This window comes from Lissotriton helveticus, chromosome 6, assembly GCF_964261635.1.
Source record: "Lissotriton helveticus chromosome 6, aLisHel1.1, whole genome shotgun sequence".
Lineage (NCBI taxonomy): Eukaryota > Metazoa > Chordata > Amphibia > Caudata > Salamandridae > Lissotriton > Lissotriton helveticus.
The window spans coordinates 2,072,039,914-2,072,112,002 of record NC_136067.1 but is presented as its reverse complement, the minus strand read 5'-3'; the positions used below and the strand labels follow the sequence as shown (position 1 = coordinate 2,072,112,002).

Below are 72,089 nucleotides of genomic sequence, written 5' to 3'. Positions count from 1 at the left end.
TTCGTACGGAAAAGCATACAATCACATACACACCGTACGGTCCGTACACCTCATGATCGCAGGGGTACGGTGCGTACCCTTACGATCATGGGGAGTATGCACCATACCCTGCGATCGCAGGGTGTACGCACCGTACACCCAGAGAACATGGGGTACGGTGCGTACAACCCATGATCGCGGGGTACGGTGCGTACACCCCATGATCGCAGGGGTACGCACCGTACCCCTGCGATCATGGGGTGTACGGACCGTACCCAGGGGGCGTTCCATACCTGTTTCGAGGCGAACTCTGCTTCTCCGGATGTTTTCGGCTCCCGTAGAAAAAGCGCTGTATGGTGCGTACCCGACACGAATCGTACTAGCTGGGTCGGAAAAACCAGCCGCGAACCGTATAGATAACGCGTACAGCGGGTTCCAAGGGAGATTCATACGGGGATTAGATTTGTACGTTCTCTGTACGATTCGTATGGAGTCCAGCTCCTGGTACGAATCGTACTCCATCGTACGTACGGGGGACGTTGCAGGGTACAATTGGTACGGGGAAAATGCTACGTACGGCTATTCGGAACAGTTATTCCCGAATCGGAATCGACCCCTATGTGTCAGGACATTTTTAGCATCCAGAAGGACTAAACCTTGATTAACAAAGTCACAATCACAGCCCTGTAACTTGGTTATGCACATCATATAAAACTAGGGAAACAGCACTAAAGTGAGGTGTTAAAGACATGTATAAGCGGGTACCGCATTACACATGTCGCTGATCTCATTGCAGATATGTGCTGATCAATGCAATGCATAAATATAGTTCTGTACAGTATATGAAATGGGATTGGAGTGTTTAAAGTATCAGTGTCCCATTCATATGGTGTGGTGTTCATGCTTTATAAACTGACAAATAGACACTCAGAAAGTGCTAATATGCAATTTGTAACACATTACACTCGACCACTGACCTGGCAGATGCCTGAGCTCGTAAATAGTATGAATAAGTCTTCTACCGCCAACTGTCGAGGACTGCGAGTTGGCAGTTACCTGCACAACAGTCTCTACCATAGGCCAATGTTGGGGAATGTGATTGGGGTCATCCAATGGCTGTGTGTGTCTACGTTCACATCCGCGCATGCACCGTAGATGTACGCTGCAGTTTTAAAAACATCCTCACATGCCTACAGACACTGCTGCCATTAACACCTCCTCGCCATCAGTTGCTATGTGCCACCTCTGAAAGCAACCATGCCATGCCAAACAGGTGCGTGGAGACTCTTGTTGGAGAGGCCCTTCGCCTATATGCCCAGCTCTATGGCTCACCAGGAAAGCAGGTAAGCTCAGCATGATGTATGAAGGATACGAATGTCACAATCTTGACTATTAAATGCGAGACAATTTACCTCTGAGTCCCACATTGAAAGCACTTATACATTTGTTAGGCACTTTCATCACTTTTAATTGTCAGAGATGTGCTGGTAGATGGTACCCTGTACATTGGCTGCAAACACTATCCAACATAGAATTTTGAGCACTAGCATATCCGACCACTGTGCTATAGACATTCAACCGCATGCAAGTTGGAATGTGGACTAAATTGGCCTACACATGAGAATTATGTTCAATTTGCCAGTAAGTGTTCATGTAGCTATGCATCACAGTATTGTGAAAAGGAATAGAGAACAGTAGATGATGCAGGTATGTGTTTGATCCTATACATTTCCCAGCATACATCAGTCCGCACAAACATACACACTGGGAATGACGTTTCATCACAAACATCTTCTCAAATTGCAAATTGAGAATGTCTTCCCATTCATGCTATGGGCCTCTAGGCCAATAGGAATGAATGGGGAGGTGTACCTTAACTGCGAATTGCAATTTGCGATTCGCAATTAAGGAATATGTAGGATTCGCAAAATTATTTGCAAATCCTACATACATTGCATTTTGCGATTCTCAAATAGCGATTCTCTAAATATCGCTATTTGAGAATCGCAAAACGTAAGTTTCATGCATATGGCCCTAAGTAATTTGCCCAGAATCACAGGATGTGAGCGTCGTTGCCAAGACTCAAACAAGGTCCCCCATCTTCGAGGTGGACCGCTTTAGCCATAAGGCTACATCCTCTCTGTCTATATCATCACTATATAACAGCCTTAGGACAAGCCCCTCACTACTACCAGTGTGTGTTAATAGGCCCAGGATTCTTGCACACATTGGGCAGAGTAACTGCACTCTTGTATAATGTACTGTGAAAATAGTTGATAAGTACAGCAGTAACACCCATCACAGCATCTACAGCGCCTTGTTTACCTGATTACCTACCATATATGGAATTGCATTGACCAGGCCATCACCATCACATACCATCTGTATCACTAAATCCATAGATGATGCTGCTTTAGACATTGTCACTGATTGGATGTTGCTGGATGTTTTCTCCTTGTGCTGTGCAGAGGAAGCTTAAACGTCCTTTTGCCCTTCTGTAGAATGAGGGATGAAGCTGCAGTTGCAGAACTGAATCCTCTACATTGTGGCTGCCACATAGTCTACCTCAATATCTTTTGCTAGGGAAGAATATTAGTAAAACTAAGAGGGCTCCATTGTGTTCTCAAGCATATTGTCAAAGCTTATCTGCTAGGTTACCACCAGAATGAGATGGAATCCAACCCAGCGACAACAGGCAAGAGACCTCGCTGAGCAGAAGTAGCAAGGAGCTCACTCACTGCAGCGAGAAACCTGGTAGTTCCCTCTTCTGGTTCTTAAGCATAAAAGCCTGCCTGCTGTCATGGAAGCCACCTTCCTCGCATCCTCTCCTCGTGGCCCAGTCCAACCCAGAAGCGATCCATGCAAATACAGCATGTAGCGAGGGGTGGGGTACTAGAATATACCAGATCCGTCCACCGGCTTGAGTTGACCATTTCATTTTTGATCTCATCTGAGCAGAGTGGAACAGCTGGGTGAGGCCACAGCTGGTGACTGGCAGCAGAGAGCAGTGTTGCTGGCTACTCAGGTTTAAAATGCGCATGTCACTTTGGCTGTCTTGGCTGAATGCCCAACATGTACATTTTAAACCTCTCCACCTAGCTGTCTTAGACAGCTGAGTGGAGAGCAGGCACAGAATCCAAGGGCCTGATGGAGCATCAAGGCACCCCGCTCCGACCTATCCTGGGGCTTCTCTCATGCTGCTAACATTATCAGCAGCATGAAAGAAACACGAGGACAGCAGACCGGCGCCTGGCAGGAAGAAGCACAGACTACTGAGGCAGCAAGCAGACCCTCCTTGTGATTGAAAGCCCAGCATGGGAAGCTTGCCAGAAACCGTGCATCGTAATTCGGCTGGCGTAAAACCCCGTCCATATGGATTACGGGCCGGTTCTTTAGCCTGTCGGAAGCCAGCCAGAATGACCAGCCGGTTTCAATTCCAACAGGGTGTATTGTAATCAGCCAATGGGATGTGCAACTGACAATGTCAGTCATAAAGCCTCTGACCTAAGTTTGGAGGCTTTATGACTGATATCGTAATAGAACCTTTAATATCCACGTGAGGGGACCCCAAGGAAAAGTTACAAAATAGCCTTATTTCTTGTGGTCAAAAACACTTAATAACCATAGCAGTTTCAAGAACACTATTACACACAAAATGGTGTCATTTCTGTAGGTTGTTGCATTATAAATACCTTTTTGCATCTGTGATATTGTGTTACTCAAAGTGTCACACATAAGGCATTCAAATGTCACACATGAACATATTGAACACATGAAAATGTCACACATGAGGGGACTGAAAACTTGGCAGATATGTGCAGCTGTTGTCATAGGCATCAATAATTGCAGACTTTTTAGCAAAATAGAAAACGTGAGGTGTTGGTCTCTAAAAGGGTTGTGGCCTGTGTAATTAAGAGAGTGGCTTAAACATATAAACAACATTTCTGTGATTCGCATAGTGTGCCACCAGACCGGTGTTTTGATGCCTTTTGAGACTTCTGTTATGACATCCAGATATATACCACAACCACCGACATATTCCTAAAACCAGCCAGGCCTATTGGCTTTGTCATTAGCTATTAGCTGTTTAAGATAGATGAGTAACAGCAGTGAGTATGTTTTCAATAATTAATATTGAAAGTGCTTTAATTGTGAAATATTGTGAGACGGTGACGAGTCTGGCATGGAACAAAAAACACAATGTTAATATTATTTTTATGTATTTACTGTTGCAGGGATTCTGTATGTGTAGAACTGTGCCAGGAAACACAGGACCTCGGAATGTGAGCGCTAAGTCACTTACCCATCAGTATGTCCGCACCCAAGTCCAGCTAGCCCAGAGTGCCTTACCTGCCTTCCTAACCTTCCCAGAGTAACATTTAAATTGGCAGCCTCTAGAACACAACTCTGCAGTTCCTCAGTGATCCGAGGAATTGAATCAACCAATTTCTTTTTTCTCTCACACATGCATATCCACAATAAACAAAGAAAAACACGATGGAAGTTTGAAATATTCATTGCAAACTATTGTAACCTAATATGAAGCAAATTGACTGTAATTATAAAACATGAAACTAACCAATGAAGTTTGCATCTCAAGAAAGTGTACATAATATATATCCCTACCTTGGTAACATATATTATGTCCATGGTAGTTAGCTAGTCTGCATCTCAAGTTATGCAAGGTCAGTGCACATGCTCCATCTGCATGCACTCTGTGAGAATTCCCCTCTCTGTCTCCTGGGTGGCAAATCCTGTGCTATATGATAACAAGAGCCTCAATAGAAAACTGAAGATATTCTCTAGGGGCACATGCATCAATATTGCTTTTTGCGATTCCTTAATTGCGAAAAATAAGGAATCACAATTAAGGAATTGCAAACTGCAATGCATCAAGAAATCGCTAAAAAAATAGGGATTTCTTAAAATTCCTTAATTGCGATTCTCTAATTGAGAATCGCAATTAAGGAATACCTCCCCATTCATTCCTATGGGCCTAGAGGCCCATAGGAATGAATGGGAAGACATTCTCAATTTGCGATTCTCCATTAGAGAATCACAAATTGAGAATGCAATTTCAAGGGTGTAGGGGTGTCCAAAGGACATCCTGTTGCAACCCTGAAATCTGCCTACAAGTACATCTTGCACACACACATGCCCCAAGGGCATGTGTGTGTGTGTAAAATGGAACTTTGAAAAATGCACTCTAATGCATCTGGATGTACATGAACCGTTCATTATTGAAGCAGATGTCTCAGACGTAGCAGCTGGTGCCAGTTTATCTCAACGAAAACAGAACACCGGTCAATTGCATCCTGTGGCGTACATGTCTCGAAAATTAAATCAAGCTGAACAAAATTACACCATAGCAGAAAAAGAATTGTTAGCCATACATGACACTTTCAAAGAATGGCGACATTATCTTTTAGGAGCACGGTTCACAGTGACTGTCTACACAGACCATAGAAACCATGCAAATCATGAGTTCCGCAAAGATGTTGACTCCACGTCAACTACGTTGGATGATGTTCTTCGCCGAGTATAACTTACCGCCCAGGGCAAGACAATAAAAAAGCCAATGCACTTTCCAGAAAAGATTCCTCATTGCACAAAAGTGAAGGACTTCCCCAAGCCGTTATCGATCCTGAGAGAGTGCTCTGTGTATTGACAACCGAACAATTTTTGGATGACATTCATACACATTTTCCTCCTTTGTTATGGACATAATGGCTAAAAAAAGATCCAACTCGATCCATCAAAGAGGGAATACCATTCCATGGAAAACAAGTGTATTTACCCACCAAGAAATTACAAGAGACAGTCTTTCATTGGTTACACTCTCTTCCTTTGTCAGAACATCCAGGCCCTAGAAAAACCATGGAGAAAATTCAACAATTGTTTTGGTGGCCAACGCTTAGACAAGACGTTCTCAAAATGGCGCGAGATTGTGAAACATATGTATGATTTAAAACTGAGCATAGTAAACCAAAAAGTTTACTGCTAGAACTACCCACACCAACCAAACCATGGGATCATGTTTCTTTAGACTTTATCACAGGACTAGCACTAGTAAACCAACCCTCCGTTATCTTAGTAGTAATAGACAGCCTAACGAAATATGCTCATTTCATTGCATGCACACGATTACCAACTGCAGGACAATTCGCACAGATATTTCTACAAAACATTGTACGTTTGCATGGTTTACCATCCGTCCTTTTGTCAGATCGTGGATACCAATTTTCGTCTATGTTCTGGCAACAATGGTGTCAAACTTTACAGATAGGTTCAACCATGTCGACTAGTTACCATCCACAAACGGACGGCCAGACTGAACGTTTAAATCAGACTTTAAAGCAATACCTATGGTGCTATGTCTCTGACACTAAAAGATCGTGGTTCGATCTTTTATGGATGGCAGAAATAGCCAATAACGCATCACCTCATTCATCCACCGGTTCTACTCCATTTGAAGGGCTGTATGGATACGTACCAAACACTATTCCATTGAATCCACCCAAAATAGAGTGTGACACACCAGCTGTGCAGGACACAGTTCATCTCATGCAAAAAGTTCATCAAAAGATTCATGACCGGTTGTTGCAAGCCAAGGAAAAATATAAAGAACAATATGATAAACATCACCGAGCAGGTCCCCATTATGTTCCTGGGGATCATGTTTGGTTATCCACAAAGAACTTTGTCTTCATCCAAAATTCATAGGCCCGTATCCAATTGTTCGACAGATTAATCCAGTAACATACAAACTACTCTTACCCAAAGGTTTGCGGATTCATCCGGTATTTCATACCTCCCTTTTAAAACCTGCTAGACGACACATGTCCAGAAAGCCAGCACCTCTTTCGGTTCAAGGAAATTGGGAGTATGAGATACAAGACATATTGGATTCCAAACGTAGAGGTTCAAAGTTATGGTATCTGATTTCCCGGAAAGGATATGGACCTGAGAATCACTCTTGGGAGCCAGCTGAGAATGTGCATGCCTCTCACTTGTTGCGAAACTGGATGTGCCTCTTTCTGAATCAGATCAGATCTTGTTTGTTGACGGCTCATGTTTATGAGACAGACATGGTGTTTTAAGAGCAACTTATTCCATCTGTACCTTAAGTGGTGTTGTAGAAGCATCTCTTTTGTGCCATGTAAGGCCCAAGCAGCTGAATTGCTTGCCTTTAAAAGAGTCTGTTGGAACTTCAATGGACTGAAAGTTACCATTTACACAGACAGCCAGTTCTGTGCACATCTGTGGCCAGCTGTGCTCCCAGAGAGGGTTCTTGACCTCATTCTGCTTGCCCATTAGTCATAGATTGTATATCCTGATTCTGTTAAATGTGCTACAATTACCCTGAAGCATCGCAGTTGTGAAATGTGCGGTGAACAAGAGAGGAGGACATGTTATCACTTGAAGGAATCAATAAGTGATCGAAATCGCCCGCTATTGTGCTCTTGAGACCAAAACATCCCACTTTGGTAAAGCATGCAATGAGGAAGAGACAGGTTCAAACATTTTACTGAACACAGTGCACACTATCAAGGAATAAAGGGGATTACAGCATGAAGCACCTGCAATAGAAAAGGAAGTGTGGGAAATGGCAGAATGTGCAAAGGAAGCTACTGATATTTGAGCATCAAGTGATGATAAGCCTATCTTGCCTGATTCTATGTTACCTGCCATGGTGGGACATATGCATAGGCGAGGCAGTATGATACGAATGATCAAGGAATATTGGTACACTCACTACCGAAATATGATCGAGAGCCAATGCCAGAAGCAAAATGTTGGCAAAAGGAATGTGATGACCATGTGTTATTTAAGCACATCTGATAAGCTTTTCAATCAGCTTCAAGTCATCCCCATGTAACCAGCTGAGATACATCTGTGTTATTATTTTCTTAGTTTTCTTGCCGGGTGGAGGATTACCCTAAAAGCAGAAGTAACAGTCTGACAGTAGCCAAGCCACTATTGAGGGGGCTTATTCCGCGATTGAGCATGCCAGTTCACCTTAAATCTGATCAAGGAAGTCACTTGAATAATGAATTAATACAGTTGTTTTGGGCTTTATTAGGGATCGACCAGAGATTCCATTGCAGTTATAGACCAGAAGCATCCGGAATAGTAGAGGGGGTCTATGGGAATATTACATCAAAACTGTCCAAGGCATGCACCTCTACATCTCTCAAGTAGCCTGACACCCTTCCCCTGATATTCACTAGCATCTGAATCACTTGTGCAGGAGAACAGGACTCTCCTGTCATGAAGTTCTGATGGGGAAGAATACTTTCTATTCCAGCATTTGCTGTTGTGACTATCACCGATGAGTTAGTGCTTGAGTATTGCAAATGATTGGCTGATGTGGTGCATTCTGTTTCTCACCAGGTCGATGTGTCCACCCCACTCGTGAATGCTCCCTATGCCACAATTTTAAACCTGGAGTCTGTGTTCATACAAAACAGCATGTTCGCATGTCATGCTTAAAGGAATGATGGAGAAGCCAGTCAGTCAATCAACTTCATTCTGCAATATGCCATAAAAATACTAACAGTTTAAATCACAGAAAAATAAATAAGTACAGATTATATTAAAAAAATATACATAAAAAAACATTTAGGGGTGATAATGACGTCGGTCAGAAAGCCTTCTGACCGACTCGGTCTCGGAAGGGTTTCTGACCGAATCGGATTTGGGGAGTCCAACCGACCGATTACAATGGTTCCTAACAGCGTTCGGTCATACTCTCATTCACTTCAATGGGATCCTGTTTTCCAAATGAAAACACAGGCTCCCGTTGAAAAAAAGGGGTGTTTGCAGAAAAGCTTGTACCCCATGGTGCCTGCCACAATATACATGGGTGGAAAGAGAGGTCCCACGGGTCCCATTCGGCGGACTCCAGGTGTTGGGAGGCCTGCTATTGGCCCTTAAAGTTAGTTTCCGACAGCCGATCCGTGATGGAGAGTCCGAGTTGGAACGCCTGTCAGAATCCAACATCGTAACCGGTTGGTCGCAAACACGGCTCGTAGAGTTCTACAATTTAGCTCTGACTGACTTGGACTCTCTGAATGCCTAACCAAACTGATTCGGAATGACCGACCGATTACCTTGTATCGTAAATGGTTGGCCGGAAATGTTTCTGAGTCGGTCAGAAACTAGAGTTCTGATGCGATTTGGACAAAACGAATGCCTTGTCGGAGCCTTTCCAACTGACATCATAATCGGGCCCTAAAAGTAATGTAAAGCACTAGAAGTGGTCATATATCAATTCAATCCACAGGTCTAATTTTTTACACCACAGATGATTCTAATTAATGAGGTTCTGTTTGTATTAAAATGCCCAATGCTCCACACGGCAAACAAAAACCATGAAAGTTCAAATACTACACACCTACTAGCGTCACATTTCAGAATTCTCAGTGCTACTTATATTAACGTGGGTCTCTAGTTGGCATGGGTTTGCACCTTGGGCCTCACTTAGGGGTGGCTAATATGCAAGAAAAGGGAAGGGGTTGGGACTGGCAAGTGGGTGCATTTGCCAAGGTGACATGGCAGTGCTAGACTGTAAGACACACAAGATGATGGACGGAATGTTGCACAGTGCAGCCCGAACTGCCAAGCATCCTAGGCTATCGGCCGTCTTCAGCCAGGATAGCTTGACTCCAGTGGCTTAGTGAGAACGGGACCCACGTCTGGGCACACCCTTCCCACATAGGGTGAACAGCAAAACACACAAGATGATGGATGGAAAGTTGCACAATGGCAAAACATTCACCCCCAGTCTCAGATCTGGGTTGAATCCATCGTTATTTTGCTGAGTAAGCCACCCCAGTTCAGACATGGCCATATGCAAATCAGTCTTGACCCTGTGCCTCATGGGAACAGTCCAGCCCGAACTGCTGAGTCAAGATATACTGGCTGAAGACGGCTGATAGCCAGACACCGGTCCTAGGATGCTTGATTCCGGTCCAGGGAAGACATGGCCTATGCATGTCAATAAGACGTTAGCGGGAACAACAACAGAGCTGCATTCGGGAAACGCTTGTGCTCAAGATGTTTAGAAGGGGATCTCTTGGGAACCATCGCTTTCCCTTCCATAAATTCATGCGTGTCTAACTACAAGGCCCATTTTCGACTCGCAGTACAAAAACAATTAACTACAGAAACACATCCGATGGAAGTGTTAATAGATTCAGGCGCAACTGGAAACTTTGTGGACTTAGACACAGTACAACGATTGCAAATACTTTGTGAGAAAAAAGAGACGCCAGAAATTGTACAAGCTGTAGACGGCAAGGTATTATCTGGAGGCCCTGTTACCATGCAAACCTCTAAAATACTCATGGTCTGTATTGATGCACAAGAACAAAAGCATAAGGAGGAGGTTCGGTTTGATGTCATTCAAGCTCCACAATATGGCTTTATTTTAGAAATGCCTTGGCTTTGTTTACATAATCCTATCGTTGATTGGCAAAAAAGAGAACTGGTTTTTCATTCCCAATTTTGTCACTCCTCATGTTTGAAGGTGGTAACACCAACATCGAGTCAAATTGTAACAGCGGAGGAAAAACAAACAGTACTCCCAAAGGCTTATGAACAATACCAAGAAGTCTTTAGTGAAGTCAAAGCAGCAACCCTCCCTCCACATCGGACATATGATTGTCAAATCGATCTTGTACCTGGTTCCTGTGTACCCAATTGTCGTATATACGCATTGTCTGAAAAGGAAAACCAACATTTAAGACAATACCTAGATCAATACTTGGAGAATGGCTTTATTCGCCCTTCTAAATCACCAGCAGCCTCTCCATTGTTTTTTATACCAAAAGCAAATGGGGAATTACGGGCCTGTATTGACAACAGAGCACTGAACAAAATCACAGTCAAGAATAAATATCCACTTCCGTTAATTCCTGTTCTTCTGGACCAGGTAAAAACCGCAGTGATTTACACCAAACTTGATCTTCGGGGTGCGTACCATTTGTTTCGCATCCGCAATGGGGACGAATGGAAGACCGCATTCAAAACCAGATACGGTCTATTTGAATATATGATCATGCCCTGTGGGCTCTGTAACGCGCCAGCTGCGTTTCAGATTTTTCCTGAATGACGTGTTGCGAGAGTACCTAGACCTATTCGTTATCGTCTATATAGACGATATACTTATTTATTCTGATTCTATAGCTAGTCATGAAGGTAACGTGAAAAAGGTACTGAGAACATTACAAAATCATAACCTGTATTGTAAATTATCAAAGTGCTATTTTCATGTCTTTGAAGTAAAATTTTTGGGAGTATTGCTCACACCAACAGGCATGAAAATGACTGACAGAAAAATACAAGCTGTAGCAGAGTGGCCGATTCCAAAAACAGTTTGTGATGTCCAATGTTTTTTAGGGTTTGCGAATTTTTATCGCCGTTTCATAGAGCGATTCTCTGCAGTTGTTGCTCCAATCACATGACTGTTAAGAAAAAAGGAAAAACTTGACTGAACCCCAGAAGCTAATAACGCATTCAATAGCTTAAAAAGCGCCTTTACAGCTGCTCCCATTCTAATGCATCCGGATGTACATGAACCGTTCATTATTGAAGCAGATGCCTCAGACGTAGCAATTGGTGCCATTTTATCTCAACGAAAACAGAACACCGGTCAATTGCATCCTGTGGCGTACATGTCTCGAAAATTAAATCAAGCTGAACAAAATTACACCATAGCAGAAAAAGAATTGTTAGCCATACATGACACTTTCAAAGAATGGCGACATTATCTTTTAGGAGCACGGTTCACAGTGACTGTCTACACAGACCATAGAAACCATGCAAATCATGAGTTCCGCAAGGATGTTGACTCCACGTCAACTACGTTGGATGATGTTCTTCGCTGAGTATAATTTTATTGTAACTTACCGCCCAGGGCAAGACAATTAAAAAGCCAATGCAATTTCCAGAAAAGATTCCTCATTGCACAAAAGTGAAGGACTACCCCAAGCCGTTATCGATCCTGAGAGAGTGCTCTGTGTATTGACAACCGAACAATTTTTGGATGACATTCATACACATTTTCCTCCTTTGTTATGGACATAATGGCTAAAAAAAGATCCAACTCGATCCATCAAAGAGGGAATACCATTCCATGGAAAACAAGTGTATTTACCCACCAAGAAATTACAAGAGACAGTCTTTCATTGGTTACACTCTCTTCCTTTGTCAGGACATCCAGGCCCTAGAAAAACCATGGAGAAAATTCAACAATTGTTTTGGTGGCCAACGCTTAGACAAGACGTTCTCAAAATGGCGCGAGATTGTGAAACATATGTATGATTTAAAACTGAGCATAGTAAACCAAAAAGTTTACTGCAAGAACTACCCACACCAACCAAACCATGGGATCATGTTTCTTTAGACTTTATCACAGGACTAGCACTAGTAAACCAACCCTCCGTTATCTTAGTAGTAATAGACAGCCTAACGAAATATGCTAATTTCATTCCATGCACACGATTACCAACTGCAGGACAATTAGCACAGATATTTCTACAAAACATTGTACGTTTGCATGGTTTGCCATCCGTCCTTTTGTCAGATCGTGGATCCCAATTTTCGTCTATGTTCTGGCAACAATGGTGTCAAACTTTACAGATAGGTTCAACCATGTCGACTAGTTACCATCCACAAACGGACGGCCAGACTGAACGTTTAAATCAGACTTTAAAGCAATACCTATGGTGCTATGTCTCTGACACTAAAAGATCGTGGTTCGATCTTTTATGGATGGCAGAAATAGCCAATAACGCATCACCTCATTCATCCACCGGTTCTACTCCTTTTGAAGGGCTGTAAGGATACGTACCAAACACTATTCCATTGACTCCACCCAAAATAGAGTGTGACACACCAGCTGTGCAGGACACAGTTCATCTCATGAAAAAAGTTCATCAAAAGATTCATGACCGGTTGTTGCAAGCCAAGGAAAAATATAAAGAACAATATGATAAACATCACCGAGCAGGTCCCCATTATGTTCCTGGGGATCATGTTTGGTTATCCACAAAGAACTTTGTCTTCATCCAAAATTCATAGGCCCGTATCCAATTGTTCGACAGATTAATCCAGTAACATACAAACTACTCTTACCCAAAGGTTTGCGGATTCATCCGGTATTTCATACCTCCCTTTTAAAACCTGCTAGACGACACATGTCCAGAAAGCCAGCACCTCTTTTGGTTCAAGGAAATTGGGAGTATGAGATACAAGACATATTGGATTCCAAACGTAGAGGTTCAAAGTTATGGTATCTGATTTCCTGGAAAGGATATGGACCTGAGAATGACTCTTGGGAGCCAGCTGAGAATGTGCATGCCTCTCACTTGTTGCGACGCTTCCACTCACGAAACCCTCTGAAGCCGGGCCCTGGACCGCTCCAGGGAGGGGGAAGTACTGTCAGGAATAGCGCGGCTTGCGGTCTAGGGCCCGCCCCATCCTGTAAGCACATACGCCTGTTCCTGTGCGATCAACCCTCAGGTGGTAAAAGCCATAGAGTAGCCTCTGGAGGATTGTGGTGGCGTAAATGTTTAAAGAGGCAAACCACACCTTGTTGAATTTTAATCTGTGGTCTCCATTATGTACATTTGTGCATGTTCATGTGTCCTAGTATGTTTGTTCTCTTTACTAACTTTTTCCCACTCAGGATGCGTGAGATTTGGCATCTCACGCGAGATGCGTGAGATATGGCATCTTACGCTAGATGCGTGAGATTTGGCATGGGCGTGCCTACGATGATGACACCGGCCGCGCCCAGTCTCCTGTGCTCACTATTCGGTGTTCTAGGAGAAGAAGGAGGTTAGTCCTGGAGCTCTGATCTTCAATTGGCTTTGGGGCTCTTAGAAAGCAGTGGTGGTGAGTCCTCTAGCGCCAGCTTGTTCGCAGGAGTCTTTGCACGATCAGAGACGGAGGCTAATTCTGGAGCAGTCAGATTCCCCAGGTCGGCTCTTACTACAATGGCTGACATTCCGCTGGGCTTCCTTTATAGTCATTCAGTGCAGACATCGCTTCGTGCGTAGAGTAGGTCGTACTCTACAGGTAGGACCTGACCAGCTTATACTTTTTTTTACCTGAGCACATATCAGTCCAGAGAGTGCTGTGATTGTTGAAGCGTATTTTGGCTTGTGGACCAGAGTGTTTATTTAAGTTTTCACAGATCTTTTATACTGCTAATGTTTATATCCAAATAACCTGAGAAAGCAGAAACAAATTTATGAACCACATGTATCTGATGCTAAACTGAGTGGATTGTGTGCGCATGTTATACTACAATAGAAATCTTGGTTAATTTAAGTCTAATGCTACGTTAGCCATCTAGTGAGAAGAATCTGCTGATACTAGAGTTAAGTGTTGGGAAGCATTATTCAAAAAAGCGTATTATTCTATGCACTCAAAGTGAAACAAAGCCTCATTAATGTGGTCAATATTGAGCAAGAATGTATAGACACATACTGAGTGGCGTTATCACGCAAAAGGCAAATTGCGTTATTGTTTGTTATTTGTAGTTAACTTTTCCTTTGCAGTTCTCCTTCCCAGCTGTTCCCTTCCTAATTCCCTTTCCCCCCCGCTTGATCACTTCAATGCTCTGTGTAAGTAATACAGTCAGAGTTGAAGGTATCGAGAGGTGGGCCCTTTTGTCATCGCATCCAGACTCCGAGGAAGGCTTCGTCTGACAGCTATGTAAGTAAAAGGTAGGGCATGTACTTTTATATTTTGCAATGTCCTGGTAGTGACAAACAGCTAAATTTGTTTTTCACTACGGTGAGGTCTGCTGCTTATTGGTTAACATTGGATATTCCTTAATATGCTTTTAAGTTGTAATTTCTCATTAGAAAGGATTAGTAGTTCCATGTTTTATATCTTTGGAATGGTACTGATAACCCTCCTTACTGGTGAAGTTGGATGTAACATACTGCTTTAGTATTGCCACTTTAAAAAAGTTGTGTTATATGTAAATAAGGGAACCCAATTTGATAGGTCAGGGACCTTGGGTATGTGTATTTTATACAAACAGTGGTCCCTCACAGAAAGGATTAGGAAAAAGGGTCAGTATAGCAATATAATGAGATCTATATTAAGTTGTCCGCCCGGACCAGAATTCTTTATTATATTATATTTGCAAAAAGACCATCAAGTGGAACGCAAACACTGTGATATTTAAAAGGAAACAAAAAAGGGGGGATCAGGCATTTCTAAATGTTTGAAAAGGAGTAAACAATTGTCAAGCAAATATGAAGTCAAACACCATAGCAAATAAATTAGATAATTCATATGACAGTGTCAAGCTGTCAAAAAGTCGACAAAGTTTCGAGCCCTTTCAAGCCGGGATCATCATCAGGACATATACATGTATACCTCAGACTAATGCCTGCTGATCTATGGGAAGAAGGGTAAAGAGAAATCACCATGTGGCAATGCGATTAGTCATCAGTTATCTTACCTAAACAATTTGAATATGTATGACCGTCATTGGCTCTCACCATGTATATACAATTGCTCGTCACTTGTCTTATCAAACCACTTTGAATGTGGATGACTGTCCTTGGTCTCCATCCACTTCTCTTGATTTTAACTTGCAATTCCTGGTTTTTAATCCCCTTATCTTATTTTTTCTATTTTTCCCCTTTTTCCCTTGAAACCAGGTGAGTTTGCCTCAGTCATTCGCTAAGTGCTTATTTGACATGGTTTACATTTCTGACTTTTCCCTTGTGGACAGGAGACTGCTGCTACACCATGTAGAAGATAGATTTGTAAAGGATTGGTGCTACACAGAGCAAACAATGCTTTCAGCTAGTAGTATTAAAAGAGCAATACTGGGAGCCATGCTAACTGTGCCAGACCATTGTCTTCCTCGTCCATCATGTTCAGTCTCAATTTTGCTACTGTCTAAGAATGAACTACAACCATGTTGCTGATGAAAGCAGTGTGTGAAAGAAACCTCTTGATAAGGTAATCAAAAACTGCAGTCACATCATCTGCCCGAATGCTTGAATTGTAGTGTAGTTCCTATATTCTCAATAGGCTCTGCTCATTGGAATAATATAAACAGCAGTGTAGACGTAGGACTGAGGTCGACTAGGTCTCTACTGACTATATTAGACTTAATTCGTTTTGCCAGCTAGCTCAGAGGTCACTAGAAACTTTCTCGAATAAACAAGGAGGAGTTTAACTTCCCTGGATAGACAAGAAGGGATTAGCTTCTGACAACCATATAACATGACAACTTTGCTCCCTCGGAATAAGAGTGTATCTCTAGAGTCGTGTGAAAACAATAGACAGCTATTTTACTCAGTCAATCGTGCATACATAGTTTCACCAGAGTGCAGAGAATAGAGAGACGGGCGTTTTCAATAAAAGGTGTAATTTATTGAGCAGTCTTCTTTCTCATGCAAGAGAAATGAATTGCCACAATTGCAATACTCAGCATAAAGTAAAGTGCGTACAGTAAAAGGAGTATTATAAAATAATACTGTAAAAGCATTGATATGGTTTCTTAGCCATATGATACTTTAAAATGGATAAAATATATACATACAAATATACATTGACTATTGTACGCAACTGGTGCTTCTAACTACGCCTACCCCGGTGTACCTCACCTAAGCCTAATACGTGGGAAGGAGTAAATAAGTAGCAGTTTAAGTTAAGTTGGTTTTGCCAAGAATCTGAGTCAAGAATTCTCTTTAAGGGTTTAGTCAGCTCCGTACCTGGGTAATAGAAAGCAGGAGGTCTGGTATCTCTCTCTCAGGACTCGATATCCCAGCAACCCGCAAGGGCGGCTGAGAACACCGGAGCTGGATTTCTCGGCAGGAGAAAAGACAGCGTCTCTCTCAGTGCGTCAAAAGGAGGGGCGGCGTCTGTGGGCTCTCCGCATCAGCTGGGCTGTCGGGCAAGTAGATAGCCGTTCTGCTCCAAACCACCGTGTGTTTGCTTAAGGCAACATTGGTATATTTATACCTGAAAGGTGCCGGGTTTGACGTAAGGATGGACATAAGACGTCAATAAAGATGTCACTAAGAACTGGTCGTTCTTACAGTGCTCACAGGAGTTCTACGACAAATCAAAACAAAAGCCATGGGGAATTCCCAGGTATCTGGAGGCTTGGTTTGTTTAGAGAACTCGTTGTACTCTCTAGGAGCCTGGGGAGGTAGCCTTGCTTAAATTGGACTGCATGGGCTATGACTAAATATGGATAGGATTCTTATGCCTTTATAAGGATATTATCTATTATAACCACATAAGGGCATAAATCAGGAATATCGAATTAGGGTCTTAGATAGAACTACAACACCCACTCCACGATCTAATGTCCCTCATTACTTAAAACTAAGCAATAGTAAACATATAAATGTGCATGTGTTTTCCAACCCACCCCAAAATACATAATTCGTATTTGAAATGGTAATGGTAAATACACGAAAATGAGTATTGGTACTGTACGCTTTTCAAGCAGTGGTATCATTCAGTTAAAAATGCATATATATATCAGCTGAATGAAATTGCGAAAATGTACACATGAAATGGCCCTTAATACAGAAGAGAAGGTCGAGACCATTCCATCACATAATAATACAAATGCTGTACATGTGCTAGAGGCTGAGGTAAAATATTGTCTCTAGAGTCCCTAAAATAGAAGCTCTGTTCTCTAAAAATAGTTCTACTTTAAGCAGAGTACATGTGCCTGAAAAAGGTAAATATTTTGGAAGTGGAAAAAAAAATAATTTCGCTTTCAGGGGAAAAAAATAGTTCCGAATGTTTTCAGTAGCTTTTGTTTATCAAAGCTGAAGGCCGAATTCAGAGTTCAGGGAACGCTGTGTGCTCGTTTGTTTTTAGAAAGTTTATTCTCTCTGTTCAGGGGAGAACATCATTTCAGACAGGCTCGCAAAATATTGGTCTACGACATCAGGTGAAAGTTCGACCAAGTTTGAAAATGCTGCAACAGTGCAGTCGTGAGAATGATTGCTATCATCGATGTCAGGATCAGCAATGCTCACTGAAGGTTGTACCTGGGTGATGCTGCTCTCATCTTCTACTCCACTGCCACATACTCGTAGTGGTGAAGTCTCAACGAATGCCGTCATCAGAATAGGTAGCCGCTGGGGACAACAGGATGCATGAGTCGTTACCAGACCTACCAAGGTATCTGTATCCATTGGTACTGCTGATGGTAGTGCAAGACAGATATCCAACACGCATTCTTCTCCGCATAGCATACATCGAATCACAGGTAAGATGCAATTTTGCCAGATAGGTCTGAATGAAAGAAACCAGGTCATATTCAGATCTAATCCGAGGACTTTAGTTATGCGGTCCCGATAGCGTATAACTAGGATTGTTTCTTCCATCGTTGCTGGAGTCTTGTCTGAGACTTGGCTTGCCATATCGGAACAGAAGAATCAAAAATAAAATTCCTGCCACTAGTCCCAAAAGTAGAGGTAGGCCGCCAAAGACAGAATGGACAAAATTGGGGAAGATGCCCAGAACTGTTTCGAAGGGTGTTAACAGTCCCGAATAAATTGTCTTCAATACATGTGCGATGCCACTGGTATCTGACATGTTTATGATTTGGCTTAGCATTTCTACGAAAAGGGTATGTATCTCTGCCGTTGTCCTTGCGACTTGCAGATCATACGTTTCTTTGGACGAGGTCGAAGGCACAGTTGTCTGTATAAGAATAGACTTCATTCTGCTTAAAGTATCAATTCGAATAGAAGAGATATTCAAACAAGGCCATATTGCCGCCTCTATATCTGGTTTGCTGTTTGGATACAATACTTGCATACAGCAAGTGACCATGGAAATCACGCTTACGAGATAGGCTTTTCCTGGCACCATGCCACAACAGCTGTGGTCATTTATTAGAATATAACTCCCGTTAGAAAGTTGTCTAAAGAATGGATCTATCTGTGTTGCAGGAGTGCCGTGCATGTGACATGAAAGGTTATTCGAAGACCCTTCGCAGGCCCCCTGCAAGTTAATACCTTTACACAGTAGTGTACCACTTAGTGATCTTTTACAATTTTTACCACTAAGAAATACATTCTTTTTCTTTTCACTGTAACATGTGTGTGTATAAGGTAATTTCCATGTTGACTTGATGTACCCTTTTCCCAACCTTTCATACTGGCCCGCTGGTATATATTCTTGGCAGTATTTAAATTGGAAAGTTATTATCGGAATTGTGATTTTTCCGTGTATTATCCATTCAATGACAGCTCTTTCTGACATTTTCAATGGTAATCTCCCGAGTTTTTCAATGCTCAGAATCGTATAGTCTGCTCCTTTTTGTGCCAAACTGTGACAGCACTGTCCCTGTTGGTACTGTAAATAAATGTGATTGTTTGCTTTTTTGCTGATAAAATCTGAAATTGATACTGTACTTTTATTGTTTGGTTCGTTTCCTTGTAAATATAGCTGTTCACCTTGGGTACTGTCTCTGTAGGTCATACAGAGAGCTTAATAAGAAGTTATTTTTTCTCCCATATAGATTCAGTCTTTATAAATGCAGATCGATTCGCATTACTTATTGTAAATTGGTTTACTGATGATTTCAATTTAAATCTATAGTCAAGGACCACTGTTATTATATCATAAATACCCAGGTCCTTTTTTGATTTTGTGGGTGAACACCCCATTAATCTAATGATAAAAACAGTTCTAGGCTGTGCAGATTTATGCAAATAGTGATGATCAAAGTGATTATAGCAATACATTTCTTCATAATTTGATGAACCCTGTAAGTAATCATGTTCTGTAAATTTTGCTGACATTACTAAATCTTACATCATATTGTTAATATTTTCAAAGTCCCAATCATCAGAGAAAGCACTTGGTGTTACAAAGTCGCTTAATGAAATCTTGAACTGATGTGGATATTTCAAGAGCTCAATCAGGCCAAAAATGTCAAAGTCAGTTCTGTCCCATGCTACCCCACCGGGTATTGGATTGGCTGTGACGTTCACTGATGATAGTTCTCTTTTCTCGATGTGAGATGACTTGTGAGGCTTTAGGACCAAGTTGATGTTCTGACTTGCTGTGTCCATTGTACTGTATTTTCCTTCAATGAATTTTCCCAAACAAAGAATCATGATGAGCCAAAGCAGGAGGAAAAGTACACCTAACACAATCCAAAATTCAATCCATGGAGAAATCAGATAGGTTTCTTTGAGTTGATGAAAGAGTTCAGTTACTTTGTCTTTGAAAGTTTTTGTTGCTGGCGTTTCTTCTGGTTCGCTTGGATCTTCAGAAAAGTCATCGAAATTGATGAAGAAGCCAGATGCAGTTCTGTCAATTGTTGGAATTGCTTCCGAATTTTCATTTGCTTTTGGATTTTTCTTTGTTTCATTAGCATAGTCTGAGGCTACATCGTTGTAGACTGGTGTTTCTTGACGAACTGTTGCAATTTGGGTTTCAAGAGGTACAAGTTCCATGGCATTATTGCATAGTCCTTTTTTATTCACTGCAGGTTTATCAAAAGTGATTAGTCTCTCAGTTTGAACCTCTTGTATTGTAGCAAATTTTGGTACTCTGCTATTTCTTGGGAGTCCACTGGGCCTACTACCTATTATTTGCCACATGATTGTGGTTTTACCAGGTCGATGGATACAACTTGGTTCTCCTTTTTACCAGCAAGGGGCGGTAGTACAACTGATCTTGTTCCGCTGACAGCTAAGACAGGTACTTCTTTTCTGAAAGAAGGCCCAAATTTTCTTCTTTACCGCGATCTTCTCTCTGACCAGATCCCCAATCTTTGGAATCCAGACAGGTCTTGCTGGGACAGGTGGTTTTTCTTCAGTGGCTGTTGGCTGTTGTTTTAACTTTATGTTGCTCAGGTTTCGTTTAAGTCCTGTAAAACAGCCAAACGGTCTTTGATATCAAAGCATTTTTCTTCTACCACTGAAGTCGGACTATCAAGGTCCTGAATGTGCATTCTAGTACCGAACAATAGTTCGTACGGACTGAGACCTTTTAGAGAATTTTTTGCCAGATTATTAAGACTACGTTGGACACTTGTTAAATGTTGGACCCACCCATCACCCGAACCTAATACCCTCACCGTTATAGATTGCTTTATGTCCCGTTTTTTTCTTTCCACTACCGCATTTCCCTCAGGATGGAATGGACAAGAGTACCGCAATGCAATGCCCATGCTGGTCATGGTCTCCTTATAAGCTCGAGAGCTAAAAGCAGGACCCTGGTCAGAATGTAGCATGCCAATTGCGTATGTGCCGATAAAGACTCGCAAATCTTTTATAACAGTTCAGGTGTCAGCCGAGCGTTGGTGTCTACATTTTAAGTGAATCTAGTCTTAAATATAAATGGGACGCATTTCTCCTATTGGATTTCTGCGTATAGATAGCCTTATGCTTTCTAAAAGAAGGGTCCTGGATTACTCCGGTTGGTTCGCGACTGCGTTCTCTGTTGCAGTTTGGACAGCCCATTGCAAATTTGTAGTTTTGCAGGAAAATCACGGCCACCAGTATTCTGATTGTAATTCTTTCAGAGATTCCAAGATCTCTTGGTGCATTAGACCCAACCCCATGTGTGCGTCTGCTATTAACAAGATTCTCCTGTTCGTGTTTGGAATTACTCTATCCCCCACCCCAGGGATTCGAGCAAAAGGAACGGAGTTTGCATCGATTATGTATGTATAATTGAGTGGATAGTTCACAGGTAATGCTGCAGAGTCGCCTTGTAAAGACGTTTTTACCGATTGCATTGTTTCTCCGTCTATGTATTTATCTGAATGTTTTTTTGTGGCTACGGAAGCCGGTTGAGCAGTTTCCGCTGTGGCTCTGCGAGTCAATGAATTCCCTGCAAAGTGAACGCCATCACGTTGATGACTCAGTGTATGTATCACGTGAGTCTTTTGTAGTTCTTTCTGTAAAAGAACTACCTGTTCCCAAAGCTTTTTATGCTTTATTGTGGCATCTGTGTCATCTTTGTAATCGTTTTGAACCCATTTCTGCAAGTCATTTTTGTAAGATTTGACGCAGTACTGCGAATCGCACACGATTAGTGTGGGGAATTCGCGATCCGCAATATCGAGCGCCATCTTTAAAGCTAGTAGTTCAGTTCGTTGAGCCGAACTATCTTTTACAAATTGAGTCATAGTTACCAATGGTCTCAACTTTCCTTCGTGCCACTGGCATTTAACAACCGCGCACGCAGCACTGTAAGCTTGCTTACCCCCAACTGCGGGTTGTGCTGATTCATCTGTATATATTATACAGGCGTAATGTTTCAGAGGCAGAATCTTGATTGGTAGAGGATATTCTTCTTCATATTTTAGATTCTTTAATTTTTTCATTTTCGGGTCAAAATAGTACTTCACGTCTTCTGCAGCAATAGAATTTTCCCATTGTATCCATTTTGGATCTAATGCCACAGCATTTAAATTGCGTGGGCTTGTTAATGCCTCAAGGGCTGATTCTGCTGTAAAAACAGTTATTCTTCTGCCTTGGGCTTGGGCTCTTTCTTTTGCTACAGCAGTTTGAACCGCTATTAGAATTTTTTCAGTACAACTGAATTTCATTTCAGATTGTGTGTACAAGTGTGATTTATAAGCTATTGGTACAGTTTCTCCCTCATTAGAGGTCAGGTACGTGAATCCGCATCTTCCTGGGATGACTCGGATTACAAGGTTGCGTATGTTTTCGCGAGTTTGCAATTTAGTTTTAGCTAACATGTCTGTTTGCAATGATCTTAAAATTTCTGTATGTTTTTGAGTCCAATTGATTGTTTTGAAATTAGGTTTTATTAATTCATAGAGAGGTTTAACCCTCTCTGCATAGTTTAGAATGTATGTTCTTCCGAAATTCAGGAAACCTAGTATTGATTGTAAGTTCTTCAGCGTTTTAGGTGCTTGGAGTACAGCACACTTCTCTAAGAAGTTGTCTGCTAGGCTTTTGCCTTCACTTGATAATTCATATCCTAAAAATAGGACAGTTAGATGGGCAATTTGTGACTTTTTAAAGTTGAATTTGTAACCCTCAGCTGCGAACCCAAGTATTATGGTGTTCACTCTTTTCAAGTGAGTATCCAGGTCATCATCTGTGAGATAGATGTCATCGACATAGGATAATGCCTCATCATTATATATTTGTAGTAACTCTGTTACCCTTGCTGAGAATATTCCTGGGCTATTCTTGAATCCCTGTGGGAGTTGACAGAAGTGTTTTTGCGACCCCATTATTGAGAAAGCGGTCAAATACCTGCTTTCAGGTGAAATGTTTTGACAAAAGAATCCATTAGAGATGTCTAATGTCGTTTTATATTTTTTGCGCACGATGTTATTCATTAGTGCTGCACTGTGTGAGTTTTGTACTGCAAATGTTTTGCAACATGAGTTAAGGTGTCTGTAGTCCAAAACTAGACAATATGAATCGTCTGGCTTGGAGACAGGAAACAAAGGATTGTTCTTTTGTGAGGTGCATGTTTCAATCACCCCCTGGTATTCAAGTTGATCTCCCTGACTTGCTTTTTAGCTTCTTGTTTAATTGGGTACTGCCTTTGTGCAGTGGATTGACATTTCAACTGGATTTTGTGAGGAGGAGAGTCCTCATCCCATCCTACATGATTTTTATATAATGCAGGAGCTTGAGCTACTGCCCATTTTCTTGCATATAAGGATTTTTTATGAATTGAAATATGATTTGAGAAGGCAGGCATAATCATTTCTTCGCCATGAGGGCACTCCCTGACAAACTCTGGTGGCCAGTCTTTTTCAGCTAAAAGGCTGTCATAGCCCTTTGAAAGGTTATCCCAAAAGAGACCCCTTACTTTCCTAGTCTTGTCCCCCTCTATACGCAATGTTATCTCGTATATTTTATGAGGTTTGCTAACTCTGGTATCTGCAGTTTCCACCTGAATATATTCATTCGTGTCCACTGTCTCCAGAAGATTCATCAGGATCTTGCAAACTATGGTCACTTCTGCTGCGCTGTCTAGCATTGTCTGGCCCCACTCTCCGTTTTTCAGTTGTGTCCTCAGTATCCTCGGCATGTTTAATTATTTTAATACTGGCTACCTTCTTTCTTGGAAATTGTAACTTTTTACTTTGATGAGCAGGTTCCTTGTCTTTGGACTTGACGTGCTCTTCCTTGTGTTCTGACCGTCCTCTTCTTTCCGATTTCTGTGAGGAAGTCTGAAAAGATCGAGAGGGACGTGTATCAATATCTTGATATCTATCAGGCTTTCTTAATTCATCCCTATCTCTAAGGTTGTATCTTTTCTCAGAGGGCTCCCTCTGGGGAGACTTCTCACCTCGGTCAGGAGATCTTTCTCTACGTTGAGGAGACCTTCCTCTGGACTGGAAACGTTTTTCTTTGGGAGTGGATTGTTTATTTCCATCCCTACTCTTTTTTGGAGTGTTTAGTTTATTTTTAGTAAATGTTTTTTCAGGATTTTCAAGTAGTTGGGGTTTTACTGGTTTCCCACCCAAACTATCTCTACCTAGTTCTTCATAGGATTTTTCTATGATTCTGGCAAATTCAAATGGTTGTTATGCTATATCAGTTTCTTTCAATTTCTGGAGGTATGTTATGTCCTCCATTGCCAATTGAACTAATTCTCTATATGCCTTTGTTAATTCTTTTATTTTAACTAAAAGTTCTTCACTTGACATTTTTCCAATGTCAGTATTTGGTGTGAGCAGTCTTCTTTCTCATGCAAGAGAAATGAATTACCACAATTGCAATACTCAGCATAAAGTAAAGTGCGTACAGTAAAAGGAGTATTATAAAATAATACTGTAAAAGCATTGATATGGTTTCTTAGCCATATGATACTTTAAAATGGATAAAATATATACATACAAATATACATTGACTAACGTACTCAACTGGTGCTTCTAACTACGCCTACCCCGGTGTACCTCACCTAAGCCTAATACGTGGGAAGGAGTAAATAAGTAGCAGTTTAAGTTAAGTTGGTTTTGCCAAGAATCTGAGTCAAGAATTCTCTTTAAGGGTTGAGTCAGCTCCGTACCTGGGTAATAGAAAGCAGGAGGTCTGGTATCTCTCTCTCAGGACTCGATATCCCAGCAACCCGCAAGGGCGGCTGAGAACACTGGAGCTGGATTTCTCCGCAGGAGAAAAGACAGCGTCTCTCTCAGTGCGTCAAAAGGAGGGGCGGCGTCCGTGGGCTCTCTGCATCAGCTGGGCTGTCGGGCAAGTAGATAGCCGTTCTGCTCCAAACCACCGTGTGTTTGCTTAAGGCAACATTGGTATATTTATACCTGAAAGGTGCCGGGTTTGACGTAAGGATGGACATAAGACGTCAATAAAGATGTCACTAAGAACTGGCCGTTCTTACAGTGCTCACAGGAGTTCTACGACAAATCAAAACAAAATCCATGGGGAATTCCCAGGTTGCTGGAAGCTTGGTTTGTTTAGAGAACTTGTTGTACTCTCTAGGAGCCTGGGGAAGTAGCCTTGCTTAATTTGGACTGCATGGGCTATGACTAAATATGGATATGATTCTTATGCCTTTAAATGATATTATCTATTATAACCACATAAGGGCATAAATCAGGAATATTGAATTAGGGTCCTAGATAGAACTACAACAGAATGTCTGAAAATACTGTACTCGCTCTTTTTATCCAAAATTGGTTGTTTTTGGTATGTCTTTCTTAAAATTTGTAGACAATACACAACAGCACAAATACATCAGCTGGTGACTGCAGATTTCTCCAATAATCTTATGTAAGTATGCATTGCAATATCTTCAGTTTTTAAGAAAAGGAATCAAATCAGCATAGGAGAGGGACAAGAAATGGTAAAAGGGGCACCGAATCAGTAGAAACAGTCACATGATATTCATCAACCACGGGGGGAGAGAGAGGATGTAGTTTGTGGCCCAGATAAAAGGCCCACACAGAAGAGCAAAAAGGGTCCAATGCAACCCACACCAGCCCAGGACCCTCGATCAAATCCTGCAGTCTGAGCAAGGTATATATTTGCCACCGCAAGCCATAAATTATCCACATGCCCCCCACATCTCAAATCACAATCTGGAGGAAGCAGTGGAGTGCTGAGATCCCATGAAAGAGCAGGCGTAGCTTGAGTTAGAGTACATTGACTCCTCACTGTTATCCACACATGCCATTAATCGTCAGATCAAGATCTCTCTCCGTATTCTCATCTGTACGAACACTGTAGAGACGAATGACCTCTGCAATGGCCCATTCCGATTGGTGAGATCTCCATTTTTCGTGTTTTTGGGCTGCCACCAAGCCCAATCATTAGCTATCCAGTGCATGGCGAGTACTAGGGCTAAGTGTGCAAATTTATAACCCTTCTTGTGTCCCTCCCTAGGGAGAGGTAGGAGACCCAATAGGCAGTGTTTAATGGTGAGAGGCAATCAGACCCTTGTTACCCTGTTTACCTTGGAACTAGCCTCCCCCAATAAACCTCAACAATCTGCAGTCCCATGTAACATGGGTACATTCAGCTCAGGAAAACCCACGTCTCATACAATCTACCACTCTAGTAGGGTAAATGCGACTGAGGTGTTAAGTAAGCTGTAAGGACATAATAAAATTGTGTACGTTTGAATCTTGCATTACTTACAGTCTCATGCACCAATGTCCTTGCTCTACACCATTCTGCATCAGCCATAGGGGCCTCCAGATCCACATCTCAGTTATGATGCATCTTTACTATATCAGTTGACCTATCTACTGGCGGCATACAGAATGGAAACCACCCCCTTCTGTGAACCTGGCTGCAACTGGACACCTAGGCCTCTATTATGAGTCCGACCGCCCTATTACGAGTTGGGCAGTCTGGCCTCCCTGGGTCTGCTGACTCCGCCAGAGAGTTGTCTTTCCCAGGAGATGACAATGCGGTCAGAGTTTGCAATATGCTTGGTGGGACTTTTGCAGTCTTGCCAAGTATATTGCAAGTTTTATCTTCGCCGACAGTGACATGGTGGTTGTTCCTCCATTTCAACCCTTTCAGAGAGTAAACAAAGGGGGCCCTACAAGCCCCCCGTGCCTCTTAAGTTTATGGAGGCACACTGAGGGGCATAACACATACTCCCTCTTAGTTCATGAACAACAGTTCTTGCATGGCCTGGACTTTAAAGTCCGTGCTATGCAGGAACTTTCTGAGGCGTTCCCATTGTGGTTCCTTATTCAAAGGCATTGCCGCCTTTGAAAGAGGCATTGTTGGAATCGCCACGTCGTCTGCCTGCCAGACTACAAAAAACATGTAGGCGGGCAGTGGCGAGGCTTGATGGTTTGGAGCCACACCAGTGGTCAGCCTCCTGCTCTTGCACCGCAAAAAAGTTGTAATCCAGACCCCAGTGTCTGGGATTCCATTGGCTCATCTGGATATCCGGTATACACCACCCAGGCCATATGCGACTGGGCAGCGTATTGTAGGAAGTGTTCCAGGCCTATCCGAACAGTTCACCCACCTCCAAAAATGTGATGAAGGTGCCAATAAGATACAAATCACCCACGGTTCAGCAGTTCCCTTCAATCCAGGGCTGTACATTCATAGTGACTTTTAGGCATACAAAGGACCTAAGCCACCAAAGTGGAAGCATAGTAGCGAAGGGTGCACACTTCAGCACATATGTCACCGCCCTTTCCCAAATAAATGCCACATGTATGACTATAAATGTTGTTCCAACTGGGGTCTGCTATCTCCCCATCAGCATCAATCCCTCCAGAAGCTGTTTCTCCAAGTTGGATTCCTCCTCACACCACAAAGCGGCATATTGAATCAGTCCCGCAAAGTAGTACATCTGGAGGTGAGGGAGTACCAACTGACCTTGATCCTGATCTTGCGCCAGGGTCTCCAGTTGGTCTGCATGTTCCTGCCCAGACCAATGACAGTAGGAGGCCATCCAATTTCCTAAATAGCATAAAAGAGTACATGTAAAAAGAGTTTTGCATCACATAAAAGCATTGTGGTGAAAAAGCATTTTGCTCAGTGCCACAGAGCCCATAACTGACAGTGGTAGAGTCTTCCAAATTTCTATGGATCGTGTAAGGTCCACCAGGACATGGCCCAATATCAGGTCATAATGAGTATTATCATGAGTCACCTGGATTCCTAAATATCTAACATTTCTAGACTCACAGAGAAAATCCAGCACCAGAAGGACATGTCTTGGGCACAAGGCCAATGCAGCCAAGGAACACAGCACTGTTTTTTGACTATTCACAAGAAGACCTGACACACCTCCAAAATTGGCCGAAAATTGTAAAAATATCAGCACTGAGCAAGTCGGGTCTGTCACATAAAGTAACATGTTGCTGGCGTACGTCAACACTATATGCATTGTGTAGCCCTCATGCATCCCCTTATCACTGAGGTTATACTGCAGGTGACTCACCGAGGTGTCCACGGGCAGCTCTGATGGGCGCCACGCCCAATATCAGAAACCTCTGAGACCATTTATCCTGTCCCATGCGCCTAAACACCTCCCAGAGGTAAGTCCAGGATAAGGTGCCCAAGGCCTTTTCTAAATCACCACCATGCCTCTGATGGCCTGTGAATGCCTTCCAAGGTTCATGTGTGCTCCCCTACCCGGCATGAAACCACACTGTTCAATGTGCACCAATCGCGGGACCACCTGCCTTAGTACCATAGACAGAACCTTCGCTAATAACTTAATATTCTCATTTATGTAGAAAGTGGTCTATGAGAACTTGGGTTGTTAGAGTCCTTACATGGTTTCAACAGCATGGTTATAAGGGCTTCCCTCATATGTTCCGGTAGGATTCTCACATACACCGTCTCCTGGACTGTTCCCAAATGTTTGGGCAAGAGTTCAGTTGAGTACAAGTGATAGAACTCTACTGGAAGGTGATTCAGGCCAGGAGACCTTCTTATTGATATATACTGGAGATCAACCTTCAACACCTCATGCTGAATATCCTCCTCCAAGTCTCTCTATCAGATGCCAATAAATATGGGATAGAAATCCCTCTTAAGAACTAAGCCAAGTCCAATGTCCCATCCCATGCGGGTGCTCTGTAAACCTCAGCCAAAAAATCTCTCAGTACTCAGTTAATAGTGAATTGGCCTACCACAACCCATCCAACTATTATTGTCAATCAGAGTATTACAGGGGGCTCTCTCGCACAATCACCAAGCCAACATGCGACCGGAATGGTTTCCCTCACTTTTGAGTCACTGTCAATAGTTCTGCAACACATGAAAGCCCGGTCTATTTCTTCCACTTTTCTACGTGCAGCGGCAATGTACCCCAAATGCCAACACCTGTACAGACCTCTATGCAAGTAAAAGAGGAACTAAAATGTATATACTAATAGGGCATCCCTTATCCAAATTAGGATCCTGACAAGTTGATCTGAACCTCAAGGATAATGATACTATCACACATATGAATCCTACTCAGTTTAGACCTTATAAAGGGTATGTAGAGTAGATATAAATCCTCTGGATGGTACCATAAAACTGTTGTGTTGTCCTGAACAAGGTGATAGGTAGTATCATATGTCCACATCGAAACGTGAGTTGACCTATTGTTAGAAAGTAGATCTCAGTGCACAACACCACAGCGGATAACAATTTATTCTGTACTTCTACTGAGGTGTGTTTTCATGTATGTGTAGTATGATTGGACGTTAGTATTAATGCTTAGTATGTTAGTGTTACAGTCTGAATGTTTGTTTGAGTGAGAGGTTTGGTTATGAATAGAGGTGGTTGATTTTTGTATTGTCAAAGTCAAAAGCAAGCTTTATTCGATTAATTAAAATCATAAAAGCAACAAGACAATGCAAATTTAAAAATGTCACAAAGTTCATATAGTTAAAATCATTAAAAAGTCAAGCCCAGTAGCAGTGTCTAATGCATTCAAGTAATTAAAAAGTTGGTACAAATACAAATCGATCACAATATAAAGATGAGAAAAGTTTTAAAAAAACGTTAACAGAATCTTCAGTATAATGGGGTCATCCTTCCAAGTACCTCGGGGATAGCTTCCGGGCCTTCATGCGCATTGCTGCGACCAGAAAGCTAGCAACCCCGAAGATTGTCCTGGTTCATTTTTGTATTGGTGATACTCTGTTTCTATAGAAACAACAAAACATTTATTATTATTTCTGATACAACAGGTATGTCACAATACATTGGAAGATTTGTTGAACTGTGTTTGTAGACTGTATAAATAAGTGTGCTGTTTTCCAATTAACTTATATGGATTAAGAGACAGTTTGAACAAAATAAACTTTATCTTATGAAAAACTGTATATATGTAAATATTTTAGTATAAATGAAACAGAACCAACAGCTTAGTTGAAAAAATACAGATCACGTAGGTGATTCTTTCTTCCCTATTAGTGTTTCTTCCCCCCTGCATCTAGATCTCTAAGTACTTCACTAGGGGGTTACCTTTTTAGATTGGCTCTGTAAACCTCAGCCAAATAATCTCTCAGAACCCAGTTAAAAGTGTATTGGCCATCCCCAAACCATCCATCTATCATTGTCAAGAAGAGTATCACAGAAGGGATTCTCTTGCACAACAACCAGTCCAACATGCGACCGGAATGGTCTTACTCCCTGTGGAGTCGCTGTTGATAGTTACGCTGCACTTGTCAGAACCGTCTATCCCATATTTCTTTCACGTAAACCCCAAATCTTCCTCTTCTCCCCTCAATCCTAACTGTAGATGAGGAAGTCATGCCTCCCCCTCCAACTCCTTTTCGATTTTCCTCTTTGACCTGTAAAGTTTACCCAGGCATTCCCCATTGATCACCTCTTTACCGGCACGCCATTCTGTACCTTAGTATTCTGTAGTATTCAAAAAGCCCTGTAAGACCTGTTGTATGCCAACTTGAAACTCAGGTTTCCCAACGACTCCAGACAGAGCCGCCACAGCGGAATCAGCATGCGGTTCCTACTCATATCACATTCAAGTAGTGGGGGGCATGATCAGGATGAAACCAAACCTGATAGGATGCATTCCTGAATTTCAGCACCTCCCCATGGTGATAAGAAACCAATCTAGTCTAAAATGGATATGGTAGTTGGGGGAGTACTCAATCCCCGCTAGAAGTAGGTCTCTCAAAATATCCCTCTATTGTAAGCTGTGCATAGTCTCCGCAAGGCCAGTTGACATAGCAGGCTTCATGCCCTCACATTGAGAATGGTGATCCAAGACACTGTCAAGAACACATTTAAAATCACTCATACAAATTATCAGTATATCCACATAAGGAAGGAGTTCAGTCTCTGCAGCCGTAAAAAACTCTGTTGTCCACGTTTGAGGGATAGACATTTAGGTGGCCCAATTCTACACCGACTAGCTTACCGTATGCCAATTCATATCTCCCCTCCACATAAGCCAAATGACCCAGGTGTAGAAACAGGCAACCGGGTGCCAGCCAAATGGAGATCCCCCTACCGTTGAAGAATGCATTAAGGAATATCATCAGCCCTTCCTTTTTTAGGTCGAGCCTCAATCGATCTGTTGTATCCTCTTCTGCGGCCTCTGGGCAAACCCACCGGTTGCCATTGGTTACTTCCTGTGGCATTCTGAAATATTTGCTTGTTATTGGTGCATTCATTGTAATTGTCCTGCCTTTATGTGCTTGGTTCCCTCCCAAGTGGCTTCACTCATTGTTTACCTTGTTTGGCCATCACTACGTGTTCACAGGTGCTGCTGGTCATCTGTGAGCTTTTTCTTGTATTTGTTGCAGCTGGAACACAGTGGACTTATCTACAGCTGCTGCAGGACGAAAACATCATATGACCGATAACCTCCTGCAAACGCCCTTTGACTTCAAGCAAGCACACCCCTCGGCTTCCATCACTCAGAGAGGTTAAGACCTGCAGCCTGTAATACGAGTCCGACTCTGATACTGCCCAGCAGGTGCCAAAATGCGGACCAAAAGACACTGTTTCTTAATTGTTCACGATGTAGGGAGGAGATGTGAACATAGGTGACAATAATGAAATTTCACTTTGACTTTCCATTGCCCCAGAACATGTTGCTGAGCCAATTTCTGATATAGGTGACTATAATCTCCAAGCAGAGTAACTGAAACATCAGATATTCAACAAGCAGAGTAGCTGAAGGAGTTTGTCGGTCACAATGGATGTGTGAAAATGTTTACGTGCATTTCATTTTCCAACGGTTGTTCAGGATTGCTCGGAAACCAGACATGCAATTTCCCATGAGTTTGCTATCATAATCAGTTTGATTCTAGATGGGCGAGAGCTGCCCTCCTTTTCTTTTTCTTTTCATGAAACATATTTATTAATTTATTTCTCATGATAAATTAAGTGCAAAACACATCTTTAATACTTTTATTTTATAAATGATGCACATCTTCCCCAAAACAAGGATCGCAGAGAGTCGCAGTCATGCGAAATATGTGACAATACAACGCGATTTTTCAGATCACGATATGTTACATCGCGACTTGCGCTAGAGGCGCTGAACTTAGGAATAGTATGATTTACTATTGCAACTGCAGTGTGTGCAACTGTAGGGAAGGTGTTGGAATAGTAAATCATACTATTCCTTTGTGTAGAGCGCCATCCAGCGCAATTCATTGTAAGGACATGCGTTGTAATGACCGCAATGTAAATGTATCACGTTGTAACGACCACGTTGTAAAGGTCGTTTCCCGTCAGGAGTGGCCAATATAATTATGGGCGTGACTCAAAACAGGTAGTTAGAAATCTCTGCAATCCAGGGTTATTGTTTTTTTGGGTTGTTGTAAAGTTTGTGAGCCGCTTGCCTAATGCACACCTCTATTGATCTTAACTTGAATTGGATGGTGTTTTGCCACAGAATCAATCCGCACAGTCAGCATCCTGATTAAGGATGATCACATCTATTGTTAACTTCCGAATTGCGCGTCAGTCCATGTCTGACAATACTCATTACACTAGAATATTTAGCATAATGAGCAACAATTTTTTATCTCTTTTAATTTTTCCTTGTTCTCTGATGTTTGTTATGTGACTTTTTGTGATGTATATTTTCTTGATATGTGTTGTTTTTATTATTGCTTTATTGTTATTGATTATATGTTTAGTTTCTCTGTGCTGTATTAGATTGAATATATCTATTGTTTGCTCCTTGATGTGGGTGCTCACAAATTATGTATATTTTACTATATAACCATATGTACTATGACTTGTTTTTTTAAAAAATGACTCATATATAAAAATATTTTCATATCTTAGATGAATAAACTATGTAAATTACTGGTCTGTTTCATGGCTTTTGCATATTAAAACATGTTGTCTTTGTTATATTAAGTTTTTGTTTGCTCTGATTTCATGAGGGCCCTGGCCTGTGTGTGCTCTTGTCTTTGCTGTTCAAGGCCCAAAGTACCATCCCTTCAGACCGCAACATGTGACCCAGACTCATGTGTCTCCTCCATCCTCTGTACCTCATGATTTTTGCCGGTGTTCTTCAGGTGTCCCCCGTTCCTCACGCTGTTTTGGGCCATCATCCCAACGCAATCCAGTCCTCTCCACATACCTCCAACCAGCCCCTCACCGTACCAGGGATGTAAACAAATGCGTGCGGCCTCAATGGACAACTTTTCAATTTAGCTGGGAACAAGGCCATGTACACGAGCATATACAACAGTCCCATGGCTCACAGCTTCTGCTTGACCCCAGTGAATTATTGTTTTTGCTGTTGCACAGACCTGTTGCAGTCTGAAAATATACGTATTACGTGATTTTCGAAGGTAGGATCAGCCCGCAATATACTATCCCGATCTCTGTAATTCAGTATCTTAGCTATGATGGCTTTTTTGGCGGCCCCAGTGAGATGGGAGTGCACCAGCAATCTGTGGGCACAGATGGAGGACAATCCAATGCCTGGAATTTGTTTATGGATCAATCTTAATAGGAACAATTCAGGACTAGATCCCTCCAACTTCTCAGGAAACCCCATGAAGTGCAGATTGCATATCCGGGATCTACCTTCTGCATTTTCGGCACACAGTTCCAACCTTCGCGTGAAGCTTTCAGAGTAAACACAGTGGCTTTTAGTATCCTCATCTCTGCTTGCAGTGCAGAAACATTGTGTTGTTTAGTTTTAACAGAGCGTTCTGTTACTTTTCTGCATGAATACAATTAATATTGTGAGATTTATATTGTGTACCTGCGCTGGAGGTCTCGATAGCCGCCAGGATTTGAACTCAAGTAGGACCCTGGAGGTCTGTAGAGCATCAGCATCCATCACCCAATGGGCCCATTCTGCACCAGCGGCCACCTACTGATCCATCGTGCCTGCTGGAATAGTGCGGTTTCTTATCACAAACCATCCTGTGTCCACAAAGGTAAAAGCAACACACTGATCCATTGCTGGAACAATGGAAGACACAGTGGCAGCTCACAAACAGTTTATATTAGCATCACAGACACTGTTCCAACCTACCTAGATTAATGAAGGCAGCATTATGTCTTTGGTGCCTGGACTATGTCCATCAACGGCAATTCCAAGAGAGGGGGGCCACCACTGGAGACAAAGATTAACCCGCCATAGGGTTCGCACCCTGCCAGCAAACAGATGGCCTCACAGCACTCAGCCTGTAGTCCCTCCAGCCTCTGGTGTTATGGGAGAGACTTCATCGCCAATAGACATGCAACACTGTCCACAAGAGTCCTGCTGCTGTTCCTTCAGTAGCTCTGCAATCGTAGGCCAAACAGGGGCGGACCACATCCTCATTAGTCACGATTGCTTAAGAGGCAGGACCCTCGCAGCCCAACACAGGGAAGATACTTCCCAAGCTCCTCCACTGCGCCCCTCAGATTTCACTCCATGACGGCACCACTGCCTCGTGGTCTGATGGGGTAGAGGTATCCCTCCTTATTTGTGTGCGGGAGCCACCCCACTATGCCCAAGGTATCTGGTCAATAACAACAATCTCCCCAGGGTCCTTCCACTCCTGAGGGCATTTCTTAAATAGGGAGGTTATATTTATTTTTATTGAAGCCCCAATGGGCCTGCCTCCAGCAGCAATCTTGACCCTGGATCACAGCACAATGACCCAGGCTGGCGATGCAGACCCCTAGTCAGATCAGTCCTGTGGACCTCTCCAGGCAACAGCTTTGAGTGGCCACTAGGTCAGGCACAGCACCTCCAGGCACCATGCTATACCACTGTCGCCAACCACCCATCTCTCCAGACAGCCCCCGGCACCACAAGGCCCAGGATAAGAGCACAGTCCTACAGTCACCTCACCAGGCCTCCATGGCAGGGGGCAACACCTCCGTTACAGCGACAGCAACAGTGCTCTCTAGGTCTCCTGCAAAGCCGCCCCATCCTTCAATCAGCTACAGCAATGCCCGGCACCAATTAGATCTGTCATGTGGCCCAGCGGATCCAGAGACTGTGCTTTGTTGCTGCATCTGATGGTCTGTCACTTCAGGCAGCCGTCCGTGTAGAGCAGTCCAATCCAAAAATGTAGGCCCAGTAACTCCAGCAGAGGATCCCTCATTAGAGGGGTAGTGCTATTTCCTGGCCAATTCCGGCAGAACTCCCCTGGTCACGTGCAAAGTGACTTCTGTCCTTTGATATGCTCCCACATCTCCAGGCACCACTCCTCTCCGTATCCTATGGGTGCCCCCCCCCACTCCCCATCGCACTCGGGGCTAACTTAACCCGTGCGGACCCTTCACCGCCTCACTTGTTTTTTTGCAGAAGGAAGCACCTGGGGCCCAACTGGAACAATTAGCTGTGTCTGAGCTTCATAAACTGCAACACCCGGTTACCAGGCATTGTATTCCACTTGGGACAGGAGGATTATTTAGGGTTCTTTATTAACATCCAGGAGCACTACCTCTGGGCGTCCAATCGGCCATCTTGTTGGCCAAAAGTCTCCCAAATTGTTAATGCAAAGGGGGTTATTTGCAAGCGGCCTGCGCTGATGGAGAGTCACTATTTTTAGGCTCCTGTGGCACAGGCCTATCAATCACATCTATGTGGTGACGCAAAGCCACTCTGTGTGGATTTGCATAGCCTCATAGATATGGAGTAAGGCAAGGCTGTGCAAAGTACTGTGTTGCCTTACTGTGCATCAAGGAGGTGTTCCATGGGCATTGCGATGGATGTTACCACACAACATTCATGGATTTTAATGCTGCCCAGGATTTACAAAACAACATAAACCTGGGCAGCGCCAAAACCTTACACCTCCCCAGAACAGGCGCAATGAGGAGAAAAGTTTTCATTTCTCCTTGTTTTTTCTTTTTTCATGTGTGCTGCATTCTGAAGCAGACATACACTGAGGAAAACATGTCCCTTCCTACATAAAAGCAATCCTGACTACAACACAGTCACGTTTCCACCATGGTGCAAGGAGGCCTGCACTGGCACAAGGCATCAAATTATGCACTGGTGCTGGCTGAAAGGACAGGGATGGCCATATATCATAGAAATAGTATATTTCTGCTCTTTCATTTTGACACAGGGAAGCACAGCAAAAAGACTTGCTGTGCTGCCCAGTGTCACAAACTTCAGTACATTACATTCTGTTTTTTTTTCATAGAGCCTGCTAGTTTAAACAGCACAGGCTTTGGTAAGTGAACATTCTTTACTACAAAGGACCAAAGGATATTATACATTATTGTTCATAGAGTACATGTAAATATAGTATTTTAGTTAATCAAAGGATGATGACATTGACTGTGGTTCAAAGTGCAATGGAATTCATGAACAAAAGTCAAACAAATTGTAATCTTTTAAGAGCTTTATTTATGATGCATTGCAATATTCATCCTTTTATATCACATTGTGAACACCTTCACCAAGGCATGGCTTCCACACTAAGTAATAAAGTCAGAGAGAAACAAGACACTGTAGTAGATGGAGGAGTCATTAGAAAGACAAACTTTCTCTTCTGTTTTTTTTTACATCCATAAATCTTTATTGTGCCACTCTGCAACAGTGATATTTGTATGTAAATTACAAGACAAGGACAGACGGTATGGCTCACACCCAAAGATAGTGCAAAAAACATGCGTGCAAAAACACACAGAGCACGCAACCCACCTTTATCAGCTCAGCTTCACACTCAATATCCCCAAACCTTTAATTTCTGCAACTTAGCTATGCCTATCCCTTGCCCAAGCGGACATCAACAGCAGAAAGACAATTATAATATTATAGCATACCCGACTTCAGATAAGTGGTCTTTAGCCAGAACAAGACATTTAAGCAAAGGAAAGCGCAAGACTACAAACAGCCTTTAAGGTAGAGACTTCATACTTATCTGACAAATGCAACACTTACTGAATTACTCAGCCCATATCTTCATGATGCCTGATGCAGAGTTTAGAGGGATCTCACTGACCAGAACACACACAAACACATTTGCTTCTCCACCAAGACACCTCTGGATGGTGGCGGGCACCCACTTCAAAGTTTGTCAGCTTCTGTCCTGAGGCGCACCATGGGCCACATACACACAAACAGTAGGACTGAGGGATTGACACTTCTGGTGGAGACTGGACATAGCTTTCATCACATGCCAGGTGTCAGATCCTCTGCTGGGGTGGACCAAGGGCCACAGACACTAGGACTGAGGCAAGGACTGCTGTGAAGATCATTATGCAACACAAACAATGACAAAGGACTTGGCCCCACTGTCTAGAGTGGGACGCATGCATCCAAGGAGGATATGGGTGGGATGAGTTCTGCGACGGGGAGCCCCTCACCAAATCATGCAAGATGCGACGAGACAACCTTCCTTCAGCTAAAAACTGCAGCAGAATTCACAGATGGCATCCTGTGCGCTTCTATTACAAGCCTACCAATTCGGTTTGTTAAAAAGGAGGTTAGTGTCATTTAAAAAAGCAAACAGATTTTTCGGGTGGTATGTTAAAAGCGACGGGACGTTTCCTTTTGATTTTCTTCAGACTTGAATCACCTCATGGCTCAGTTAGAGTTTCTTTACCGCACATTGTCCTGATGGTTTGTGCCAGAGTCGCTCTTCAGAGGCGCTGCTCCCCCATCGTCTTCACCTGGAACCTCGTCTGGCTTTCGCCTCTTCTCATAGATGAAGATGATGGTCACCAGAACCAGCAACTCGGCCACAATCCCCAGGAAGGGCCAGAGGGCAGCGAGGCAGCTGCGCACCCGCAGGGAGACGGTGGCGCCTCCGCTGCCGAGCAGGTTGGTGCCGTTGTAGATGTAGGTGCCTGGGTCGGTCTCAATGCTGAGGGCACTGATCCGCAGTTCAGATTTTGTGCCATTGGATTTGATGTGATAGCGATCACCGGTGCCGTTCAATACAGGCTCGTTGGCGCCGTCCATCACCTTGTACCAGTTCCAGTTCTCCACTGGGGGGTAAGATTTGCTCTTACAGGTCATGACCCCGACATCACCTTCATTGCCATGCTCACTTGGCTTGTATGCAACCATGTGGGGTGAAACTGCAACCTCGATGGTTCCAGACACAGGTGGGTCCGTCTTGAAGTGGCAAGTGTACACACCAGAAGTGTCTGAATTCACTTGAGACACATTGTAAGTAAGGGTGGGCGTAGTTCGCGAAGTAGTGCTACGTGAAGCTACGCGAAGTGCACTTCGCACTACGCGAACTTCATGTAGCACGACGCGAACTGCGTAGTAGCATGTTCGCACTGCGCAAGATGCGTTTTCAATGATTGCACAGTGCGGACAAGCATCTGGCACTGTGCAATCATTGAAAACAGCATCTTGCACAGTGCGAGTTGTAGTCTTCTGCTGCTCAAGTAGATTTTTACTCGAGCGGCAGCTTTCTCAACGCGGACTGGTAGTTTCTTATCGCGAGCGGTTGCGAGCATGCGCGACCACTCGCAATGAGAAATCTGACCTCCCCGCATTGAGAATCTCGCCGGGATGTCATTTTGCATGCTCACGGCCGCAAACATGACGTTGAGGACCGCAAGCAAGCAAAATTGACCGCTGCACTATGCTACGCTGCGCTATGCATGTTCGCACTGTGCTACGTGCAGCACGCGTAGTGCAAAGTTGCGCAAACTTCGCAAACTACGCGAGCATAGCGTAGTGCTTCGCCCAGGGTTAATTATAAGCGGTGCTAATGTTGTTGGAGTAATCCTCCCGGAGAATCTTGTCACCCTTCATCCATTTGTGGCCGGTGATGTTCGATGGCAGCAATGTGACGTTGCAGAAGAGAACAGCACTGCTGCCGAAAGTGAGCTCTGAAGGGCTGGTGAACAAAACCGGATCGGAGAGGTCGGCCCGGGCCCCGCCATGCAGCAGCAGGAGGCAGGCGGTGAGCGGCAGCGGTGACCCCATGGCGCTCGCTCCTTTTGTTGGTCTCACTCGCGCTCACTCGCGTCTGTCTGTCTGTCTGTGTTACAGTGCATTAAGTTCATAAAAAATTGTATTTTACTTAATCAAAGGATGATGACATTGACTGTGATTCAAAGTGCAATGGATTTCATTAACAAAAGCCCAAAAAATTGTAATCTTATAAGAGTTTTATTTTCGATGCATTGCAATATTCATCCTTCTATATATCACATTGTGAACACCTCCACCAAGGCCTTGCTTCTACACTAGGTAAAAAAGTAAGAGGGAAACAAGGAACTGAAGTAGATGGAGGATTCATTAGAAAGACAAACTTTCTTGATGTTAAAAAATAACAACGTATAATAATGATTGTATGGATTGTATGACATTTCAACACAAGTGAATGTTTGCATAAAACAATATTTATCACTGAAGGTTTGCTGTATGTTTGAAACAGTATACCAAAGGATAATATTTGATATTAAATTAATCATAATTAATAATTTTCCCTACAGAATGTCAATCTTTGAAGCAGTGCAAGCGGGGAGTGAAGCAGAGTCAGCCTCAGTATCCCAGGAGAGCCATTGCTACAACCTAAGGAAGGAGACTCTTGTTGCAGAGGTGGAGCAGGAGGTAGGGGTCACAATCCTTCTGATGCCAGGAGTAGAGCAGGAGCTTCATGTGAGACTGGATTCAGGCGCTATGAGGGAACATTGAAACAAACAAGAACACAGTGAGTTAGACGCTATATGTGCACTGACAACACAAATCACAGTAGGGTCCCAGTGTAAAACTCTTCATGCACAGCCACTTGTTATATGTTGGAATGAATATGAAAAGAGACTCAATCTTTGTATAATCAGAACAGCATGCACCAGTTGGTTATTGGTGGAAGATTATTTAGGGCTTGCATGAAGTAATTTGCTTAATTAAACTCAGAGATGAAAGAGGGCATCCGAAGTCCTAGTTACAGGCTTAGAATTGTCCACAAACACGTACATTTGTGACCAGTCTCAAACTATCATCTGACCTTTTCCCACCTTGGAAGTGGTCAGAAATGTATTCCAGTAAAGTCTACTTTAAGTCCCCTTCTGTGATGGGAAGGGGGATGGAACATCCCCAAATTTGGTGCAAGGATTTCTTCACAGGCACACATGTGTGATGGCACAGGGGATGCTTTCCTACATGCAGAATGATGTGAAATGTAGAATTCCCTTTAGAGGACATAGGAGCCTATAGGTGATGTGCTGCAGGGAATGTTTGTGAATTGAATAAAAAGTCGAATCTTTTCAAGCAGAGAGATCAATCTCTGCCCATACTTTTACTTCTTCTTTCTGAACAGGGTCCATTATTTACACACCGATGATTCCATTAAGAGTGTTTGGGAATATCAGGTTAGGTGTACGAATTTCAGAAACTTTTAGAAATGGAGCAAACTGAAAAGAATGAAGAGTCTGCTGTGGCATATGAACATTGAGGGAAAAAGTAGCGAAAGTTGCATGTAGCATGGGGTTATACACGGGATTTGGAAGGGAGAAATGAAGGACAGCATAGGGGACACAGGAATATTAAAGGTAGGTGCTATGCAGGGTATCACGCAAAAGATTGCCCCATAATCACTCCAATATGGGATTTTCTTAATGTTTCAGTTTGGTCTTGAGGTGTGAAGTAGAAGAGAGCTGTACCCATGTACTCCTGCGAAGGGTGAAGGTATGAAAGGGTATTGTTGTGCAGTCCTGGAGGTAAATATACAAATAATAGGTCTTGTGGGACTGATGTTTTGCTGTTTAATGATACAATCTCTGAAGAAACTGATTGAATAATGACAGGAGAAGATCAGGAGCTCTTTTTTCTGATAGAATATCAGAAAGAGTTCTGATACAGAGTTTTGACATGAGGAGCAGTTAATCAATCAATCAATCAAGACTTTTGTAAAGCGCGCTACTCACCTGTAAGGGTCTCAAGGCGCGGGGGGTGCTGCTACTGCTCGAACAGCTAGGTGTTGAGAAGCCTCCTGAAGGTTAGTAGGGCTATGGTCTGCCGTAGGAGGATAGGGAGGGTGTTCCAGGACTTGGCGGCAAGGTAGGAGACTGATCTGCTGCTGGTGGTCGCTCTTCAGATGCGGCGGATGGTGGCAAGGGCGAGTTTGGCAGAGCGGCGCTGGCGGTTCGGGGGGTAGAAGGTGAGTTGTTTGTTGAGGTATGCTGGTCCTGTGTTGTGAAGTGCCTTGTGTGTATGGGTGAGGATCTTGAAGGTGATCCTCTTGTTGACGGGAAGCCAGTGTAGGTTTCTCAAGTGTGATGTGGCTGTGGTGAGGGATCTCGAGGATCAGGTGTGCAGAGGCGTTCTGTATGTGTTGCACACGTTTCAGTAGTTTGGCCAGGGCTCCCGTGTAGAGGGTGTTTCCGTAGTCCCGTCTTCTGCTGATGAGGGCCTGGGTGACCGTTCTTCTAGTGTCAGTGGGGATCCACCTGTAGATCATTCTGAGCATGCGGAGGGTGTTGAAACATGAGGATGAGATGGCGATGATCTGCTTGGTCATGGAGAGTGTTGAATCAAGGATGAATCCCAGGTTGTGTGCGTGGTCGGTGGGTGTCGGTGCTGCTCCCAGGATCGTCGGCCACCAGGAGTCATCCCAGGCTGATAGGGTGGAGCCGAGGATGAGGACCTCCGTCTTGTCCGAGTTCAGCTTCAGACGGCTGTTGTTCATCCATTCGGCGATGGCTTTCATGCCTTTGTGTAGTTTGATTTTGGCGGTGAGAGGGTCCTTGGTGAGGGAGAGGATCAACTGTGTGTTGTCGGCGTAGAAGATGATGTTGAGGCCGTACAGTCTGGCGACGTGGGCAAGCAGGGCCATGTAGATGTTGAACAGTGTCTGGCTGAGGGAAGATCCTTGGGGTACGCTGCAGATGATCTTTGAGGCTTCTGATCAGTAGGGAGGGAGACGGACGCTTTATGTTCTGCCGGGGAGGAAGGAGGTGGTCCATTCCAGTGCTTTGCCTTGGATTCCTGCGTTGCGGAGGCGAGTGTGTAGGGTGCGTAGTTATGCCATATAAGTTCCAGAAACTCCATAAATTTGCCATGGCTTATTTATTGAGAAAGGCAATATATTGTATAGTAACTGGTAGTAATATAAAGTGGGGAAATTATGTATAGTGCGGAGGACAAAGAAAAAAATATGCAGGCAGCAAGAATGCTTGAAATGTGTGCTGACAATAAAAACATGCAGCCGAAAAGAACGCAAATCATAATCCGTTCTAATGAAATATCTACACTGTCTGTGAAGTGGTTAACTAGTATTGAGTGAAGGCGTACAAACAGAGGGAGATTAGAAGAATTATATACAGCCATCAATAAAGTTTTGCAAAGTCTATGACTTTAATGTACAATATACAGTAAAGTTATGCATTCAGTAAGGTCAACAAGAGGAGATAAGGTTAAGGACGAAGAATTGAACTAAAATAAAATTCAGCTCAAAACGTTCTCCCAATAAAAATGTGAGAAACATATGTTAGTGCTGTTGTGATTTAAGTGGTGGAAGGGTGAATTGTAGAAATTACCAGAAGATGAGGTAAAAGGTGTCATAACGCTTTTTTAAAAAGGTGTAAACCATGTTGTACAGCAGCTCAAGTGATCTGCAATATGTAAAGAAACACCATTGACAAAGCCTATAGGTTTTGCATGGGTGAAGAGTGGTTGAAGAAGTGGATGTTAAATTGTGTTCTTTCTCTCTTGGGTGGTCAGAGGCATTTGTAGGACTGGCCAGAACAGAAGTGGTCCTGCCTGCTTCAGTCCAGTGTGACTCACTTTTGTACAGTTTATCATTTATTTGCTTGGCAGGTATGCAGACTTCCTGTGGGCACTTGGAACCGTTAAAGGAGTATGTACAAAACTTGCATGCACTTTATTCAGAAGAAACTATTGTGTAAATGCACCACATAGATTCACCCTTGTGCATGCTTTGAAAGGCATGCAAACACAAACATTCAGAAGTGAGCATTTCTGTACAATTTTGCAGCGATAATGGTGTGAGTGCAGGGTGAGTGGTGAATGAATGAAGGTTGATAAGAGTCAGGATGCAGGGAGATTATATGTCTCAATGCATGGTGATTAATGGTGTCTAAGTGTAGCATTAGCACTGTGTGCATGGTCTGTGAGCAGCAGCTACCTGACAGCACAATGTCAGGGAGACTGTGCAGAGTAAATGGTGGGTAGGTGTGCAGGGTGAGGAGTGTCTGAGAGTAGCTGAAAGGTATGTAAGTTTTGTAAAGACATGTCAGCAGCGCAACCTAAAAATGATCCTGTATATAAAACACTCAATATGAATGTGTAATTAAAACATGAACAATCAGTAAAGATTACTGATTTGCAAATGTGCAAAATGAGGCAAAGCACTGCTGAGTCATAATATGAGGCTGGCACATTGGCCACTTGTAGTAACTATGATAAGCTAATATTGTGATTAGATAATAAAACGCAGGGTCATAGTGTGAGGCAAAGATATGCTCCATAATAAAAGCAGACCGGTATCTTAAAGTACATGATACACTGGTATTGTTAGCAAGTGGAAATACAAATGAACACGATTAACTGTTAAACAGAAAGACATACATCATTGAAAACCACTCTGATGCACTAATATTATGAATGGGTGTTGAAACACAGGGTCAGAATGTGAGGCTAAGGCATGCTTGTTAATAAAAATGGACCACCGTGTTAGCTGCTCGATAAAGTGCATGAAACACTAGTATCTAAAACAAACTGGAAACAAAACTTAATGCAACTGAGGGTTCAACAGAAACAAATGAACATCTGAAAAACAAGCTGACACAATTAAAAGAAGGCAGGAGATTCTAGAGTATAGGGCCTACCAGAATAATAATCAGAAAGAGGTATGATCTGGAAGGTTGTACCCTCACAATCGCCAAATCTTTTATTTTATTTTCTTGTGGGACATAAGGGTCATGTGACTAATGTGCTCTATAGAGCTTAAATGCTTGTTCCATATAAAAAAATCACAGCATCACTAAAACTATTTTGCTGGGACATGTGTACTAATTCATGTGCTTTGAGTAAACTGCCTCTCTGACGTCTGTGAGCAACCAGTGTGAGGTCAGTCAGGCAGCCAAATAAGTTCTAAAGGAAACGTAGATGGGAATAGCTTTTTTCAATTTCCACCAAAAAGGCTTTTAAACCGTTAAGGGTGGTGCTCCTGTGCCCATTATCAGGTGACGCCCCTGACCTGTTTGTGCATTGCATGTGCATGTTATGTCACTGGACAGACATAAAAGTTAAAACATGCAATGCATGACAGTGTACGTGTGTGGGGGTTGGTAAATACAAAAACGTTGGGGAAGAGGCTCTTTTTCAAAGTAAATATGCCGAAGGAATGTGAGGAGGGCAAATTGCCCAAAAAACAGACTCTGTCCCTGTGAATGTGCCAGTTTGTAAGCGATACAATAGCGTTAATGCACGCAAAGAAGTTCAACAAAATCCGGTGAAAATAGTATTTGGGACAATGATAAGAGAAACACATGAGAGGAACAACAAGAAATAATAGTCTACAGCCAATAAAAATGGAAGAAAAGTAAGTGGCAAGCCACCAACCAATGAAAAGTAAGGGCGGGATGTAAGCCCCTTTTCAGATATATAATCAATACAATAAATGTCACAAGCATACCACAAGCGCTGTGCAGGTAAATCCTAAAAACAGTAATTTCAACATTTTAGGATAATCAGTGCTATATTATTGATAAAAAGTATACTATTTATGGAAAAATCATTATTACCTCCGTTATGTCATTTAACATATTCTTTAAAATGACCTAGAGGAATGAATAACATCCTGTGCAATGACATATCGCAGAGAACACAAAGTGGACATACAGCAAAAAGTCCACGGCAGCTTACTTATTTGCTAGAACTGTGCTGAGGTTTAGTCCTTTTCCTTATTCTGCTGGGTCGAGCGTGCTAGAACTGTATCAGTAAGTGAACTGAGGTGTGTGTTTTAGGGATGGCAAGCAATGGTTATGCCTCTCCCTGACTATATCTCTCCTGCTCATTGCTTTCCCATTCCAGGTATAAAGATGATCATAATGTAGAGACCACAATGGTTTGAAGGGAGGTGTTGTGACAAGAGCGGACACACTGGTCACCTCTCAGGGAAAGATGGAGAGGAATAGTTATATCCTGACCAGGGGTCAGTGAATAAGTTAAGAATTTGTAGGATTTGGAAGAGACATTTCTAAGCAGTTCAAACTATGAACATATGATTCTGCACTATAAATACCCATAGAACTACTAACTTATAATATTACTGAACACTCATAAAATGCTGAAACCAATATACCATGGAGGAAAACAGCCTTGCCATGGTCACAACCCACTTATAGTGCAAACAGAAAGGACCCAATCAGTACTGTTTCAGACACGGAACCATAATGTGACTGCAAAGGATTGTTGTTCATTCACAAACAGTAGTTTATTCATCTGATACAAAGCATTGTTAAGGTATGGATTGATTCTAATGAATACTAGTGCTGGACACTGCTGAGTGACTAATAGACATTCCTATATTTAACACAAGCATTGAAAGCCTGCTCTGATGAAACACTGGGTGGTAGCCGGCTTAAACTCCCCAAAGCTACATGAGGGAGTATGGGATGTAATTTACTTTTACAGACTACTTTAAAGTTTTGCTGAAACCAACTGTATCAGAGGTACTGCTCTCACAATTCTGTCGTGGCTGACTTAATGTTTGTTGGGCATGGTATTCTGTCGCATTTACAATTGAGTACCCTGACCAACAAACTTTATATCGGGCTGTGGGTGTCTCAATTGGAAACCAAAATGTAGTCTTATATAAATAGGTGTTTTAACTTTGCTTGTCAACAGGCATGGCTCAGTATTAAGGGCAGAGAGACCCCTTCCCTCCACCTTTTTCCAAACTATTGCTAAGCCTGACAGCTACTCTTCATGTCAGGTCATACAGCAAGACACTGTACTGGCAGTAAATCCGTAGCTGTCTGAGCTGAACTTTGCCAGGTTGATGATGTCACATTCATGTGGGTGTGACCTTATCAGCCTGGCAATGTTTGTTGCGGTCCTCCCTCTCATGATGTGGGGCACATTATTGATAGCCCCATTTATAAGCCTTGAAGTGCCCAGGGCCAAGTGCCCATTAGTGATGCCTCCTCAAAGATTGGGGCGGGGTCAGCAACTGTCACTGACTCCATCCCACTCTGTGACCCCTAAGGGAATGCCCCCTCTTCTTACTGCCTGTCCCAAGGTCAGCCAATGAGAGGAGGCAGATTTCCCAACCATCCCAGAACCACTGAGGCTTCCCTCCTGTATCCCGAAATCACAGCTGCAGCCTGGTAATTTTAATTTTTTGTTTAATGTTTGGTGCATGTGTGTGTGCATGCTCTGAATGGGTGTGTGCTTGTATATGTGCTTGTCAATGGTGGGTGCAATGGAGCATGCTTGTGTCTATGAGTGTGAGTGAGTTTGTATGTAGATCTGTGAGTATGTGTCTCTGTGGCCTTCCTGACACCCACCTGCTCAAATTACGAGTCCCCAGTGCTAGTCGTGCATGCTCTAATACAGTTTGCTAGTGGATGTTATAGCTGACTTAATATCGTATACCTATAGAGTCACCTTCAAATCAGCCCTCAACAACTAACATCAACAGATCAAAACTGCAATAAGGGAGGCGCTCACCAACTGGATTGACACCAGGTCCAACCATGCTAAGGAACTCTTCACCATCATCAGAGGGTTCACCTGCCCATCAGCCAAGGAAAACTCCATCCCATCTTCACAGAAACTCTGCACAGCCCTTGCCAGCCACTTCCACTACAAGATAGCGAGCATCTATAAAAACTATGATTCCAAACCCTCTGACCCCCTCAGCCCTCGTTCGACCACCGCTGCTGACCACCCGCTCTCCACTTTGAAACAGCCAAGCACACCAAACATAGCCACCCTCATGAACTTCATCCACTCAGGGGCACCCACAGACCCCTGTCCCCACTGACTCTTCAACCTTGGACGAGACAAGATCACCCACCAACTTACCACCTCAACAGCTCATTAATCACTGCCACCTTTCCCGACAATGGAAAACATGCCATCCTCTCCACACACCTCGCCCTCACACAGATCTCAATGCATCTGCCGGAGGACGCTCCTTCTCCGATCTCGCTGCAAAAGTCTGGAACACACTACCTCTCCACCTATGCACCTCACCCACACTGACAGACTGCTGGAAGGTGCCCCAGATCTTACTTTTCCACTGAGGCCTTCACCTGGTGCCTGAATACAGATTCGGGTGACAAGCAATGATTTAAAAGTATGACATGATTGATTAATTGATTTATTGATTGATTGAGTTGCATAGAGTGGAGGAGAGTACCTTAGAGTACAGCAGTGTATAGTGGAATGTGGAACAGTGGCGTAGCATGGAGTAAAGTATTGTATAGTGGAGTAGGGTGAAATTGAGTGGAGTAGAGTCACGTAGAGGTAATTGTAATACATTGGAGTGTTATGTTGCAGAGTAGAGTGGCATGACATGGAGTAGAGTGGCCTGGTGTAGCATACAGTGGAGTAAAGTATCAGAATGGTGTGTCATACAGTGAAGCGTTCTGATGTGTCGTATAGTCTTGGAACGTGTCATAGATTAGAGTACAGTGGAGTGTCACTGAGTGGGTTACATTTTAGTAGAGTGGAGTTGTAGGAGGACACCATAGTATATTGAACTCCACTGAGTGTGACTGATTTTTATGTCACTTCCTTGAGTTTTCATGTATAGTGCTACAAGCTCCATTTTGTGCTTGGTCGCCCAGGGAGACTGTGCTTTAAATACAGATATTTCTCTCCCCGAAGTATTGATTCTGACTATTCTTGGGTCCTTTCAATCCAGGTACCCAGCTCTAACTACCAGCGGGTTGTTTTTCAGGTCTTCTGGTCTCTAGAGGATTTCCAGACTCTTTGCACAAGACTGGTCCTGTGACTGAATCCTGATGCTCTCTTCTGCTTGCGGGAGCATCTTACACAGCCTGGTCAGAAGCAACAAACACAACACCTTCTCTGCTGTACTCCCCAGGCCCCAAGGCTTTAGTTGTCTCTCAGGATGCCTGTGTGTCAGTTGAGTCAGTGGCAAATGTACTGATCGGGATTAGGCAGCTGCAGGACTATTCCATAAAAGTCTTAGGCCAACCTTCTGGGGTCCCGAGCAGGCCCATTCCTCCAAAGGGTTCATAAAGGGGCCAGCACCACTAACCCTGGAGAGACACATCCTAATCCTTCAGCCCATTCTTGCTGTGGCATGAGGTGGCTCCTCATTCCAGCTGAACATTCCTTCCTACACTGTAACTCTTAGGTCTAATTTACTCTCATCCGTCTCTCCTGCATGTAGGGGTTTTTAAGTGTTCTGGGATGTTCTAGAAGCAAGGCACTCAAAGGTGCTGCATCATTCATAAGGCTACCTGTACGAAAATACTGGTCTAGTAGTCCCACACTGTGAGACTAACTCACAGTGAATGTCAAAAACTGGGCCGTCCAAAAGTTTAAAATTCAAGGAGATTTACTACATTCCTGCCTTGTGTAGAACAGCTCTTTGCTGCAGTACTGATACTTTCATAGCTATTGGGCAGATGCACACACCAGGAGCAAGTCTTCCAGTCACAGTGGACATGGTACAGCAAGATACACATTTTGATTCCTTCTAAGAACAGCCCCACACCTGGCAACCACGGACAACTTGTTTGGAATGATAAAGTGTGCATTTGAGCAATACATGTACAATGTTTATGTTCTTCTCAAAACCTACGACCTTTCAAGGTCGGATAATGGACCATCTGAATCCAAGCATTGTCTGCTGTAATTTGTGTTCTGTTCATAGACAAACCTTTACAAGTACTATACCTTATTACACAGGATTAGCACATGCGTAGTCACAGAGGACCCGGCAGCACTTCTGGGGCTCATCGCACGCATCGTCCGATTGGCATCTATATTTCGCAATCAGGAAATTCGGGCAGAAAGACCTTGGGCAATTACCAGGCCTCACTGTAAAACAACATTTACCATATATCAGATGAGTCCATGATGCAAATCAAGAATCACCATCAAGAACAAAATCACCAACTGGGAACTTTACTAGAAAACTGCACAATGTCCTCACACATACTTTTTCAGTAGCAAAAGCATCCTATACGCCTCCTTACTAAAGAGCGACTTATTCATTTCCTACCCTGATTGAAATTACTAGCGTAGTAATTGAAGAGATGTGTATATCACAAGACACACACATCACAATCTCAGCTAGACACACCCCTGTCACAAGTTCAAACAGTACAATGCAATATTATATTTGTAGAATGCTTTATAATTCAACATCTTTTTTATTTGTACTTTTTTTTGTCAATGTAACGAGTACAGTGGAAACAACATTTCATTTCTTACTTCGTCTTCACAATCACAAGAGTAGTCACCACTCCGCACTTTTCCATTGTCCTGAGTGATATCGAATGTCTTGTGCAAATATTTTCCATATAAAATCAATTAATGCTCTTCCATCTCATCTAATCCTTTCACCCCTCCCGTTATCTCAGTCCTTTCTCCTTCATCTTTGCGTGTGCCGTAGGTGTCAAACAGGTTTAAAGCCTGATGCCTGGGTGGGCATGTTACTTCTCCCCAGTCTTGCCCCATGGTATCTAGTAGTTTCCAACTCCTCCATTCACTGCTTCCCTTGTCTTAGGCATAATTCCTAATACTGACAGTTGTGTCTCTGGGATTTGGGAATCCCCTTATATCCTATGGCAGCCAGGTCTTATTTCACCTAATATTTACACCTTGAGTCAATTCCACCAGTTGTGTATGTGGGCTCACATCCTCTCCAACATGTAATTGTGCTTCCCGGGTACACCCCGTGTATTTCATCTGGTGTAGTGTACTACCACATCATAATTCTATTTCAAAGATATTGTATGCCACTGTTTTATTGTGTGTTATTACTCTCCTCCACTCATGTGCCCATGTCTCTTAGCAAATTTCCATATCTAGCATTACTACCACTTGTTCAGGTAGCCTCACTGTTCAGTATTGGTCGTGTGCGCTGCTGACCAACCTATAAATATACAAATTCAGTCCTTTGTTAACCAAGTGGATGGTGATGAATTTATCAAACCCAAGTTGGTCGCTGCTGCTTTGTTCAGGAGGTGTTGTATCCAATGTTTCGAGTAGTAATATTTCCTCTTGTTCCTCCATAACTTACATGTGTTTACATTCCTGTGATTGTTACTTTGTTGAATAGGTCTGCTATGGTCCAATGATCTTGCTTCCAGCCTTTGACTCTGCCCCCTTTGTGTGCCGGGCTGAAATCCAGATGTCAGGGGAGACATGTCCCCTGTTAGTCGCTATCATGTGGCTTACCTTCAGAAAGTGCAATTTATTTGACTATCATGCAGTCTTCTTGGCAGAGTATATATATAGGAACCCTACCCATATTGTCTGTCCTGCCAGGGGTATCTCCATGTACAACAAGTGCCATCTGAGCTTCTCAGACATCATTCCCGGGTCATTCCCGGGTCCGCCTTGATTTCCCTTCTTTCTATTAGTTATAATTGTCCTGGACACTGTCCAATTTTCCTCACCATACCAAGTCTGTCAGAGTCTTCTGGGTGGTCTGGAATCAGGAGGGCCCTGAAGGTGTGGCACACTTCCACACTTCTGCTGAGCTTCATGCTAAGCCCCTCTGGCCTCTGCTCATGTGCTGACTGTGCTTTGACCACAACAATAGCAGAGCCTGTGTGAAGAAGGCAAGCTTACTACCTTAGCATGCTGGCAGCAACTTCAACAGAGGGCAGATGCTGAGACAACTTCCGTTATTTGTACCGGAAGTGAAGGATTAGGATAGCTTCCATGAATACAAATGAAGCAAAGGGAAGAAGATAAAACACACAAACAGTGAGTGCTCAACAGTGCAGTGCTGCATTTATGACAAAATACAGGGAATGCCATTGCCATCAGCAGAAATCAAACATAACTCCTAACTCGCACCATGGGATAATCAAGCATATAAATATTCAGTGACAAAACAAATACTGCTGTTTGCAACAAAACCAGCGATACAGTCTCAGAGGATTTCAACTCCACTCAACCTATGAGCTTCAAGCACACGCCTTAGGATATGTTACAGGCAAACTTCAAAAGTTTTTAACCTAGCACATCACACTGCAAACCATGAATGGCGCCTGTACGGAAAACCCACAGTAAACGAAAATACCAAAATAGAGATTACAATGCAGTATAAACAGTGCCATTGTCTATAGCAGCACACAAAGTCCAGCATTTACTATATAGATAAAGATCCACATAATTATAGGAGGAGGTCAGTTGGCAAACAGGACATCCTGGGTTCTTGTAAATATAAATGCACATTTTTCTCCTACATAATACATAGACTTAAATCACTAATTGGTGATCAGTCACTACTCTGTAATGCTGGCAAGAGAAATGAATCTGAAAAGTGCCACAACCCACTTGTTCCATCGCTTTTAAGACACGCCTGGAAAAGCTGATGCGTTTCCACTTCTCTTCTAACTCAACCAGGCTGACATCCACACTCAGTTATTTGCTTTTCCTCACATCAAAGTAACCCATTTTGGTGTCATGCAAATATGTCTACAAATGGGCCTTGCTCTTCCTTTTCCGAACTCGTCTTTGCTAGTGTTTGTGGAGGCTCCACAAAACAGCCATGTGGAAGGAGTGTTTCTCAAACAATATCAACAGTAGATGCGCTGCCCCTTTCAAAGGGCAGTATGACACAGCCCGAGCCCAAGACAGGCCTCCTGTGGCATCCCTGATGAGGTTGCATATTTGGCCAATGTTGGTGTGCAAGAGATGAAAACTTTAGGAATCACTCTCCTGAAAGCCTGCAAAAAGAAGTGTCAACCTTGCAAATAGACACCAAAAGAGCCTGGTGGTTGAATAAAGAATACCAACAACAGATGATGAAGGAGAGACAGTGGATAACCCAAACCGGTTTCAGGCTCTGTATGGCAACAACAACAAACCTAGCAACATTGGCCATTTTGATGGAAAACGCAATAAGGAGGAAACCCCAGCTGTTTGCCTGTTTCATAGATCTCAAATTGCCATTTGACTGAGTGCTGAGGGACTGGCTTTGTGCTAAACTGGAAAAAAGGGGCATGTTAGGGAAAATCCTAAATGCAATCATAGCATTATACAGTGACACTTGGGCACAGGTAAAATTTGGAGACAACAGTAGAGGGACTTCAAAATAACATCTAAACTAATTGAAACCGGGATGTGTTCTGGCTCTGGGTTTGTTCAACAAATAGCCGACCTGAATAGCTATCTGAAAAAGTAGCTAGCCATCCACCAATAATGGAAAATGAGAAAATACTATGCCTGCAATACGCAGACGACATAGTTGTCCTGATCCATGGACGAATGGGCATGCAAAGATTGATCAACATTTTATCAAGCTATATTGAGCAACAATAGCTAGAGCTAAACTTGTGCAAAACCAAAGAGGACCGTCAAGTGGATTGCAAGTACAAGTGGTTTAACACAGGAGGTACGAGTCTGTCCACTCTTCCAAGTACTGGATTATCCCTTTGGGGCACCAACAGTTGGTCACTAACCATATTACCGCAGTACAAGCACAATCCCAGTCTTTAATCTTCACTTTCAAGTTCTTGAAAAAGAAATCAAGTCAAGTCAAGTTAACATTTGTATAGCGCACTACTCACCCAGAGGGTCTCAAGGCGCTTGAGGGAGGGGGGATCGCTACTTATCAAATAGCCAAGTTTTGAGTTGTTTTCTGAAGAGGTGGTTCTGTGTAAGGCGGAGGTGGGTGGGGAGAGAATTCCAGATTTTGGCCGCTAAGTAGGAGAATGATCTTCCTCCCATGGTGGTTCTTCGGATGCGTGGAATAGCGGCGAGGGCTTGATTCGATGAACGTAGTTGGCGGGTGGGGGTGTAAAAGGTCAGGCGCGTGTTGAGGTATCTGGGTCCTAGGTCGTAGAGGGCCTTGTGTGCGTGGGTGAGAAGGCGGAACGTTATTCTCTTGTTGACGGGGAGCCAGTGAAGGTCTCTCAGGTGACCGGATATGTGATTGTCACGGGGTATGTCTAGGATGAGTTGGGCGGAGGGGTTCTGAATGCGTTGGAGTTTTTTCTGTAATTTGGCTGTGGTTCCGGCGTAGAGGGTGTTTCCGTAGTCCAGTCGGCTTGTGACAAGTGCATGGGTGACCGACTTTCTTGTTTCGGTGGGGATCCATCGGAAGATCTTTCGGAGCATGCGTATGGTGTTAAAGCATGATGATGAGACGGCGTTGACTTGTCTGGTCATCGAGAGGGAGGAGTCTAGAATGAATCCCAGGTTGCGAGCATGGTCCGTTGGTTTTGGTGCGCTGCCTAAGGCCGGTGGCCACCATGAGTCGTCCCATGCAGAGGGGGATGATCCTAGGATGAGGACTTCCGTCTTGTCAGAATTCAGTTTTAAGCGGCTGTTCCTCATCCATTCGGCTACGTCTTTCATTCCTTCGTGTAGGTTGGTTTTGGCGGTGTTTGGGTCTTTGGTGAGGGAGAGGATCAGCTGTGTGTCATCAGCGTAGGAGATGATGTTGAGGTTGTGCTGGCGTGCGATGGATGCGAGGGGGCTCATGTAGACGTTGAAGAGGGTGGGGCTGAGCGATGATCCTTGTGGTACGCCACAGATGACTTCGGTGGCCTTTGAACTGAAGGGGGGGAGACGGACTCTCTGGGTTCTTCCGGCAAGGAACGAGATGATCCAATCCAATGCTTTTTCTTGTATCCCGACGTTGCTAAAGCATTGTACAAGGGTGCTATGACAGACTGTGTCAAACGCTGCGGAGAGGTCCAGGAGGATGAGGGCAGCTGTTTCCCCATTGTCGAGTAGTGTTCGGATGTCGTCTGTGGCTGCGATGAGGGCGGTCACGGTGCTGTGTTTGGCTCGGAAGCCAGAATGTAAGGGGTCGAGGGAGCCGTTAGACTCGAGGAAGGCAGCGAGTTGACTATTGACGGTCTTCTCTATGACTTTGGCAGGGAATGGGAGGAGCGAGATGGGGCGGTAGTTCTTAAGTTCAGTGGGGTCTGCTGTAGGTTTCTTCAGGAGGGCACTGAGTTTGGCATGTTTCCAGCTTTCTGGGAAGGTAGCGGTGTTGAGGGAGCAGTTGATGATATTCCGGAGTTGGGGTGCGATGATGGAGTCGGCCTTGTTAAAGATGTGGTGAGGGCATGGGTCGGTTGGTGATCTGGAGTGGATGGAGTTCATCAAGCGGATGGTATCTTCAGTGCTGATCGGGTTCCATGCGCAAAGGGTGGTGGTGGGCTTCAGTTCGGTGGTAAAGGGAGTGGGCTGGTCGCCGAAGCTGTTGTGTATGTCAGCGATCTTGCTGTGGAAGAACGAGGCTAGAGAGTCGCAGAGGTCTTGAGAGGGAGTGATGTTGTTGGTGTCGGTGTTGGGGTTGGTAAGCTCTTTAACGATGCTGAAGAGTTCCTTGCTGTTGTGGGCATTGTTGTCGAGTCGATCCTTGAATGCTGATTTCTTGGTGGATCGGATCAGCTGGTGGTGTTTGCGAGTGGCGTTCTTGAGGGCGGTCATGTTGTCTGTGGTTGGGTTTCCTTGCCAGGCTTTCTCCAGGGTGCGGCAGTTCTTTTTGTAGTTCTTGAGGTCGTCATTGAACCAGGAGGCTTTTTTGCTTCCTGGCTTGTTGTGATGTTTTTTCAAGGGTGCCAATTCGTCAGCGCAGTGGGTGATCCATTGTGCGAGATTGATGGCTGCTTCATTTGGGTCCGATGATCTGGCGGGAGGGTTTTGGTTGAGCGATGTGGTAAGCTGGTCGGTTGTAATTTTGTTCCAGTTTCTGCAGGGGACTTGTTGTGTGTGGTGGTGGGTCGTGGTCTTTCTGAAGTTGAAGTGGACGCAGCTGTCGTCCGTCCAGTGGAGTCCTGATGCGTGATTGAAGGAGATGTGTTTGCTGGAGAAGAAGATTGGGTCGAGCGTGTGTCCGGCGTAGTGGGTGGGGGTGTTTACCAGTTGTTTGAGTCCGAGATTGGCGAGGTTGTCCAGAAGGGTGGTGGTGTTGCTATCGTTGTTCTTTTCCAAGTGGAAGTTGAGGTCCCCTAGGAGAATGTAGTCCTCGGAGGGGAGGGCGTGTGGGCTGATAAAGTCAGTGATGTCTTCGCAGAATTGTATGCGGGGTCCTGGTGGTCTGTAGATGAGGGTGCCTCTAAGTGTGGTCTTGGGGTCGGTGTGTATCTGGAAGTGAAGGTGTTCGGCGGCTGAGAAGGGGTCGTCGGAGCTGGTCGTGATGCGGATGGTGTTCTTGTGGATGATGGCGATGCCTCCTCCTGTTTGGTTGATGCGGTCCCTACGGATGATCTTGTAACCGTTCGGGATGGCTATGGCGATGTCGGGCGCTGATGAGGCGTTCATCCAGGTTTCTGTAAGAAAGGCGACGTCCGGTGTTGTGGTGTTGAGTAGGTTCCATAGTTCGATGGCGTGTCTGTGGACCGAGCGAGTGTTGAGCAGGATGCACTTCAGGTGGTTGTTATTTGAGCTCTTCTTGGCGTTTGTGGTTGTAGATTGGGTCTTGATGCAGCAGAACTTGCAGGATTGGCAGGTGAAGGGTCCATGGGTGCGTCCTGGGGCGGCTTTGTGGCAGTTGGGGAGTCGGCTGGTGTTGAGAGCAGAGAGGGTGGTGGCGTCGTATGTTAGGTGGGTGGAGTGGTTTTTGCGGGGGCCAGGGGGTCGGGCGCTGGGCGTGTTCCAGACGCGGACGGGCGTAGACGGGCTTACCTTTGGCGCACCTTCGGCGCGCATAGGGCGCGTCCGCTGCGCGTGAACGCTGTGCGTAAATTGCACTGCCATGAATGGATGATGGAGGGGGGCGGAGGGAGGGAGGAGCAGCTGGGAGGCGGGAGCGGGGTGGCGAGTGGGGAGGGGATCGGCTGTGGATACTGTAGGGAGCGGGGGTGGGGCCGCGGGCGAGCAGCGGCAGGGAGCGGGGAGGAGAGCCGGGCTGGGGCAAAAAATGGCACCAAACAACAACAACAACAATGCAGGGCGAGATCGGGGCGCAGTCTAGCACAGTCTAGCACAGATACTGAACCAAGCGGCAAGTGCGATACCACAGTAATCAAAGCAGAGCGAGGGGCACAGTCTGGCACAGGTACTACTACAATCTGCAAATACGATACCACACGGAGCAATCAGGGCGAGGGCACAGTCTGGCACAGGTAGAGGACACCAAAGGTACAGGATATCACACGAGGCAAAGCAGGGCGAGGGCACAGTCTGGCACAGGTAGAGGACGGCCAGGAGCGGGTGGAGCGACCAGTTCTGACTGGGTCAGGACGGTCACAGCTCTTCATCGCTTTGGACAGTCCTTAAGTTCCAGTGGGAGGGAGGAGCAGCTGGGAGGCGGGAGCGGGGTGGTGAGTGGGGAGGGGATCGGCTGTGGATACTGTAGGGAGCGGGGGTGGGGCCGCGGGCGAGCAGCGGCAGGGAGCGGGGAGGAGAGCCAGGCTGGGGCACAAAATGGCACCAAACAACAACAACAACAATGCAGGGCGAGATCGGGGCGCAGTCTAGCACAGTCTAGCACAGATACTGAACAAAGCGGCAAGTGCGATACCACAGTAATCAAAGCAGAGTGAGAGGCACAGTCTGGCACAGGTACTACTACAATCTGCAAATACGATACCACACGGAGCAATCAGGGCGAGGGTACAGTCTGGCACAAGTAGAGGACACCGCAGGTACAGGATATCACACGAGGCAAAGCAGGGCGAGGGCACAGTCTGGCACAGGTAGAGGACGGCCAGGAGCGGGTGGAGCGACTGGTTCTGACTGGGTCAGGACTGTCACAGCTCTTCACCGCTTTGGACAGTCCTTAAGTTCCAGTGGGAGGGAGGAGCAGCTGGGAGGCGGGAGCGGGGTGGCGAGTGGGGAGGGGATCGGCTGTGGATACTGTAGGGAGCGGGGTGGGGCCGCGGGCGAGCAGCGGCAGGGAGCGGGGAGGAGAGCCGGGCTGGGGCACAAAATGGCACCAAACAACAACAACAACAATGCAGGGCGAGATCGGGGCGCAGTCTAGCACAGTCTAGCACAGATACTGAACAAAGCGGCTAGTGCGATACCACAGTAATCAAAGCAGAGCGAGGGGCACAGTCTGGCACAGGTACTACTACAATCTGCGAATACGATACCACACGGAGCAATCAGGGTGAGGGCACAGTCTGGCACAAGTAGAGGACACCGCAGGTACAGGATATCACACGAGGCAAAGCAGGGCGAGGGCACAGTCTGGCACAGGTAGAGGACGGCCAGGAACGGGTGGAGCGACCGGTTCTGACTGTGTCAGGCCGGTCACAGCTCTTCACCGCTTCGGACAGTCCTTAAGTGCCAGTGGGAGGGAGGAGCAGCTGGGAGGCGGGAGCGGGGTGGCGAGTGGGGAGGGGATCGGCTGTGGATACTGTAGGGAGCGGGGGTGGGGCCGCGGGCGAGCAGCTGCAGGGAGCGGGGAGGAGAGCCGGGCTGGGGCACAAAATGGCACCAAACAACAACAACAACAATGCAGGGCGAGATCGGGGCGCAGTCTAGCACAGTCTAGCACAGATACTGAACAAAGCGGCTAGTGCGATACCACAGTAATCAAAGCAGAGCGAGGGGCACAGTCTGGCACAGGTACTACTACAATCTGCGAATACGATACCACACGGAGCAATCAGGGCGAGGGCACAGTCTGGCACAAGTAGAGGACACCGCAGGTACAGGATATCACACGAGGCAAAGCAGGGCGAGGGCACAGTCTGGCACAGGTAGAGGACGGCCAGGAACGGGTGGAGCGACCGGTTCTGACTGTGTCAGGCCGGTCACAGCTCTTCACCGCTTCGGACAGTCCTTAAGTTCCAGTGGGAGGGAGGAGCAGCTGGGAGGCGGGAGCGGGGTGGCGAGTGGGGAGGGGATCGGCTGTGGATACTGTAGGGAGCGGGGGTGGGGCCGCGGGCGAGCAGCGGCAGGGAGCGGGGAGGAGAGCCGGGCTGGGGCACAAAATGGCACCAAACAACAACAACAACAATGCAGGGCGAGATCGGGGCGCAGTCTAGCACAGTCTAGCACAGATACTGAACAAAGCGGCTAGTGCGATACCACAGTAATCAAAGCAGAGCGAGGGGCACAGTCTGGCACAGGTACTACTACAATCTGCGAATACGATACCACACGGAGCAATCAGGGCGAGGGCACAGTCTGGCACAGGTAGAGGACACCACAGGTACAGGATATCACATGAGGCAAAGCAGGGCGAGGGCACAGTCTGGCACAGGTAGAGGACGGCCAGGAGCGGGAGGAGCGACCGGTTCTGACTGGGTCAGGATGGTCACCTCCACGATCAAATGGAGTTGCCCTTCATCTCTTGGCTGTGATGGTAGCCCAATCAATTGCAATCACTGACGTATGGTCTGGAAATATTGCACGGTAAGGAGATAGCCATTTCAACTCAGCTACAAGCAAAGGCTTACAAAGCAGTGTGCAGTCTGCCGAAAGCATACTCCCCAGCCCAGGTGTGTCTGGAATTCTGTCTTCAAAGTCAGAAATTCCAAAACATGCACACCTTTGTGAAACTGTACTGGACACTCCATGCTTTAGAGAGAGTATCCTTGAACAATCTACGTTGGCTTGAGAAATTGAGAAAAAGCAATCCAAATTGTGGGGTCTTTTTCTGAGGAAAGCATTAGTAGAAATCGGGATATAAGGAGTCACCCTTACATAATAAGAACATACTTGCAAAGCGTCGGTATGCCTGGCCAGTGATGAATTGTAATAACATGAAGCCACAAGCATAAGTCACTGCACATTTTCATCCTTCCTTCAAATGGAGTTTCATGCTTTATATTCTTGTTTTTTTTACTTCAAAAGACTTGCTCCCAGCAAGGAAGGGCAGTAAGCAAGATCTAAATTGACCTTTATGCTGCCATAATTTGGAGTCAACCAGTCACCTCGTGTGTACGAGCCCAACAGTCATGGTCTAAAAGAAGACACTCCTCAAGCCAACCTTCCTAAATTTGAACATTCAAACCTGCATAAGCAGTATTTGGCTAGTTGGGTGGTGCCTCAATTACTCTGGTATGTTGAGGTGTAAACTTTTTAAATCTGGTAAACCAACTTCTCCGAAGAGCGGACTTGCACACGTCACTTTGAAGCAAGGACAGGCCAAGCCAGGGTCAATAAACATAAATGACTCACAGTATGTGAGGAAAAATGTTTCCCTCTCACAACATCTGTACCGTGAGGAGGTGGAACTAAATAAATGCAGTGTCTGGAATTATGTTGTTCTGAAATCCACACCAAGTATGGAACCCTATTTGTCCTGGCCGATGTCGGGCTTTGATCGTTTTTTGTTAACCAGGTTCCGTCTGGACTTTTTCCACCTATTGCTAGCCGTCCCAAAATGCAGCCACCGAGGTCAAGTGCTACCACACTGCGGCTGCGACAACGTGTCTTCGCAGGATCTGGTGCACTTTTTATTTATTTGTCCTTTTTATGATATACCTCGGAGGTTTTATCTTAAGCCTCTTCTTAAAAAACGGAATTTTAACCAAGTTAGACCTGCACTTTGCTATTTACAGCTGCTAACTCATGAATGCACTTTATCTGTAATTGGCTTCTTAAAATTGGCCATAAAATTTAGAAATAGCATGGAGGGTTAATTGCTTAGAACTGTTGTTAATGTTGTATCTGATTACCGGGATTGTAAACTCTGGATATGTGGCTTTTAGATATCTGATTTTACTTGTGTTTTTATTAAATTGTGCTTTTATGGTTGTTTTTGTATGAATAACCGAATAAAGATTTTGACTATGACTATGACTAAATGACTCACAAACGCGCCTCTTTACAGTATAACATCTGACAATATGTTTCAAAAGCTAGGGAACGATTTGCTCAGCCCTAAATGCACATGATTTAAAATACTGGTTGGTAGTCCTAGGATCTTGGGAACTGACCAGTGCAGGACACACTAGAAAGAAACTATGATTTGGAGTTTTGTAATATTCCTTTAATCAATTTTTACCATCAAATAAACTGCTACTTTTCACATATTTTAACAGTTTTAGTGCTTTCTGTGTTCTTACAAATTGTGATTTTAGTCTCTACATGGAGTTTTAATGTATTTTTGTACGTAAGCTCTGGACTTTATGGTTAGGAATAACTGAATAAACGTTGTTTCATACTCTCCTGGAAGACAGCCACAATCACTCATTTTCTTCTTGCACCTCACTCCTGAACTTCTTAAAATATGAAAATATGATGCACTATCTTTGCACTGGCCTACTTCAAAACTTGCTACCAGTAAGGCAAACTCTCATTAGCACAAGATCTCCTGTACAAATGGTAGAATTCTTGGCTGTCCTATTAGATGTAGATTGTTCATTGACCCCCACATGTCATCAGATTGTGGCATGTGGGACCAATCTAAACCTCTAAGGAAGACAAAGAGGGCCCACTGTTTGCTCTGTTCCCCCTTGTGAGAAATTAATGTGGCCTTGCAATGGGTCTTAAAGAAGTGTTCAGCTTCCCCGTTTGCCTGTAGCAATTAAGCACTAATCATAAAATACTTGTTTTTTGAAGAGGCAAGGTACCTTGATAAATCTTGTCTTTCAAATGTTAGTGAGTTGTCAGTTCTTAGCTCTTTCATCCCTTGTGGTTAGCCTTAATTTTCTCCCATTTTCTGAATCAGCTCTTCGGCTACCATGGATCGCACAAACTCTCCCTCATGATACATAGCCAATGATCACAAGATGATGATGACCATCCAGAAGAGTCTCAAAGTGTGCATGGGCTGTCTCCAATGGTTAACGTTGGATTTATTCAGTAATGACGAGGTGTGGCATATCGGGAACACTAGGCACTTGGTAATGAAGACTAAAGTCCCAAAATTTCTCCACAATTTAGTTTAAGCTGGGGAACTAGACTTTCCTCTTTTCTCTTGCTGCTCATAATTCACTGGATCAGGGCCTGAGGAATGAGTCGGCGCATGCCTTACAGAAGACAGCCCCCAACAAAACTGATAGCTTATGTTTTACATTGTATAGCAACCACTGAGTCTGCAGTGTGCTTCTGGCTTTCAGGTATATTGTCTGATACCAGAAGTCTCCAGTTACTTTTTCAGTTTCATGGATGGCAAACTGCAAAAAATCATTGTGTTAGTGATTTGGAAGTCTTTAAGCGACATTAGACTACGAGACACTCAACTGAAATATTCTTTCATTTCTGCAGCATCTTTCATCTCATGGTATTTTACTGACCAAGGATGTCTATACAAGTAGTCTATGGGGATCTGAGTCCTACTTAGTTGATTACAGAAAAAGAATATTCTTTCAGCACATTAATAAAATTTGAGGAGGTGGTTAAGAGAATAACCCACAGGACAGGAGAATTAGTATCTTATGGTGTATGTTGACCCTATGAGAATGTCCATTAAGATGCAGGTGGAAGTGATTACACCACCAGGGTATCACAATCTCCTACTTTTTTAGCGGGTATAACTGTGTTCAATCGGAGTAGAGACACAGGTTGCCCAGATTACCGGTGGAAACGCTCCATACAACTGCCCCTGAGAGATTTCTGCTCCCAACCCTGATGAGCCTCTGTTGACTGATAACTCTATATTCTTTGATGGGTTAATGCCCTTGAGAGTTATCTCAGTTGACAGAGCGGTGCAGAGATAGAATATGGAATAAAAAACATCGAATTACATAAATATACAGTTAAAAATATTGTGGGTCAGAAATTTCGACATACAAATTATCATGGGCAAGAGTATCTAATTTAGATATCGATGTCAAAAATATCGAAGTGTAAAATATCGTTTGCAAAAATATAGAGGTCTATTAATACATTTTACATGTATGTGATGTATGCTTTTTGTATAAGATTTGTTTTTAATATATGTGTTACATTTTTAGTATCTATTAATTGTTTTTTGTTTGATTTTTGCATTTTTAGCACCGTAGCGGGTTGTCAGTTTATAGGGGAATAGGGTGGGAAGTAATTTAATTATATGAAATTAATTTATTATTCTTAGTAGTTATTAATATTTTTTTCTTAGAATTTTGCATTTTTATTTCTATAGCGGGTTGTGGGTTTATAGGGGAATAGGGTGGGAAGTAATGTAACTATAATACATTTATTGAATATTTTTTATTTAATATTATTTGTTTAATTGAGATGTTATACTGATAAATGTGTAAAATAATGTAATATTAATTAATTCATAAATGGTTGTTAATTACATTTAATTATGTAATTTGTAGTTTATTATGGTAATTGTGTAACTGATTTTAGGTGTGTGTTGTTGTGTTTATAGGTTTAAAGGGTGGGAACGGTGGGAAGTGATTTAGTTTATGATGATGGATGACTCAATATGTTGTTAATAAATAATTGCAATGAATTAATTAGTAATTAAATATGGTAATTGTGTAATTAATTTTAGGTGTGTGCACGGGTGTTTATAGGAGTAAAGGGTGGTATGTATTTTGTGTTTAATTAATTATTATATAGTTATTAATTAATGTTAATTATTTGATATTTATTTTGTGTCATTTTTAATTTTGTGTGTGTTTTTTTCACTTTTTAAAGAGGTAAATGGTGAGTATTAAATAAATGTTTAATTAATTCATTCATAGTTGTTAATAGTAATAGTTTAAACAAAAGAATAATATTTAATTGTGTTTTAGTATTTTATAGTTTAATTTAAGTGTGTGGTGTATATTATAGAGTTAAAGCATGTGTACTCAATGAATGTTTATTATTTTTTATTTATTAATACGATTTTTTTAAATTGACTTAATTATTTTAAATATGGAAATAAATGTATTAAAAATGTTGAAGTGTTTTGTTATTGGTATATTGTTATGGGGTAGGAAATAACAAAATACATTTATGTTTGAAATAATTTTGTTTTACTTAACACCTTAACCGCGGCGGTTTTTCCTGCTGGCGTTCTAAAGGGTGGGAGAGGCCGCGTTGGCCGTTGGACGTGCGCAGCACCAGGGAGGTAGCTCGCGCGACGTCCAACGGCCGACGGCAGCATGGAACGGGTTAATATTTACTACTTTTAAATAATGATCATCTATACATGTATTTATTAATTTATTTTAGATATTATTTGTAGGTTTTTGTTATATGTAAAATTATTATTGTATTTTGTTTTTATATGTTTAATATATTGTTTTATATTTGTACAATATTTTTTATTTATTTTATGATCTTTAAAATGTTGTAATCTGTTTTTTTTTTTCAATTGTTTAAGTGTTATTAGTAGTTTTTGTTTCTCTACTATCCATAACTTTCCCTAATGTTGCAATCACTGGAGTGGGAATATAATGTTTACCTCCCTGCTATCTAGCACTTTAAATAGTAATTATAACACCTCCACTATCCAGCACTTTCCTGCTAAAAGTAATTTTTACCCCACTGGTATCAAACACTTTCCCTACTGTTGCACTCACTGGAGTGGGAATAGTAAGTTTTACTCCTCCGCTATCCAATATTTTCCCTACTGTTGCACTAACTGGAGTTGGAATAGTAAATATATTTACTTTGCTATCCAACACTTACCCTACTTTTGCACTCACTGGAGTGGGAATAGAAATATTTACCCCTCCGCTATCCAACACTTTCCCTACTATTGGACTCTTTGCAGTGGGAATAGTAATTTTTGCAACTCAGCTATCCAGCACATTCCCTACTGTTGCACTCACTGGAGTGGGAATTTTACTCCTCCGCAATATAACATTTTCCATACTGTTGCACTCTTTGGAATGGGAATCGTAATTTTTGTCCCTCCGCTATCCAGCACATTCCCTACTGTTGCACTCGCTGGAGTGGGAATAGTATTTGTACCCCTCCTGTATCCAACCCTTTCCCTACTGTTCCATTCACTGGAGTTGGAATAGTAATTTATACCCCTCGGCTATCCCAAATTTTCCCTACTGTTGCACTCACTGGAGTTGGAATAGTAAATTTAATTACCCCACTATCCAACACTTACCCTACTTTTGCACTTAATGCAGTTGGAATAGTAAATTGTACCCCTCTGCTATTCAATACTTTTCCTTCTGTTGTACTCACTGGAGTGTGACTACTAATTTTTACCCCTCCGCAACACAACATTTTCCATACAGTTGCACTCTTTGGAGTGGGAATAGTAATTTTTACCCCTCTGCTATTCAACACTTTCCCTACTGTTGCTATCACTGGAGTGGGAATAGTAATTTGTATCCCTCTGCTATCCAACACTTTCCCTATTATTGCACTCACTGAAGTTGAAATAGTAAATGTAACGATTCCGCTATTCAAAACTTTCACTACTGTTGTGCATATTGTATTGGGAAATGTAAGTTCAAATCTTTTTTAATAGTTTAATGTTTTACATTATTGTAGAATGTTCGTTTTTTTTAAATTATTGGTATAAATATATATTCTTTTTTTAATATAATTTTAAAGTTTACAAATTTAATAAAGATGACAGTTAGTGAATTATTTGTAAGTAAATATATGTATATGTATACATTTGTATGAGTCTGAGTCTATATGTTTTTTAAATTAAGTTTCTTTGTTATATTTAATTAAACTGTATTTTACATGTAATTAATTGTGTTACACATAATGTTAATATTTAATATATTTACTATATATTATTATATATATATTTTTAGATTGATAATTTTTACATTTATATTTTTAATTTCAATATTTTTGTACTTTCCTGTAAATGTATTGGAGTTGATATTTTTGCAGTCGATAATTTTTTTCAGAGATTTAGAACATCAATGTTTGCTATGTGCTGCTTGCTGAGTTTCACTCCAGGCCCTGAAACTTTTGACTTTGTTAGGTCCCATCAGGGAGGAAACATTTTTGATGAAGCTTCCATAAACTGCTACCAGACCAAGAATGCTGTTAACCTCAGATACTTAGGTGGGTGGGGGTGCTCTCTGACTTGATGTTTTCCAGTTTCACCAAATCATGGGCAACTCTGTCTTTTGAACACTAGTAGACAAAGAAATTGATGTTCCACTTCAGGAATTCTTTTAGTTTAGTGTGAGCCACATTCACTTAGTCTTTCAAACACCACACTTAGGTCAAGTGTAATGTTCGTGTAGTGTTTTGGAGTGCACCAGAATGTCATCACTGACATTGATGTTGCCAGTTAAGTCCAGTCGATAATTCTCTAGTTTTATTCTGAAATACTTTGGTGTTGCTGGATGTGTCGAAGTGAAATCTTTTGAAACAGTAAAGGATTCAGCCAATCCCTGCTTAGCTTGATCCTGGAGGAATCTTTAAGTAGTAATTCACACATCATTGGCATAAAGGAAAGCAGTGGCTCACCTTTCCTCACTGCAAAATGTGAAGAGGACCCCCTGAGACCTATCAAATAATCAACATACAATGACCTTTGAGTGAGAGAGTCTTCTTTCAGTACCATAGAAACTTTAAACCCCTGAGGGAAAACACTTTAATAGATGTAGTTTACACCCATTTGTAATTTACACTCACTCTCCCAACTCATAGCCTTCCCAACAATTTACAGACTTGACAGTCACTGTAGTGTCTCTCTCACACAATGCAAGACTATTCAGGTATTTCTGCAGTGATTCTCCAGAAAGAGACACAGCAACGACCCCTCAGATGAATTGGGCAGTCAGATGCTGAGGGCCTGATCCATTTCTACTCACCTCCTTCAACCACTGGAATTGACTCCCAGAGCCCAAGGAGGGCAACAAGGAGCAAGATGACACCTGCAGTCTTCATGATGGTCCGGGCAGCAATTTCTGAATCCCGTCTTCACGGGTGTCTTGGATTTATAGAATTACATGAGTTGAGAAGGAGGGAAGGATAACGCTACCAAAGACAGAATGTACATCAGCCAAGGGCATGTCAGAACTATACCTATCACATGCTACACCATCATACACACTCCCAGCCAAACTGGGTGCCTTTGCTCCCCCCCTAGTTAGAAACAAAATAAATGTTTTACTACAATATGTGACTTTGGAACTGCCTCAAAGGATTTGATTGTGAAATAAATGCTGACAAATTTATGAGCTATGTGCTGTTGCTGGACAGTGTGCTCCATCAGTTCTAGAACATATTGAACATATTGACACAGTCAGAACAGTTGAGTTATGATCAGAACAGCAGAGGACTATTGCACCAGGGGCCATCAACCACAAAGCACCGACTTTCTCCTTGCGACCCCTGGCACTGCTTTGGCAACCTCTGTCAAAATTGTTCAAGAAGTTAAACAGTATGTACATAAAAACTGCTTACTTTCTATAGCTTCCAATGAGTTGGGACTGGAGCTTTAGGCTTAGTAAAATAAATAGATTCAGCAGCGCAATGAACACTATTCTGATTAAATAAATAAATGAAATAAAACACGTTTTATTACCGTAATTACATGGAAAGGTTCTTCATATGTGCAAAAATGCTTTCACTTTCATATAAAAGAGCTACACACCAAAAATGTAAGTGGCTTATGGGAAAGGTAATCGTGTGGCCCTGTATTGAACATTAGAAAAGTACCGCCCGGCTGTACATGAGAAGGATATAGAAAGTCACTTCAGAGCTCCATCACCTTATTAAGGAACTCTGCCTTTGGTCTCATTTGTCTGTATGACCATGGAACTTCTCCATGGCTTGCAATATCCTCATACTGTATGCCATTTTTTAAATAAAATTGCCATATGCAATAATATGTTTTTATCATTTTTTTTACTCGACTGCTTGTTACAAGAACATGGTCACCACAATTAAGTGGTGGCATGTTTTTCCTTTTGTTTTTGTTTCATATGTTTGTAATACTGAATAATTAACAATCAGACAAGCGGCCAAAGCTAGACCAACATACTTCCTTTCTACAAACCAACAAAAAAGATTCTTTGAACCAGGCAAGAAGAGGTCACCCCAATATTTATTATGTTTTATAATGATCAGAACATTGGGCATTTGATTTACTAGAGCGACTTACATATTCTTCCGGTCTGGTATCATCAAACATGCAAGTTTCAGAGTGAACTAATCTCAGCAGTATAGGGTGCATATAGTTCTCTCACATAATCGCTCCAGATTATACCAGGTATAGTTACGTCTGTTTGTGGAGACTTTGTACCCGATTTGTACGCTATCAAATGCCAATACCTTTCAGAACCTTTTTATTTTGGTACTTCATGTAAAGTACAATTTATTTTCTTCAAATTCAGAAACAATTTCACAATGGATCTGCTGTATTCTCAATTCCAGCCTCAGTAAGATTCTTTCACTTTTCACCTTCGATGCTGGAATTTCATACAACAATCTGATCATATCTAGTTGGGTTTTTGCACATGTTCATTTTTGTTAACTTTGAGGACCCTTAGACTAGCTTCTTGATGGCCACCACAGGGTTTAAAGAAGTTACATTTTTCTGTCACATTACATAGGATTACATTTAAGTGTGTTTCAATTTCAAGTCCCCATGCCTTGCATACTATAGCACCTTTGCTTTCACCTCCACAATTTTTCTTCGTCTTTCCAGCTCTGCCCCCTTTAAACGATGCTTTCATTGAAATTCAGGGGATTCCAGCCTGCTCAACCAAAGGATAAACACTCCTGCGTTATGATCTACATGTGCTGCCTCAGAACAGCAGACGGTGTTTTCTTTGTAAGTGTGCTAATGCTTTATATTTAAAGTTGTGTCCTGCAGAGGTATCAAACATCGGATGTGAGTAAAGCTGGACACTGCAGCACCTTTCCTCCACATCACAGGAGACAGTGAATGGGCAATGATAACTGCAAAGTGAACTTCAGAGACTAAACATCTGTGGGTTTATGTAATTACAATGCATGCATTTACCACACGTGCCTTTATCACACGTCATTTACCACACAATGCATTTACCACACATTTCCTTAACCATGCAAGCCTTTACTATACATATGCCTTTACCATGCATGGCTTTACAACAAAACTATGAAAATTCATCAATTATAGTTATACGTATAGTTAAACGTATGTTAAAAGACTATGGGGGCATGGCCAAGATGGTGAGCTAGCAGGTTGCAGATCCTTGAGGCTCCCCGCTCTGCGCTCCCTATTCTGGCCCCTTTTGCGCGCTAACACCCAGGTTGTGCAGCAAACCGAGCCCGGGGGCTGCGCAGGACAGGGGGGTGAGAGCTGGTGCCGGTCCCGAGGCTCCCTGGTCGCTGGGCGCTTGGAGGTGGCGGATCGTTGCTGACGGCCGCGAAATGGCGGCGGCCTGAGCTGGGGGCAGGTAACGGAGTACCTGGTCCCCGGTTGGGCCAGATAACGGAGGTGAGCCGGTGCGGCCGACTACTGGAGGCCGGAAGGCATCTGCTGATTTGAGCGGCTGTGGCAAGGTGCGGAGGCGACACCGGAGCGTGGCTGGCGGCAGGGAGGAGGTTTGCAGCCGGGGTCGTGAAAATCGAGGCTCAGGGTCTGGGCCTACAGACTCGGGCCTGGTTAGCGGTCCAGACGCGAACACTGGACGCCTATAGACGTCGGGTCTGGCTCTTCACCCAGGAGGCAGCAGCAAGCAGGGAGTAGAGGGCAGACTGCGACGGCCCTCGAGGAGGCATTGGACGCCTGAAGCGGCGACAGTGAGGTGTGGTGGTGGTTGCGAAACTCGAGGACCGGGGCTTGGGCCTGCACACCCAGGCCTGGTTGGAGTCCCAGTCACGCCCCCTGGAAGCAACTAGGCGCTGGGCCCGGCTCTTCACTTTGGAGGTGGCAACAGGCAGAGAACTGAGGACGGAGGGGGACGGCCGTCGTGGAGGTGAGAGGAGCCTGGTGTACACGAGCGGGGCTGCCGGAGGGCCCTGCTGGTGACAGAGCGGGAGCGGATACTGGGGCACCTTGGCCAGCCCACCCTGTGATCCTGTCCCAAGCAGAGGTTCGCAGGCATAAGGAACTGGGGGTGTGCAGTGACAGCTTTACGGCCCCGGGGGGCGGGGGGGGCGCAATGAACCTTGTGCTTGGGTTGCACCCTGGACCAGCACCACTTATGCCCAATGGCTGTGGACACTGGGACGGCCAGGACACTCACAAAGCATAGCACCGGTAGGCTGGACTGAGCATAGGCGCCAGGGCTCCTGGGCTTGGGGCCTGGCGCGGAGGTTGCATGCGTGTTGGTGGAGCGTGCTAGCGGCACTTTTGACCCCTATGGTGAGCACACGTTTGCTTGGAGGTCTTTCGCAGCGCAGAGTTTGGCGGGGAAGGCCATCGGCCACAACGTGGGCATAGTGTGTCCGGCCACATATTGGCTTGCGCCGACGGCGTGAACCCTGGAGCACCACCCTTGCAGCACTACAAACCGGTGGGCCTTCCGCCTCCCGCGCCTCTGGTTCGCCATGGCAACTACACGGAAGAAAGGGGAGAGATCACTTAAGGAGATGCTCTGCAAATCACCTTCGGCAGCCAATGCTGGCGGTGCGCCTCCGACGAACGCTCGGTCCCAGCAGGTCTTATCGCCCACGGAGTCCCCCGTTACGATGGAGTTCCTTGAGACCTTATTCAATACCCTCCTTGATGACTTTTGGTCTTTGAAGCAAGAAGTGGCAGGGGAGGTAAAGGAAATCCACAGCGACTTTGACGGTCTGGGAGAACGGGTTGCAGCGGTGGAAGAGAGCGCACACTCTACCAGTGAGGAAATTGAATCCATACAACAGGAGATTATTCGCCTAAAGGACCAGCAACTGGACCTTCAAGTCCACGTGGAGGACCTAGAAAACAGGTCCCGACGCAACAACATCTGCGTCAGGGGTGTCCCATCGCGAAAAGAAGGGTCGGACATGGTGGGCTACTTACAAGGCCTCTTTCGAGACATTCTGGGTGAGGATGCACATTCGCATTGACCGGGTGCACCAAGTAGGCTTGGGAAGGAAAGCGCCAGCTCCGCCGCTGGATGTTCTGGCTTTCCTACCTGACTTTGTGTTGAAAGAACGCATCCTGAGGGAAGCCAGGAAGAAACAGTCTCTTCAATATCGGGGTCACGCGATAGCTCTCTACGAGGATCTTGCCTCTATAACATTACAAAAACTGAAGGCTTTTAAGGTGGCAACGTCCTTTTTAAAGGCCAAGGGGGTGCCTTACTCCTGGGGCCATCTTTTTCGTATAATTTTCAAGTGGAATGGCAAGCTGCAGCAGTTGGGATCTCTTCAAGAAATCTGCGAACTGTAGGGCATCGAGGGGCCGAGCCGCGAGTCCTCTCCTGCTCCCACACATCGGGCATCAAGGGAGGGCTGATCTCCAAAAACTGCAATGAAACCGGACACTCTCACATCGACCCAGGAGCGAGAAGCCGGGAGGGGGGTGGAAGGGTATTTGGCACACCCTTTGTAAAGGAGAAAAACAAGCAAAGAATCAGAAACACACTGACACACACAGAGAACGGTACTTAGCTTCGTGATATGTCGCCACGATGAGAGGCGCCCAAGTCTCGTAATGCACTTACGCCCTTGACGCTAGGCACCCGCTGTGTACCTGCGAGAACCCTCTGACCGGACCCCGACGATGGAGTGTGGCCAAAGGGTGTGCCAAATACGCTTCCACCCCCCTCCCGTGACCCATGGTGTCCCCTCGCTACACCTTTAAAGTGAGACATTTTAACTTTGTGCATCTAGCGATCGCCTTACAGTATGTGATTCATTGATCGCCATCAGGAAATAGTTTTCCTTTTTAAATACCCATTTTCACCATACAATTTATTTCACTCTTAGCACCGCGAACGTCGCAGTGACTAGTGCGTATTATCCCGGGGACAGAGGTGGTGTTAAACGTACAGTCATGGCGCCGCTCACTGTCCACCCACCATGTATGGAGCATCACAGACCTACTAGTATGATTAAGACCAACCGTTAATTGTTTGTCTTGTTCTATATGTATGTCTTCGTCATTTCCTTTTACAGGTGCAGAAACCTAATGTTTAGAAGCCTCCTAAACCAGGAGTTACTAGGAAGATATTTTTCTTCCTTTTTGCACATTTTTCACCCTTTTTTTCACTTTCACGCCCCTAGGTAAGGGTGGGCCTTAGCGCGTCCATACCACCAGGGTCTAGAACACTCCTATAGTCCTGATGAATGCCTGGTAACTTTACACGGTTTCATAGGCAGAAACATGTTGACTGACGATAACTCTTGGAAATAACCACACAATTAATTGTGGACTACTTTCCAACACATAATTTTAAATATATGCCCTAAATGACCATACAATAAATCATTTTTTGGCTACACTTAGACATTTTTTATATACCCTTCACCACCATTTATTTTACTTTAACTGCACGCCTTAACTCACAAATCCTGCTCCGCAGTAGATCTGGCGTCAAAGCACACTAAAGAGGCACTCTGCCTCTTTAGTGGGGCCCAATGATGAAGCATGTCATCACCAAGTGGTGAGTGAGGGCCTTCCTAACCTACCTAAGTGAGGCCGGTTCTCTTTCCATTTTGCTCCTTTGTGTGGTCCTGGGTAAAATATTAGCCTAACTATAACGATTCTGTAACCTTTGCCTTTTCTTCAGCTAATTTAAAAAAAAAATTCAACAGGGCCCTAAATCTGTGGAGGATCTGTGGATGTTAAGTTTCATTGAGAAAAACAAATAAAGCAATGTTGGGGTCATAAGGGGTTGTCATGGACACCATATATGTTCCCTGGGATCAGGATATCTATATTGTGACCCCTTCTTTATGTTTAT

At 43.8% G+C, this 72,089-nt stretch overlaps 1 long non-coding RNA gene and 1 pseudogene across 1 annotated transcript; both read right to left on the bottom strand.

The window, feature by feature from the left end:
- Positions 1-37,602: 37,602 nt before the first annotated feature.
- On the bottom strand, positions 37,603-38,505 carry LOC144764015 (basigin pseudogene; annotated as a pseudogene).
- A 941-nt stretch (positions 38,506-39,446) lies between these two features.
- LOC144762036 (uncharacterized) lies at positions 39,447-66,221 on the bottom strand. Its single transcript, XR_013596014.1, has 3 exons — positions 66,072-66,221; positions 49,201-49,344; positions 39,447-39,976 (listed from the first exon to the last, which is right to left on the bottom strand). It is a non-coding gene; the product is annotated as an uncharacterized LOC144762036 (long non-coding RNA).
- Positions 66,222-72,089: the final 5,868 nt, after the last annotated feature.